This window comes from Primulina tabacum, chromosome 7, assembly GCF_025594145.1.
Source record: "Primulina tabacum isolate GXHZ01 chromosome 7, ASM2559414v2, whole genome shotgun sequence".
NCBI lineage: Eukaryota > Viridiplantae > Streptophyta > Magnoliopsida > Lamiales > Gesneriaceae > Primulina > Primulina tabacum.
In genome coordinates, this window is record NC_134556.1 from 31,596,884 (window position 1) to 31,668,972 (window position 72,089).

The window sequence follows — 72,089 nt, forward strand, 5'->3', positions numbered from 1 at the left end:
AATCTTTTCTAAAGTTGTCATCAGATTAATTTATTTTCTGAGACTGTTTTGATTAGATTGATCATTTTTCTTCTTCAATTAAATGTTCTGGCATTAATTTGGCCTTCTTGATGTAATAAGCATTCAGTACCAAATGATGGTAGTAACCTTCCTTCTGAAGTCCTTCTACTATAACTTGATTGTTATTATAGATTTTGAATTCTTGTTCGAATATCCTTAAATATTCCAAGAATTTCTTTCCGATTTTCAAAGATTTTCTCTACATTTTGTAGTACATAATATAGTATATTGTTAAAATTTTGTATTGTCTTTTGAATTTTGTAAGATCTCCAGAAAGTTAAGAGAAATTCAGTACTATTTCTAAAAATCTGTTATTTTGAATCATAAATTTACCATAAGACTCTGATAATATAGTATATTATATAGTAACTTTTGTATTGTCTTTTACATAATATAGTATATTGCCATGCTAGGACTCTTCCTAATACCGAACCGCGTCCAGCACGGCCACTGCCCAAGCCATGGCCGAGCCGTACGCAAACCTATCCCCTAGCCAACCCCCAACTCAAGGAAAACCATGGGGAAAACCCTAGGCTTGCTCCTTCCTATGCCAAGCTCGGTTTCAGCCTTCGTGTTGCCCCTTAACGGCCCCTTTTCCTAGCCTTTAACACGTCTTATTGGCAGTGTGTCCTTATAATTCATAAAGTTTTTCAAATAAGAGTAAAATCATCAAAATTTTGAAAATTAATGTCAAAACGTTAAATTATTTGTATTAAAATATTTTTCATTCTAACATACGTAAAACATGCATATTATGATTTTAATGGTGGGTCAAAGAAGTTTAGAAGTGTGCCTTTGTGTATAAAACACTCGAATATGCGATCGTTGGCGTGGGTTGCGAAGAAGGATGAGCAGGTGATGAAGATTCCTTGATTTTTCCACTCAAAATTATCGAAAATATTGCGTGTGTTGTGTGTGTGATGGACGGCTGAATGAAGGTCTTGAAACCCTAGATTTCTATTTTATAGATGTTGAATTTTGCATATTAATGGCTTAGGATTTTGAACCTTTGTGTTTAGGAGCAATTGAGCATACTAATATTAGGTAAATTAGGCCCAATAACACATATTTAATCGAAAAATAAAATTTACAAAAATTAGGTTTCAAAAATAATACTTTTGGTCCATTAAAGGTCCATCGTTTGCCAAAAACCGACTTCCCTGATAAAATCGAGCTTGTCTCGTAAAATAATTTGGACTCTACCATTTTTTAAAAAATTTAATCATATTTAATCACCTTAATAAGCCTAAAAAATACTTATCGAAAAATATTTTATCTTTGGTCATCTCCAGTCTCCTTCCCCCAGCCTATTATCGAATATTCGGATTAAAATTTTCAATTTTTCTGAAATCATGCAATTAGACCTTCAATCATATTATATACATCAAGTAAGAATTTAAAATCAATTAAATAAAATAATTAAGTAATTTAAATCATTTGCATGCATGCGGTTTACGGGGACTGATTTTTCGGACGTTACAAAAGCACAAACACAAGTCAAGATGAAACCTTTTGCAACATGGATAACTGCAGAAAATTAGCTTGAGAGTCCTAATATGATTAGTAGTCAAGTGTCCTAGTTTGCTTAAGAGTAAGTTGTATTGCAGTTTTATATAAAATTTGGTTTAATCTTGAATAAGTTCGGAATTGGTACAGCTTTACTAGTGATGAACTATATAATGCAATATATATTTTAAAAAGAAATGGCTTGAAATATGATATGCAATAATGTAAAGTGCATAATGATATGAGAAAAATATTTTTATGGATATTTGGACCTATGTCAACCCTTCTTTCATTTACAAAGCCTTCCATTAAAATATTTTGATTTTACGTCTTGTAATAACTTACTTTAGCAAGGACTTATCAGTGCCTAAGCTGAAACTCTTAGTGATCACTTTACATATTTAAAAAATCTCGGTTACCAGAAAACAAAACAAAATAACCCAACAGTCATCTTGACGACTTGAGTTGGTAGTATAGCACACAATAATCCTTCGAGATCTGATATAATATAATAAACTTGTGCTAAGTGTGCAAGTTGAAATTGAAAGTTTGAGTGTTCTCGAACTTCTTGGAAATATGCAGGCTTTGATAGAATAATCAAATAGCTCCAATGGTTAGATTTTCTTTTCAATCGTCATATGTATCATTAGGTGCTCATTTGATGTTCCTTGTACTTTTGTGACTTTAAGATTCTCGGTTTTCAAATAGCTGACATGTTGTGGCCGAAATAGGTAGCTTTTTTGTCATTTGAGAGTTCGTAGGATATTGTGTAATCATTCTAAATACAACATTTGTTGAACGGCTGGACTTGAAATTGCTTTTTTGAAATTACTCATTTTTGACCCATTGCAGTGCGTTTGAGTTTCAACGGCTTGAACATGTGTGCTACAAAGGGACTTTGATCTAGTCAGTTTGACGGATGATATTTTGCAAATAGAGTTCAAATAATTTTCACCTTGGCTTTCTTGCCAAAATGGATTGAACTTCTGAAGTTCTTGTCTGAATAGATTGAAATGAACCAACGGTCTGAAAATCTGAAATTACAACTAAAAAGCCATTGGTTCTGAAATAGCTCGATGTTGTTATTTCTCGATCATCAAAACTTAGGATAATAGATATTTTCTAACATATACTATAACTTATATTTAATTATTGAATATGTAGCTGTATTTTTAATTTTTAAAGAAAAATATGTCAGAAACTTGAGTGTTTCTTGAAGTGTATTCCAGCCTGATATTCTTCTTCATTACATGATTTCGAATGAAATAATGTCTGATGTTGTTGTTTTTGGTTCGAGAATACAAGACATGATTGTAGGTGTTTGCTATGGCACTTATATTATCACATAATATTGGGGACTCGGTGGCTTGAATTCCATAATCTCTTAAATGCTGCTGAAAATAAATTAGTTATGTACAACAACTCTCAGTGGCTAGATACTCATCTTCGGTTGTTGATGTGGCAATAGATGTTTGCTTTTTTTTGAACATTAGATCAGTCTGTCATCTACGAATTGACATAATCCACTGATGCTTTTCCGGTCGATCTTGCAACCTGCGTAATCTGCATATGAATATATAATAAAGTTAAAATTTTAGTATTTGAGATACCAAAGACCCACACACGAAGTTTCTTTAAGATATTTAACTATGCGTTTAGCTGGAGTATAGTGAGACCGCTTAGGATAAGCTTGAAATTGAGCACATACACAAACCGCAAATATTGTGTATGGTTGGTTGGATGTCATATATAAGAGTGATCAAATTAACCCTATGTACATTGCTATGTCTATTGAGATTATCTTTTTATCTTTATCTAGTTTGATTGATCAACTCATTAGAGAGGCAATTACAACATAATTTTCCATGCCAAACTTATTTAATAAATCCTTGGTATATTTGGCATGGTTGATGAAAATGTTTGTTTCTAGTTGCTTTACTTGCAATCAAAGGAAGAAGGTTAATTTTCTCATCATGTTCATATCAAATTATTAATGCATAATCTTAGAGAATTTTTCACAGAGTGTAGGGTTAGTGGAACCAAATGTTATGTCATCAACATAAATTTCCACAAATAATGAATGATCACTCTTGGTAAATTTAAATAGTGTTTTATCTACGATTACAATTATTAAGTCATGCTCAACCAATAATTTAGTCAATGTATCATACCATGGATGAGGGGCTTGCTTTAGACCATACAAATCATTATCAAAATTTTAAACATAAATAGGATGAATATGATTAGTAAAACCAGGAGACTGTTCAACATACAATTTTTCATTTAATAAACTGTTAATAAATAATGATTTAACATTTATTTGATATATTTTAAAGTCTTTAAAGGCAGCAAATGCAAAAAATATTCTAATGGTCTCAAGTCTAGCTACATGAGCATGATTCATCAAAATATATGTCTTCTTTCTGTCTATAACATTGAGCTACATGTGTAGCTTTATTTCTTACAACTGATCTACTCTCATCCATTTTATTCCTAAATACTCATCTAGTTCCATTAACATGTATATTTTTCGGTCGAAAAATCAGATGCAAAACCTTGCTTCTCTCAAAGTGATTAAGTTTTTCCCGCATTGTTAGAATAGGTGCCCGGCAAGCCAACTTGTGGCCCTGGTTTTATTAACTCTGATGTAAAATAATCTTTATTTTAATAATATTTTATGATTTTATTCGATTATGGCATTATACTTTATCTGTATACCCATGCAAGCTGCATAGATAAAGTCCTTGAATATACAGTAGGTACCATGAGGTCTGCGTCCCAACGTAAGATCATGAAACTCATTAGGAAGCGTACCGTTTATTCTAAACAGGTTTCTAGTCAAATCAGCCGCCTAAAACAAGGATAAAGGTCGCTCGAGTTTGAGACTAGCATCTGTGGTGTAAACGCCATGTTTCATTGGCAAGTGCATGGAGATGTCCATTCACATAGATAGGTGATCATGAGATGATGCACTGAACAACCCTCCCTCGGACTGTCCAAGTGGTTCTCACTTATCGAGTGAAATAGTCCGTAGTTATGGTTGTACACCATTAGTCTTTTGACCCGGGACAATGTAGAGGCTATACGTACTAGCATGCACTTTGATCCGTTTACCGAATCCATCGAGGGTCATCAGGTGGCGAGGTTGGGTGTAGTTTCGAAATACGTAGGAGCAAATACATTGTAGTCGGGGATTCATCGTTCATCTATGGGTGAAGATATCCTATGTGATCTGATGAGTTAATAGTGCAAGGATTCTCTCGCCAGAGAAAGAAATGTGCTTTAGGAAAATGTGTTTTCTTAGTTGCACATATCATGCCACTATTAGTACTCAAAGATAAATCGCATCGTTATCGAATTCATATGCAACTCTTGATATACCAATGGTTGCAGATTCGATCGTGATATATTTGTTGAACGGACCGTACTGTACGCTAACCATGACTAAAGGTTCTTGCAGGCACTATCAGTGATACCTAGGGGATCATGGGGCGATGCTACTAGACGCTCTTACCATGGTCCGATGGGTGCAATCAGAAATGAGTTCTGACATTCTTGATAAAGAAGTTGATGAAAAGAATGTGGTTAACTAGGGTAAACCCAAATAAGAATAAATGTTATTCTGAATCACATGGAGATGTGAACCCACGGCTAGCTCTATCCCTGAACCATTGAGGGTTACACAAGTATCGGATTCTGGGTTCCCGTTGAGATAATCAAATTTCAAGGAGTTGGAATTTAGCGACTATAGTTTGATGGGGATCAAACAAGAAGCTTATAAAAGGGTTTATGAGCTGATTCCATAGGATGAAAGAAATGGAAGTTGGCATGATTGCTAAATAAGGAAGGAGAGCGGAACTGCCTGTTTTGTGAAGGAGTTCACTAAAACCGACAGCTGCCCAATATGGTATGTGAAAATTTTGATTTTCATTATATGAACAAGATTTGTATATCTGGTAAATCGGCGTTCTCGGATCGTCGATCGGGATTATAATGAGTTCGGAATCATTTTTTTTTGTTAATTTGGAATTTACTAATTAAATGATTGTGCTAGTACTGTGACTACTAAAATGCAAAAATTCTCATAAATATTCTAGAGGAGTCTAGAATTTAAATTAACCAATAAGTTAGTTTATAAATTAAATAATAATTATTTAATTTAATGTACATATACATGTATATATTTTATATGGTGATATAAAATATGTGTATATGATATTATTATATCATTTATTATTAAAGGTTAATAAATACATTATATATTAATCATATGAGATTTTAAATATAATGAAATTATTAGAGTCATTGTGGGAGAGAGATTACTAATAATATATATGGTGATATAAAATATGTGTATATGATATTATTATATCATGTATTATTAAAGGTTAATAAATACATTTATATTAATTATATGAGATTTTAAATATAATGAAATTATTAGAGTACTTGTGGGAGAGAGACTCCTAATTAGTCTCAATCTATAAATACACCATTAGGGCTCATTGTTGGTAATGAAATTTTTTCACACAAAACACAAGAAAAACTCCTTCCTTTCTCCCTTGAAACCCACGGCCATCCCTTTAGATTGTTGGAATAGTTTGATCACAAAAGGCAAATATGATTTGCTTAATCATTGATTAAAAAAAATCTATAAGTATTAGCTTAGTCATTGATTAAGATTAAACAATTACAAAATTCATGATTTACAATCATGAAGTCTCGGCCAACATATGATTTTGGGGAAAAATAATTTCGGCCATCAAGAGATGATTTTGGGAAAAAATAATTTCGGCCATCAAGATTCTTCCATCGCCGCGCCGCTGTCGCGGCTTCGTCTCCGGATTTTGGAAATTCGGAGGCTACAGTGTCAACGTACAAAATCGCTTGTGATTTATAGTGCAATCCAAGCGAGGAACAAAGTCTTCGATCGTGGACCTAATTAGTCGACCAAAGGAGAAGAGCCATTCGTAGGAAATTACAAGAAGGGCTATATCCGCCTCAAACCGGAATAGTTTTGGAGTCCAGCGTTTAGAACGCAAAGGTATAATTCTAAACGCCCTATGAATGTTTCTAAACACACGACGCCCAAGAACAAAATTTTTAAACTTTCGCTGCGTCTTGGGTGCGAGAATACGGTGTCCCAACAGTGGTATCAGAGCCGATAATTCTCAATCGTGTGTTTTAATTAAATTGTGTTGAGTTTATTATTTCTAACCGCGTAAGAATTTTTATGAAAAACGCTCCTAAAAATTATTTTTTGAAAAATCTGTTTTTGAAAAAAAAAATTTGGGTTTGCCCGGAACTGTTCCGGGCAGACGCGCGCCAGCGCTGCGCCGCTCGGCGCCGCACGGCGGGCGCCGCCTGCTCGCGCGGCCAGCGCACACTGCGCCCGTTCAGATCAGGCAACGGGCGGGCGACGCGGGCGGGTACCCAGGAACGTCTCGGGCACCGAGCTGGGTCATGGGCTTGAATTGTTCGGGCTAGGGGCGATTTTCTGATTTTTTAAAATTTTGGGCTAAATTGATATTTTTTTAAAATACGGACGATTTTACCCCTACAATAATTTTGATAAAATCAATTTCTTACAAAATGGTAAAAAGTATTTTACAAGAAATTTAATTATCTGAAATTAAATAAAAGTATTTAATTTGATGGCGGTTAGTGATAATTTACGAGATACACGATTTATTGATAATATGTGATATTATGGAATTTATATAATATATGATATTATATTTTAAAAGGATGATCGAGAGCCATGACCAATGTGCTAGGTGTATGTTAGGATATTTTACGTGTTGTATTTTTGATTATTTGATAATTAAAAGTGGACTTGGTTTATGGTCTGTACCCACCTCCTAAATTTGTATCCCAATGTGCCATGAATATTTAATGTAAATATTAAAATTAATGGGAGATCAAGATTTGAAAACGGTGGACCCGATCCTCGGAAAGATTTTTGAAGATCGAAGACATATAAAATATTGGAAGCTTATCTAATATTGCACTTGCATCCCTGCATTTACCTAGGTTATGGACATGGATCCGTATGTGGCTCATACGGATCAATTAGCTATTGGTTATCAATCATATTTTATTATTTATGATGTTTGTGATATATTTTAAATAATCAGTATGTGCGTTATTATTAATATAATGACAAGAGTTGCATGAATCCGGCAATCATACAAACAATCATGGCACGAGTTTTAAAATTAATGATGAGACAAATTTTTAAAATTAAAATCCCTCATTTTGGATGAGATCCAAAATTTAAATCAAGCCCATTAAAAGGATAATTAAAAGAAAGTTTAATAAATCTTTGCCTTCCATCAACGGTGGTTGCATGATGAACGCCACCCGCGGTCAGTGTCTGGATCATATTATTGGGGAGGCCTGGACGTCGGAAAGCTGTGACTTCCACTGACATATTTGATGTGAACTATGTGGAACTCCCATGACTTCGGCTCATATTATTGGGGGATCTCATGGCGACCGTCCATTAAGGTTCAACATTGATGGGCCGAGCTCGACACGTGAAGAGAAAGGGGATCATATTATTGGACCCTCCTCAAACGTGAGGCAAAATTACGTAAGGGTTACAAGGAGTTGCAATTGGGCACTACCTTTTGGAAGTTATGATTGGATGATATTATTCGGGATCATAATTTTGCAATTGGGCCTTGCGTACTCATTAAGAAAATTGGATTTCCCGTTTTTCATCAGATGGTGGTGAAAATGTCAAAATAGTGAGAGGCAATTCGTAAAAACAAAAGTCCTTTTTTACGTCTTACAAAATATTTTAAAATAGTCGGTAACGTTTATTCTTTTTCCATATCAGTATATTTACAATTTCGTCACGTAATCCATTTTTATCATTAAAACAAGCTAACCGAACACTAATTTTCAAGATTGGCTGGGAAAATTCTTCTAAATTCGGGGAAAATAGCGTACACACTAATGTCAGTCTTGCTGAACTGACAAAGCATGCAAAATGGTAGGACTATAGTATGCAAGCTAAAGTGTTACATGCTCGCTTCTATGTCAAATGAACTGTAAAGACAGTTTGAGGAAATATTGAATGCTACTGACATTCGAATAACACATGCAAGAGTTGCATGATGCATGAAACTCGCATAATGATGCACACCACTTTCAAGGAGCTCATGACCACAAAAATGCAAGATAGAGCTTTTGTCCATGAGCATGATGTAAGTATGATTGGGTCTATTGAGAAGGTGGTGGGCCTGAAATTTGACAAAGCCCGATAAGTCAGAACATGTTTGCTTCATTGTAAGAAGTCTGGACATAAGAAATTATCTGGGCCAGAAATGTTTTGGCGATGATAAGTGAATGTCCAAGTAAACACGATTTCAACAACAACCAAAAGAAAACAAGATAGTCTAAACTAAGCACATTTGTGGCACGTTATGCTAGGACATATTTTCCAAAGAAGGATGCACAAGCTAGAGGGAGAGGACATGTTTGACTAGTCAGACATAAACTCTCTACGAGACATGTGACTCTTCTCTGAATGTAAAAATGACCAAGGCCCATTTTCCTAGGGAAAATGGAAAGTGCACATGATCTGTTGGATTCGATCCATACAGATGTGTATGGCCGGCTAAGTGTTAGCACGAGATTTGGCCATTCCTACTTCATTACCTTTACCGATGACCATTCGAGGTTTGGGTATATATGTATTTGATGAAATACAAGTCTGAAGCCTTTGAAAAGTTCAAAGAATTCAGAGCAGAAGTAAAGAAACAGTTGGGAAAAAGTATTAAAACACTACGATTAGATAGAGGTGGAGAATACTTGAGTACTAAGTTGCAAGACTACCTTAAAGAGAATGAGATTCTCTCACAGTAGACTCCACCATCCACACCCTAGTTGTATGGTGTGTCAGAACATTGTAATCGGACATTGATGGGCATGGTCCGATCTATGATGGGATTCACTGAGTTGCCGCCATCCCTTTGGGGATATATGCCGGAAACATCGGCAAGGTTGTTGAATCAAGTCCATAAAAAGGCAGTGAATACAACTCCATATGAGATATGGATGGGAAAGCCACCCAAATATTCTTACTTAAGAATATAGGGATGCCCTGCTTATGTGAAGCAGGCAGTGGGAGAAAAATTGGATAGTAGAGCCAATTTGTGCTACTTTGTGGAATATCCAAAAAACTCTGTTGGACATTACTTTTATTATCCTAGTGAAACAAATGTGTTTGTTTCAAGGAATGCCACCTTCTTAGAGAAGAAGTTTCTATTGGATAGAAAAGGCAGGATGATAGAACTCGATGAGATTCGAGAACCTCCTATTACACAACTAGTAGAACCCATACCCCAACAGCCAATCAAAGAAACACAAGCTTTTAGAAGATCCGAAAGGATCTCAAGGTCGCCTAATAGGTTGAGCCTGCTTCTTGAAGAGGGCCAAGGTGAGCCCATTCCTGGATGTGATCCAAGAAATTTCAAGGAAGCATTGTCTGATGCCGATTCATCTAGATGGCTTGAAGCCATGCAGTCCGAGATGGACTCCATGTATTCGAACCAAGTGTGATCCTTAGTAGATCCACCTTAGGGAATTGTTCCCATAGGATGCAAATGGATTTGCAAAAGGAAACTTGGAGCGAATGGGAAGGTGGTGACCTTCAAAGCTAGACTGGTAGCAAAATGATATACTCAAAGACAAGGTGTTGGTTATGAGGAAACCTTTTCTCCAGTCGCGATGTTCAAGTCAATTAGGATACTGCTAGCCATAGCAGCATGGTATGACTATGAAATATGGCAGATGGATGTGAAGACAGTGTTCCTTAATGATGATATTAAGGAAGAGATTTACATATCTCAACCTGAAGGATTCACATCATTAGGAAGTGAGCATAAAGTATGTAAACTTCATAGATCCATTTATGGACTCAATAAGACATCGAGGAGCTGGAACCTTAGATTTGACAACACTATCAAAGAGTTTGATTTTGCCAAAAATCCTGAGGGACCTAGTGTATACAAGAAGGTTAGTGAGACTGCAGTGACATTCCTAATGCTTTATGTTGATGACATACTACTCATTGGGAATGATGTAGGGATGTTGCAGTCAACTAAAGTATGGTTAGCTGGTAAGTTCTCCATGAAGGATATGGGTGAAGCATCATATGTATTAGGAATACAGATCTATAGGGATAGATCAAAGAGGATGCTAGGGCTCACCCAATCCACATATATCGATACCCTACTGAGGAGTTTCTCTATGGAGGAGTCCAAGAGAGGATATCTCCTAATGTCTCATGGTGTGAATCTATCCAAGTCTATGTGCCCTAAGACTGATGAAGAAATAGAAACCATGCGCCGCATTCTATATGCGTCTGCCATAGGCAATATTATGTATGGTATGATATCTACTCGACTTGATATTGCATATGCACTGAGTGTTTCAAGCCGATATCAGTTGAATCCCGGTCCACTGCATTGGAAAGCAGTGAAAGACATTCTTAAGTACTTGAGAAGAACTAAAAATTTGTTCTTGGTTTACGGGAGTGGAGAACTAAAATTGGAAGACTACACTGATTCTAGCTTCCAATCAAATGTGGATGATTCGAAATTGACCTTTGGATTTGTATTCAAGCTCAATGGTGGTGCTGTCTCTTGGAAGAGTGTTTGGATGAGGAATTTCGTCCAAGAGTTGGGTGTCATTCCTCAAACAGTTGATCCAGTCCCAGTCTACTGTGACAACACCGGTGCCATAACGCAAGCGAAGGAACCGAGGTCTCATCAGCGATCCAAACATATACTGAGAAAGTTCCACATAATCCGGGAGATTGCGGGAAGAGGAGACATTTCGGTAGAGAGAGTCGCCTCCGCAGATAACATTGCTGATCCACTGACGAAGCCCCTGCCAGGACCATTGTTTGAGAAGCATCGCGAAGCAATGGGTCTAAGATCTATGGGTAGTTGGCTATAGGGCAAGTGGGAGATTGTTAGAGTAGGTGCCCGAAATCACAACTTGTGGCCCCGATTTTATTGACTCTGATGTAAAACAATCTTTATTTTAATAATACTTTACGATTTTATTCGATTATGACATTATACTTTATCTGTATACCCATACAAGCTGCATAGATAAAGTCCTTGAATATACAATAGGTACCATGAGGTCTGCGTCTCAACGTAAGATCATAAAACTCATTAGGAAGCGTACCGTATATTCTAAACAGGTTCCTAGTCGAATAAGCCGCCTAAAACAAGGATAAAGGTCGCTCGAGCTTGAGACTAGCATCTATGGTGTAAACGTCATGTTTCATTGGCAAGGGCATGGAGATGTCCATTCACACAAATGGGTGATCATGAGATGATGCACTGAACAACCCTCCCTCGGACTGTCAAAGTGGTTATCACTTATCGAGTGGAATAGTCCGCAGTTATGGTTGTACATCATTAGTCCTTTGACCCGGGACAATGTAGAGGCTATACGTACTAGCATGCACTTTGATCCGTTTACCGACTCCATCGAGGGTCATCAGGTGGCGAGGTTGGGTGTAGTTTCGAAATACGTAGGAGCAAATGCATCGTAATCGTGGATTCATTGTTCATCTACGGGTGAAGATATCCTATGTGATCTGATGAGTTAAGAGTGCAAGGATTCTCTGGCCAGAGCAAGAAATGTGCTTTAGGAAAAGGTGTTTTCTTAGTTTCACATACCATGCCACTATTAGTACTCAAAGATAAATCGCATCGTTATCGAATTCATATGCAACTCTCGATATACCAATGGTTGCAGATTAGATCGTGATATATGTGTTGAAGGGACCGTTCTGTACGCTAACCATGACTAAAGGTTCTTGTAGGCACTATTAGTGATACCTAGGGGATCATGGGGCGATGCTACTAGACGCTCTTACCATGGTCCGATGAGTGCAATCAGAAATGAGTTCTGACATTCTTGATCAAGGAGTTGATGAAAAGAATAGGGTTAACTAGGGTAAACCCGAATAAGAATAAATGTTATTCTAAATCATATGGAGATGTGAACCCACGGCTAGCTGTATCCCTGAACCATTGAGGGTCACACAAGTATCGGATTCTGTGTTCCCGTTGAGATAGTCAAATTTCAAGGAGTTGGAATTTGGCGATTATAGTTTGATGGGGATCAAACAAGAAGCTTATAAAAGGGTTTATGAGCTGATTCCATAAGATGGAAGAAATAGAAGTTGGCATGATTGCTAAATAAGGAATGAGAGTGGAACTGCATGTTTTGTGAAGGAGTTCACTAAAACTGGCAGCTGCCCAATATGGTATGTGAAAATTTTGATTTTCGAAATTTTTTATTTTCATTATATGAACAAGATTTGTATCCTTGGTAAATCGGCGTTCTCGGATCGTCGATCGGAGTTATAATGAGTTCGGAATCATTTTTTTGGTGAATTTGGAATTTACTAATTAAATGATTGTGCTAATAGTGTTGACTACTAAAATGCAAAAATTCTCATAAATATTCTAGAGGAGTCTAGAATTTAAATTAACCAATAAGTTAGTTTATAAATTAAATAATAGTTATTTAATTTAATATACATATACATGTATATATTTTATATGGTGATATAAAATATGTGTATATGATATTATTATATCATGTATTATTAAAGGTTAATAAATACATTATATATTAATTATATGAGATTTTAAATATAATGAAATTATTAGAGTCCTTGTGGGAGAGGGAGTCCTAATTAGATTAGGAGTCTCAATCTATAAATACACCATTATGACTAATTGTTGGTGATGAAAATTTTTCCACAAAACACAAGAAAAACTCCTTCCTTTCTCCCTTGAAACCCACGACCATCCCTTTAGATTGTTGGAATAGTTTGATTACAAAAGGCAAATATGATTTGCTAATCATCGATTAAAAAAATCTATAAGTATTAGCTTAATCATTGATTACGATTAAAAAATTACAAAATTCATGATTTACAATCATGAAGTCTCGGCCAACATATGATTTTGGGGAAAATAATTTCGGCCGTCAAGAGTCTTCCATCGCCGCGCCACTGTCGCCGCTTCGTCTCTCGGAGGCTACAGTCTCAACGCACAAAATCTCTTGTGATTTCTAGTGCAATCCAAGCGAGGAACAAAGTCTTCGATCGTGGACCTAATTAGTCGATCAAAGGAGAAGAGCCATTCATAGGAAATTTAAAGAAGGGCTATATCCGCCTCAAACCGGAATAGTTTTGGAGTCCAGCGTTTAGAATGCAAAGGTATAATTTTAAACGTCCTATGAATGTTTCTAAACACACGATGCCCAAGAACAAAATTTTTAAACTTCCGTTGCGTCTTGGGTGCGAGAATACGATGTCCCAACACTGCATTGCATCTATCTAGTTTGAATATCCTAAGGATTCATCTATTTTCTTATGTTCAAGTTGGGATACAAAGAAATCATGCAAGAATTCATTTACTATTTCTTTTCTAGTTCTAAAAAGAGCGATCGTAATATTGAGGACCAGCTCGAGTGGATGATTTTTATTCCATCAAAGGATTGGTCCCAATGGATTTGGATCTACTATTGAACTGTTGGATATTTATTACTTTCAACATCACCCTCTTCTTTATGTATTTCTGGTTGATGGTTGTTTACCGATTCAATTTCTTCAACTGCTTGATTTTGAGCAGTTTCTTCATTGTCGACTGGACTTACTTCAGGGATTATTTCAGCTATTCTGCTAAATCTATCTCATTATCACAGCTGGAATCAAGGTTAGTAGCATCCAATATGTTGCTTAGTTCGTGTATATTGCTACTACTATTATCATGATATATATAAGATTCATCAAATACCACTTTTATAGATTGCTTAACAGTTTGATTTCTATAATTATAAACAATATAAGCTTTACTTACCGAAAAATAATATAAGAACACACCAGCATCAGATTTAGCATAAAAAGCGGTTATATATATTTTAATATTACTGTGAATGAAACATTTGCAACCAAATATGCAAAAATATGATATTTCTGGTATTTTCCTTTCCAAATCTCATAGGGAGTCTTTCCATGTTACTTGCTAATTATGTTTTGTTATGTGTACAGTATGCATTGTTGACAGCTTCTACCAAAAATCTTTGAGAGATACTATATTCAGCTAGCATGGTTCGAGCATCTTCTTCGAGTGTTATATTTTATCTCAGCAACACCATTTTGTTGAGGTCATATTGCAGCTGAAAGCTCGTGCTTAATATCATTGTCTTAAAGATATGTTGAGAGGAGTTTATTAGCACATTCAGTGCCTCTATCACTCATTATCCTATCCACCACTATGGTTCTTTCAATTTGTAATATTTTCAGAATCATGATAAGTTGGGCAACAGTTTGATCTTTAGAACTCAAGAAGATAAAATTTTAAAAATCATCAATTATCATTAGGGTGTACTTATATCTCCTAGGCTTATTAAGGTTATTGGGCCTAACAGATCCATGTTAAGGAGTTCCAAACATCAAGCAGTTGAATTACTTCTTTTGTTCTTGAATGTTGATTTGATCTATTTACCTAACTAACATGCAGAAAAAACCTTATCTTTTGTAAAATAAATATTAGGTAAACTTGAGACAAATTTTTTCTATTAAAAAAGATTGACTATTGGTTGAAATTCAAATGATTGAGCTGTTTAATTCATAGCCAATTTTAATTTTCATGCAAAGCAACAAAAAATATCATGCATAAATAAAAACTATTTTCTTGTATAGTACATAAAAAATGGAATAAAACTTCTTTCTGTGTCCAGGATTAGGCTTGTCAAATTGGTTCAGGCCCGTCGGACCGGGCCGGCCCGCCCCGCCATAAAAATTTAGCGAGTTGGGTTGATAAAATAGCAGCCCGTTTGGAGGCGGGCCAAATGGGTTGAGCCCGTTTGGGTTGCGGGCCAAAACGGGGCGGGCTGGCCCGCCAAATTAGGGTAGAATTTTATATTTTTAAGTTTTATATAAAAATTCCTATTTTTTACTTATTTTTTCTCATGTGCATAACTTCAATCACTCTGGTAAAATCTCTATGCTTCTATTTTTTTTTGAAGATGTTACACTCTCTAGTCTCCTCCATTTTCTTTAATGTTTAACTCAAACTAATCCAGAATTATCGAAATAATATAGTAAATAAAATAATTATGTGTATTGTTGAACACATAATATTTTCTGAAATTTACAACCGTCTGTTTCCTCGACTTTATGTTATCTTCCAATGTTTCTCACTTTTTAAGAAAATGTGGATGGTAAGAGCTAGGTATCTTGTGCGGACAAACCCTTAAGATCGTTAATTTTTGTTTTCTTGTGAGGACAAACCTTTAAGAAAGTGGAGAAAGTATATACTAAAAAAGATTTGGAATTCACATTTAAAGGTTTCATTGTATTTACGGTTGGTGATATTACATGAGTTAATTTTTAGTACATGTGTACGATGAAATCTTGTGTGAATTAGAATAAGCACTTTATTTTTTATGGATTATGTTGATCGTTGCTTCCAATGTCTTATTTCAATGTTTTTAAGTTTTTTATGAAACTATTTGACTGAAATATATTTTTCTTCTATGTTTATTTTAATACTGTTTAGTATTTTTTTAAAAAAAAATTATAAGCGGGTAGGCCCGCCTAACCCGCGGCTTAAGGTGGGTTGGGCTGGATTGACCATTTAGAGGCCCACCAAAATGGCGGGCTGGGCCGCCCTGCCAGCCCGTTTTGACATGTATATCCAGGATTGGGCATTCAAACTCTAGAAACACGATTCTACCCTTGAATTGAATGGAATACATCGAAATTTCTTGAAGGAAGTGAGGGAGATTTTCGAAAACCTAGGGAAAAGGGAGGGGAACGTCGGCTACTGAATGATGAGGGGAGAGAATGGCTACTTCTTTTATACTTGGGTCTCTACTAATGCTAGGTATAGGCTCGCGGATCGAACATTTGGTCCATGGGTCTTTACTACTACTTAAAAAAAAGGCTTTCAGCCTCCAATTCTCAAAAAACAAAACCATATCTCCCTCAAATAAATTTTAATTAAAAAAATATCTCTTGTCTACAACTTACTTCTTGGCTCGTATTTTCTATTTATAGCAACTTTCTTTATTTGGACAGTCTTGATTCCCATTGTCACTGGTTCCACATCTCATACCTAAGAAGTCTTCAACTACTTCTAATATACAGTCTATACAGTCACCCGACTAGTTTTGCAACACCAGACAAAAAGTCTGCTAGTAGAGCTCGTTATTGAGATAGGATGTTAGAAACTTAATTTCGGAGTTTGACAAATTGAGCGTGAAAAAGATGAACAACTGAACAAGAAGACTGAAAGTAACTGAACTAAAAATTCGTAAACTGTTAGTTGCCTGAACTGAAGATTAGTGCGTATTTAAGGCAACTGAACTAAGCTAACTGAACTACATAGTCAACTGGATGATCAGTTGGAATCGATCAGTTAAATTACAATCAGTTGAGAGCAATCAGTTAATCCTATCGGCTTTGTCAACTGATAAATCAGTTTGACACGTCATCAGTTAAGGAACGTAGCTATCAACCGACAATTGTACAAGAGCAGACTGCAACACATAGTGGGAACTCCACATATCAAAAAAGTTAGAATGTACGATTGTCAGAAGAATGTTGACGTAGCTATACAACGGATATAAAGATTCAAATGGATTTATTGTTACCATTGGAAGCAAAGCTTATAAATAGCCGAAAAGATCAACTGAACAAGAGTAATTCTGAAATCGAGCAATCAGTTATCAAGCAAACTCTGTGCATACTCTTTCAGTTCTAAATCTCTCAAAAGCTCACGCTTAATATACATATTCATGGCATTCAAGACTATACTTCGAGCTTAAAAGCACTAACATTCACTAGTGTATTATTCGATCTTGTAGAGATCAGTTGTGCTAAGTAGTTACGTATCAGTTGAGTACTGATAAACTATATTGAAACTAAAAGTTTTAGTTTGGCATTATTAAATCTAAAACTGAAGTGGGTTTATACAAATCGGTATATATATCAAAGTCTTTTAGTAAATATCTTATCTTCGAGATAGAAGGGGTGACGTATGAGTATTTGAAATCTCCGAACATCCACAAATCTTGTGTCCCCTAATTTTAGTTTTTATTCTATTTGTCATTCAGTTTATTTCCGCACTTTCATTAGTTAACTGATTGATATTGACAAACAAGATTCCTGAATTCAGTTTATCACTAAACTGATTCATTATTCGAAGAAGTTGTGAAAACTGTTAAGTGTTTATTCAACCCCCCTTCTAAACATTTCTTCACTCCCAATCGATCATAACAAGTGGATTCAACAACAACTGAAAGACTATGGAGTCATTGCAGAAGAATCACTAATCTTCTGTGATAATACAAACACAATTGCAATTACATATAATCCAGTTCTTCACTTCAGGACCAAACACATCGGCGTCAGACATCATATCATCAGAGATCATGCTCTAAAGAAGGCAATCAGACTGGAGTACGTTTCAACTGAACAACAAGCTGCTGACATCTTCACAAAACCATTACATGAGACTAAATTTTCTTACTTTCGAAATATTCTTAGTTTAATTGATTAGTCTTTATATTAGTTGCTTTGTTATATCAGTTTCAAATGTCAGTTGATTGCTAATTATTATTTAGTTAGTCAATTGTTCTTTAATCAAAATGATCATCAGTTAGTATGAAGAACAAAAACAGCAATGAATCGAAATAGCAATTTTATTGATAAAATCTTTCTTTCATTACACGATTCATCTTTTTCTCAATGGCATCTAACCAAAGAGACATCAAACTAGACAGTTCATTGCAAGCAATTCTTCTAAAACCTTCGGATATAGCACTTCTTTCCAGCACGATCTGCTCCTTCCTAAGCATCAAGTAGTAAAGACCTTCGTCAGTTGCAAGGTCTGAAGTGTGAATGAAATCCAGAAGTTTCTTATACTTGCGTTCAGTTTCCTTCTGTTTGTCAGTAGCAACCGATCTGTCCTGTTGGATGGTCTAGAGGTCGTGAATCTTATTCCAGGTGGACATGACTCTTTCGAAGACATAATTTTCAATGTCTCTCTTCCACTTCTCCACTCGTGGAAGCCTTGCTGCAGGATTCAGATTATTGGAACTACTTGGTGTATCCATCTGTGCTTAATTGCTATTGTTAATATCTAATGAAGTTGGTCTTATTTATAGACAGATTCCAACTAAAGAAACAGAAGAAGACGAAGAGACATCAGTCAACATAATGCATTTAATTTATTCAGACTGAGTTTTTCTTACTCTTATTCACTTATATGCACTTATTTAGGGAGAATGTTGATTCTAAACGGTTAACTGATAAGACAATAGTCAGTTGGTCTTCAACTGAACTGATTCAGTTTTCAACTGATCACTCAGTTATTGACTTAACTGATCTTATCATATAAGTTAACTGATTGATCGATAAACATTCCATATTAAGTGATGTGACTGTTAAAATTACACTTCTAATTTATGTCATTCGTTGAATAGTAATATGAAACGTGGCCCCACGTAGTCCATTAGACTTCTATTCATGTTTTCACCGCCCGAACATACGTTTTTATTCAATTTATCTTGGACTGACATGTTTCCAAAAATTTCAACAGTCACAAACATAAGTAATTGTTCCGCCTCATTTCAGTTTCTTCACGAGCATTTCAAATTTCAGAACTTATCAAACACACATAAATCTTTCTTTCTCGCAGATATTCAATCAATAATGGCAAGCCAAGTTCTAGCTTACATGCTCAATGCTATGGCAATTGATTTCGACTCTGTCCTCTCTGTTAAGGACACAACCATTCAAGGTATCTTTCAGAAATTGGAAGAAGCTGGGTTGAGGAAATTTCTTGGGTCATCCACTCAAGAAATTTATTCCAAAGAAGTTCAGGATTTCTACAACAACGGTTTCCTCTCAGCTGAAGGGAAGATTACAACTACTTCCAGCGGCAAGTTGCTGACTATTGACGAATAAATGTTTAGCTCCTTCTTCCAACTGCCGTCTGATGACCTCTCTCACTACTCTGAAGTGAAATCGCTGATGTGGAGGAGATGCTAACACTTTTGTCTGCTGATGAAAGGAAGATAAAGGTCTTTGATCCCAAGAAAGAGCTCAAATATGAGTATCAGTTGTTGGCAGACATAGTAGAAAAGGTGTTCTAGCCAAGGCAGGTTTCTTTGCTGCCCTCACACACGAGAAATTTCAGATAATGGCTGCTTTGGTGAATGGACGCAAGCTAAACTGGTCAACCATACTGTTCAATATCTTGAAGAACATGGTTCAATCATCTAAATAGTCCAAAGGTTTTGCTGTGCCCATCAGTTTTATTCTGAAGTACAACGGTTTGGTGGATGACTCTTCTGAGAAGTCATCCAAGTACAAAGTTTTATTTGCCAAAAATGTTCAGCCTCCGAAGACCAAGCTGTACATATCTCCTGAGTAATTTGTCAAAATCAAGAAGGAGATTGGGACGCATGAAGCTCCCACATCAGTCAAGAAGACCAAGAAAGAAGACAATAAAGAGGAAACCGATTGTCAGTTAGACTGAATCGGAGAAAACCCCTTCTCAGAAAATTTTGAAGAAGCCAAGGACTCAAAAAAACCTGCAATTATTTTGGAAACCATCCCTGCTGACAGAATGAGGGAAACTGGAGTTTAACAGCCAATCAGCGCAATACCAATCTCGGTAGTTCCAGCTGCTTCCTCAACTGAACAGCAGTTACTACCTCCAACTTCTCACTCCGAAAAGACCATCACCGAATCTGGTGATAAGAAGAAAATAGTTGGAGTAAAAGCACCACTGATCACCATCATTGGCCCAACTACTCTACCTCTTGCCAGACCAAAGGGAGTGGTAATCTGAGAAAAAGTGGATGCAACTGCTTCAGGGCTGAGCATTTCTCATGCCCTATCTGACCCGAAAGGTAAGGGCAAGATGACTGAAGAGCCCAGACCAACCAACTCTATTCAGACTCATATTGATTTAATATGGGAAGAAGTAAATTAGTTTTCTGAATTGAATTTGAAAAATTACAATGAATGGGTCAGATATAGGACTGAAGTGTTTGCCAAGCAACTGCAAAAAAAATTGGTTTTGAATAAATTCGTCACTTTGGAAACCATAGTCTTGAGAATAGTCAAAGCTGCAACAATTGTTCAGGCATTGGAGAGAAGAAATTACTTCTTTGATATGATGCGTACTAAGAAGTTGGCTCAAGCCATAGCCGAGCTAAACAAGAATTATGATCCCATTAGTCCAACTCCCTTCAATGACAAAGCATTTTATGATCAGTTGGACACAGATCTATTATCACTGCAGATGAAGATCAAAATTGGGAAATGGGTCAAGAGCTGACTATTCCACCGAATTCCAAAAATTCTTCCTCAGAAGAGCATGTTGAACATTCAATTCATCAGCCAGAGTCATCCCAAGAAGCAGTTGCTGAACCGACTGAACAAGAAACTGCTACTTCTTCAAAGGATGCTCAACCGTCAACTTCTGCTCTTCAATCTTCTCCTATAGGTCTTCAACTATATACTGAAGCTGAGTTATCACTGGCCAATATCGACGAAGTCATACAATCAGTCGCCGCTGATATCCAGTTGAATGTTCTAACTAGAGAAGCGGATGAAGGACCTATCATAACTGAACAACCAGCCTCAGAGGCTATTTCACAAGAAACTGAAGAAAAAGTTCAGTCGCCTGCCACGACTGAACAAGTAGTTCTAGCTGAAGCTGAAGTGGCTCAATTGCACTCGTATCCAACTGAAGAAGTGCCAACTGAAGTATCAGTTGTTAGACCAACTGAAGAGCCTTCCAGCTCAACTGATGTTCCGACTTCCACTCCTTCTCCAGAACTTCAAAGGGAAGTAGTTACAGACATGGTTACCGTTGTGACTGAATCAACTGATCAGGCCTTGGTGATTTTTAATGAAGAAGAAAAAGAGCAAGAACCAGAATTCTTTGAAGCCATGTCTCCTGAAATACCAATGGCTACCGATTCAATGATAGAAGACATTCAGTTCAACCTTCTCCATTTAGTCTCTTCTATTTTCGATATCAAGTCAACCCAACTACTGCACACATTTAAGATTGATTCTATGAAGGAGAACACAATGAATAACCTGCACCAGGTCACAAAGGATATCATTTCTTTATTTCTCCAGCTATATCAATTACAAAAAGACCGGGTGACAGTTCAAGCACATGTCCAGACTCAAGACATGTTCAAGAATCGCATTGAATTCTTGGAAAATGTAGTGACAAAGAAAATGGATCTGATGCAAGAACAAATAATGAATGTCATATCTAATATCACCTCGGAAGTTCGTGCTTTGTCCAACAGAGTTGGTAAGTTTGACAAAAAGGGGGAAGAGGTAGAAGAATAGCCGAAGCTATTCAAGAAAAGACCTAGTCAACTGACTAATCAAGGACCAGCCGATAAACGAGCTAAGCATTAAAGAAATCCAGATCAGTTAGAAGACATTCTTCCTATTCAGTTGAGAAAATTTGGCAGATTTTTAGGATTTTAGTCAGTAGATGATTCTTTTATTCTATCATTCTTTGTACGAATCTGTACATTGAAAGAGTTGTCAATAAAAGATTATTTTATCTACGAAGAGTTCAGTTTGATCAGTTCATATATTCTAAGTTTTGTCAAATACCAAAAAGGGGGAAATTGTTGGAAACTTAATTTCGGAGTTTGACAAATTGAGCATGAAAAGGATGAACAACTGATCAAGAATAATAAAATTAACTGAACTAAAAATTCGTAAACTGTTAGTTGCCTGAACTAAAGATTAGTGCGTACTTATTTAAGGAAACTGAACTAAGCTAACTGAGCTACGTAGTCAACTGGATGATCAGTTGGAATTGATCAGTTAAACTTTAATCAGTTGAGAGCAATCAGTAGCTCAACTGGTACCAAATCTCTTTGAATTATGTACTTATGCCATGAGGTCATGAGTTCGAGACTTGGGGAGGTATCACTCCACCATCTTGGTGTGGAGAGTCCTATGAGTAATGACGCATGTGGAAAGCCCGTGAGGAAAAAGACCCCAATGGGAACCCAAGATGGAACAAAGCCCCCGAGAAAGCCCAAGATCGGGATAGCCCATGGTCGTTACAATAAAAGGCGAGTTAATCCTATCGGCTTTGTCAACTGATAAATCAGTTTGACACGTCATCAATTAAGGAACGTAGCTATCAACCGACAATTGTACAAGAGCAGACTGCAACACATAGTGGGAACTCCACATATCAGAAAAGTTATAGTGTACGATTGTCAGAAGAATGTTGACGTGACTATACAACGGATATAAAGATTCAAATGGATTTATTGTTACCGTTGGAAGCAAAGCCTATAAATAGCCTAGAAGATCAGCAGAACAAGAATAATTCTGAAATCAAGCAATCAGTTATCAAGCAAACTCTATGCATACTCTTTCAATTCTAAATCTCTCAAAAGCTCACGCTTAATAGACATATTCATAGCATTCAACGCTATACTTCGAGCTTAAAATCACAAACATTCACTAGTGTATTATTCGATCTTGTAGAGATCAATTGTGCTAAGTACTTACGTATCAGTTGAGTACTGATAAACTATATTGAAACTAAGAGTTTCAATTTGGCATTGTTAAGTCCAACACTGAAGTGAGTTTGTACAAATCAGTATATAGATCAAAGTCTTTTAGTAAATATCATATCTTCGAGATAGAAAATGTGACGTATGAGTGTTTGAAATCTCCGAACATCCACAAATCTTGTGTCCCATAATTTCAGTTTTTATTTTATCTTTCATTCAGTTTATTTCTGCACCTTCATTAGTTAACTGATTGATATTGACAAACAAGATTCTTGAATTCGGTTTATCACTAAACTGATTCATTATTCGAAGAATTTGTGAAAACTGTTAAGTGTTTATTTAACCCCCCTTCTAAACACTTCTTCACTCCCGATCGATCCTAACATAGGATTACTCAGATGTTAGAGTTGATGTCTCTTAGTTAGTCTATTTTTATTATATTGGAGTCTATTCAGCTTTTTTCAGAGTTTTTTTTACCGGAGATATGCCCTTTGTATTTGTATGGTTATTTGGAGTTGTTATGTTGAGTTTTGATTTAGTTGTTATGAGTCTTGCCGCTTCATTTAAACAGCTGCCTGTGAATTTTTTATTTGTGTATGGTCTAAATTTGTGTGTCATTGCTTATGAATACAACATAGTCAACCTCGAGTCATTTTTACTTTACAGGTATTTTAAATTTTTTGGTATTTCATATTTATAGGAAAGTCATGCCGAAATTTTTCAGGCCCTAAATCTATATTTAAGTATTCAAAATCAATTTCTGCTGCATATTTTAAATTAAATCAATATTGTTTGATAATTAATTATAATTATAATAATGAAATCTCACATAGAGGGTGAGATACATTCCGTACCTTTCTAAAAAACCGATCCTTGTTTACCAACCACACATTGTCTAACCAAATCAAATTCTCTCTCGATACGTTCCTCAAAAAATCCGATTCGTGCGGATTCTTCCCCCAACTAACGAATAGGGGTATACAAGTTAACCACCTAGAATCAATCCATGACCGCTAAACAAAAGGAGTCCTTTACCAAGTAAGCTAGGCCACCGTCTTTACGCGCCTCAACCGATCTTAGCTCGGACATGCCAACAGCCAATACTCCTTCCTACCCCTTGGCTGCTTCATCAACAAGGAAGGGAATGGATACTTCAACGCTAATGTCGTGAGAAACTTCCATTAGCCGCAGATTAGTCTTCATTTCCTTTAGCCATTTCTTCGGAGTTTTTAGGTTGGGACCTCCTTCAAAGGTAGGGAATCGCGCATTCTTAAGCGTTTCGTATTGGTACTTTGTCCCTCGAGGTTGTGGATATGGATTCGCTACAGGAGGACTCCCCAAGCCTGCAAGGTCGTTGCCACTACCGTCGCTATCGCCATGAGGTCCTCATGGCCGAGGCCTCTAGGGCATTGATTGTGTTGGCCATCATCCTCTTTCTCGGGGTCACGTGGGTTGGTATAGCGAGTGTTGCGGTTGGCGCAAGGTGGTATGCTTGCCATATCCTGCTAGGAGTGTAGTTAACTAAGCTTGTTTGTCGTAATAACTTAGAAGTAGGTTTGTTGTAATAACAAGCAACGCAGAGGAATGTGTAAATAAAATGGAAGTACTTGTAAATAAATAAATCATTTATTTGAAAATAACAAAGTTGAAGTTTTAACAAAATAAACAATAAGCATAATAACAATATTGAAAATTAATATTAATTTTAACATCATGATCCTAAAACCACAAATTTTAATAAAACCATTAGAACTCTAGGTTACTCATATTAGCAACTGAGTTGTTAGCACTAGTTCCCATCGTTCTTGTTTTTTGAGTGTCCTTTGAGTGATTCCTCCTCGCCCACTTCATTGGGTGATTCGTACTCTGGGTCTTCTTCGAGGTCTTCCTTTTCTCCCTTCGGGTTGGTTGCCGTTGCAACTCTTGTTCTGAGAGATGGCATTGTAGGGCTGTCATTTGACGAGTGAACCCTGAAATGGTATTACGGTGATTCTCCAAAATCCTACTAATGTCCTTTTGATAGCCATCATACTTGCCTTGCATTATATATATATATATAATTAAATTAAATAATTATTTTTAGTAATTTTTTGATATAAATAATTAAATAGTTAGTTAATTATTATATTATATTATTTTTTTTATTTTTTTCATCGAGTAAATAATATATATATATATATCCTTAAACGATTAATTAAGTTCAATGATTTCCATCTGTTATTTTGAAATTAATTCTTATCCCCATAGTTTAAAGGTTTAAGACTCTTATATTGGGTTGATTTAGTTTATTCAATCTCAAGAGTTTGAATAAATTAGATTTCTTGATATCATATTCAGTTTAATATTTATCTCTTTAGCTTGTATATTTTCAATTAATCTCAATATAGTTAGTTAGTTAGTTAAGGTCCAAAATCTTAATTTTTTTTTTTCACACGATCTTATACTTAAAACCACTCACAGGTCACCATCTATATCATTTTCATCATTAATATTATTTTATTATTTGAGACATTACATCGCAGTTGATTTTACTATGAATTGTGACTAGCTTTACGCCTAAAATCACCAACCTCCTATATATCTATAGTAATTATTAATTAAGATTTTGGACCTTAAGCTAACTAATCTCGTGAAATCCTTGCCAACCAAATTAGGATTGAGCAGGTCTTTTGTGAGACGGTCTCACGAATCTTTATATGTGAGACGGGTCAATTCTACCGATATTCACAATAAAAAGTAATACACTTAGCATAAAAAGTAATATTTTTCCATAGATGACCCAGATAAGAGATCTGTCTCACAAAATACGACCCGTGAGATCGTCTCACACAAGTTTTTGTCATCATGATTTATCAGTTTCGAAATTCTTATCCAAATTTGAATAATGGAGTAGAAAGTGTAGCCCAACCAATTAAATATAAGGAGAATATGATTGTTACGTTATATATCAACTTGCTAAGTATATTAGTCATGTGTCTATCCTAACGAAAGAAACCAACATTATGGTGCATTGATGTATCACAAAGATTATATGTTAATTCTATCATCATTATTAGTACTAATTAAAATCTTAATCACTTTAAAATGTTAGTCTCGATCTAAACTTCAAGTCACTAAAACGAAATTAAATCTTTGTTCACAACATCTTAATTTCCCATCAAGATCATTAATTTAGGATTCTGATACCATTAAAATGTCACATCCCGAGATGCATGACGTGAACATCGACGATGCTCTTGGAATTCAATAATTAAATTAACAAAAAACACTAAGCTTTAACAAATATTGTAAATCTAAAAAATAAACTTTATTCAACAGATTCATTATCTTACAACCTAATAAAAAAAAAACCAAACTCAACGTTTAACTTATTCAAATAAATGTCAACAATATACGGAGAAATATTGATTTTCCAAGCCAAATCATAATCCCCAAAATTCGGTCGATTCTTGATCTTCTATCTCATCCTCATCTAAAAAGAAATGTAAGGGGTGAGCGATATTGTTGTCACTCACTATTTGGAGGGAGCATATCTTTAAATTTAAAAACATCGTAATATTTTATATATTACTAGATTATGTTATTTAACTTATTATTAAAATTATTCACAATTAGATCTAAAACTTAAAAAAAAAACAATAAACAAAAAATGTCTGGCTTAACTCACTAGACTGGATCATAAGTATTTAACTTAATTCCCCAAATAAGATCATGATATATAGCTTAGTTCCCCAGATTTGATCATGATTTTCTGACTTAAATCCCCAGACTGAATCACAAGTATCTGGCTTAACTCTCTAGATTAGATCATAGTATCTAGCTTAACTACCCAAATTGGATTATGAATGTATGATTTAACTCCTCGGATTGGATCATAAGTATTTAGTTTTATCTCACTAGACAATGTCACAAACAAAATCAATATAACCAAAATATTTGTTGAAAGCTATCATCATGCAATATATCATATATTTAAACTTAAAATACCAGGAAGATAAATACTATAAAAGTATTAAGAAAATACATGTTCCACTTACAATATCCTAAGTGTTAAAATCAAGATTGACAGCAAGAGAACTTGAATCACTCCAGATGAAACTTCACTTTCTTTATAAGGAGAGAGGGAGAGAGAGAGATGATTTTGAGAGTGAATTATTTTAACGTAGAGTATAGAATGAAATGAAATAATAGTTTTAAGTTTTATATATGAAGGATCGAATGTGATAGTGCCTTGGAAGGCATTTCGAACACTATATTCTTCAATGAGCTGCAATAGCTCGTGTTCTAAGAATGTTAACACCGATGAATTAAATCGAGTTTGGTGTAAAACCAAGCGGAAGAAACTCGAAATAATGCTTCGTGAAGAAGACTATTATATTAGAAAACAATTTAACTCATGTAAGCTAAATAACTGAAAAAAGGTAGATTAGTTTTTGCATTCATCAGTTCAGTTATGGTGACAGCTGAACTGACGGATACTCTAACTGATCCTAGCTTCTGCACATTAAGGTAGATTATTAGTAACCCAAGATAACAAATTTTGTTAACATCAAAATCAAGATTGCGAACTTGAAAAATTCCAACAATCTCCCCCTTTTTGATGATCAAAAAACTTGAGCAGTTAAGCACAATGTATTCAGTTCAAAGGTTATTACATTTAAACATTGTTCAAAGTTCCCCCTCAAGAATTGAATTAAAAAAGTTTTGAAAACAATTTAGGAAAACAAAACTCCCCCTTCCAAAACTGAATTAAAAAAAATTAAAGAAAGCACTTTTCAGTTGACGAAAAGAAGGAAATTCTTCTTAACATCTGAAATTTAAAAGAAAATGATTAAAACAATTTTTATTTATCAGTTTGAGGGTAAAAAAAAACTCCCCCTCAGATATTGAATAAAAACTCATATTTGAAAAGTATTTATTTAATCATTCATTCATGGGTTTTAATCAGCCTGCAGCGGACTGAGAATCATCTGCAAAGATGCACAGCTAAATTGCTCGATGAACAAGATTTCAGTTGCAAACCTACCAGGTCAGCTGTTCTTCAGACGAAACTCATCCATGTTGGGATGTTGGTCGATTCAATCACCAGCTGAATTCCATGTGAGCCTAGTCAGAGTCTGCTCGACCAGTTGAGTAAGCACAGAGGTCAAGTTCAATGCAGTTTAACTCGTTTCTCTAGCAAATTGAACTCACAACCGATGCAGCATTTCAAGCAGTCAAGACAACCAGCTGATGGTATATCCAGTTATGTCACATAAACCGACTGATATCTGATGTTGTTTAAAATATGCTGTTGTTGTAGCAAGTTTTCCTTTATGTACTCATATGTAAATACAAGGAAATTTATTTAAATAAACATCATGTTTATTCAGCTATGTTTCGTTGTGACTGAATGAATATTTCCAGATTTCTTGTCTACGATGCTTGAATGATTATAACATATGAATGAATGATTAAATAAGTATTTTTCAAATATGAGTTTTTATTCAATCTCTGATGGGGAGTTTTTTTTTACCCTCAAACTGATAAATAAAAATCATTTTTAATCATTTTTTTAATTTCAGATGTTAAGAAGAATTTCCTTCTTTTCGTCAACTGAAAAGTGCTTTCTTTAATTTTTTTAATTCAATTTTGGAAGGGGGAGTTTTTTTTCTCTAAATTGTTTTCAAAACTTCTTTAATTCAGTTCTTGAGGGGAAGCTTTTAACAATATTTAAATGTACTAATCCTTGAACTGAATACATTGTGCTTAACTGCTCAAGTTTTGTGATCATCAAAAATGGGGAGATTGTTGGAACTTTTCAAGTTCGCAATCTTGATTTTGATGTTAATAAAACTTGTTATTTTGGGTTACTAATAATCTACCTTAGTGTACAGAAGCTAGGATCAGTTAGAGTATCCGTCAGTTCAGTTGTCACCATAACTGAACTGATGAATACAAAAATTAATCTACCCTTTTTTCAGTTATTCAGTTTACATGAGTTAAATTGATACCAATTGAAGGATCGAATGTGCTAGTGCCTTGGAAGGCATATCGAACACTATATTCTCCAATGAGCTGCAATAGCTCGTGTTCTAAGAATGTTAACACCGGTGAGTTAAATCGAGTTTTATTTAAAACCAAGCGGAAGAAACTCAAAGTAATCCTTCGTGAAGAAGACTGTTATATTATAAAACAATTTAACTCATGTAAACTGAATAACTGAAAAAGGGTAGATTAGTTTTTGCATTCATCAATTCAATTATGGTGACAGCTGAACTGACTGATACTCTAACTGATCCAAACAGTTTGAAAACAGTAGTTAAGCAGTTAAATACACAAGATGCGTTTATGGATGTTCGGAGACTTCAACTGCTCCTACGTCACCCCTTCTACCTCCACGGGTAGGATTCACTAGAAGACTTTGATCTATACAACACTTTGTACAAACCCACTCAGCTAGGACTTACACTACTGCCTAAACTGAACTCCTAGCTACTAAGTGCTTAAATCGAATGGATTAACTTTTGTACTAATTTCGGTTGTTTGAGAAACTAAGTGCTTAAATCGAATGGATTAACTGATCAAGAAGTTTGAGAGTAACTGAACAAATACTCAACTCTGAACCTACGCAGTCAACTGACTGATCAGTTGCTACATTCAGTTGTGAGCTTACCAGCCATTGCTTCAGCTGATACTTCAGCTGAAGACGTCATCAGTTAACGAAAAGGACGTTTCAACCGACATTAGTACAAAAGCAGACTATAACAGTTAGTGGGAATGCCGCAATTCAGTTGCAGTGTATGACTGTCAGTAGAATGTTGACATGAAAAACCAACGGATAAAAAGATTAAAATATTAAATGTTACCGTTGAATAAAAGTCTATATATAGCTGAGAAGAGCAGCTGAGAAAAAAGAGAGTGATAACATATCGAAATTTTGAACATCTAAACTCGTCTATTCTCTGAAAAATACACTGTCACTCTGCTGAAATAAAAGCTCACACTTATCGCATATATTCGAAGCAATCAAGGCTAGATTTTCGAGCTTTCAAGCACATTGTTAGCATTGTAAAATATTTTATAAACCTCCTCTAGAAGTTTTCCAGAGCATGAAAGCTTTGAACTTGACCCATCGTAGTAGGCTTTGTCCAATATCGAATAACACTTATCTTGTCCTCATCCACTTGTATACCTTGTGAACTCACAACAAAATAAAGGAAAACAAGTTTGCTTGTACAAAAATCACACTTCTTGATATTAGCATATAATTTTTCAGCTCTGAGTGTTACTATTACAAGTTTCAAATGCTCAACATGTTCATCCAAGTTGTTGCTATATACTAGGATATCATCAAATTATATCACAACAAACTTCCATATATGTACACGCAAAATATGATTCATTAATATTAAAAAAGTGCTGGGCGCATTAGTAAGTCCAAAAGGCATGACAAGCCACTCATACAAACCATACTTAGTTTTAAAAGCAGTTTTTTACTCATCGCCCTCTCTCATCCTAATTTGATGGTAGTCACTTTTAAGACCAATTTTACTTAAAATGCTTTTACCATGCAACTAATCTAACATATCATTTAGCCTAGGTATGAGGTGCCTATACTTAACGATTATGTTATTAATCACCCTACAATAAATGTACATATGCCATGAACCATCCTTTTTAGGAACTAGTAAAACAAGTACAACACAAGGAGATATGGACTCAGGCACAAACTCTCTATCTAATAGTTCACTTACTTGTCGTTGAAATTCCTTAGACTATTCCAGGTTGCTTCTATATGTTGGTCGGTTTGGAAAGGCACTTTCGGGCATCAAATCAATTTGTTTTTCAATTCCTCTCAACAGTTATATTCCTTGTTGTAGCTCAGAAATACATAATCAAAGTCCTAAAAAAGGAAAACAACATTGCTCGAAAGTGATCTGACTATATGATTTGTGTTTTGATAACCTCTTTACAGGTAATTAACACAAGTGGATTATGTGTGTATAAGATTTGTTTCAACTCAATTTTTGGGGCCATATAAATATTTTTCTTGGCCTCTTTCCTCTTATTATCTTTTTCCTACTATTTTTCTCTATGCTCATCTCACTCTTTTCTTCACTCTCGGTAATTTATCTTCTTGTTCTTGATTTGATCCTCCAACATTTGCTTTGGATACAATAGAAGAAGTGTACTAGGTTCATTCTTTATTGTAAAAGAGTACCTATTTTTTAACCCATCATATGTCTCTCTCCTATCATATTGTCACGGTCTTTCCAACAACGGCAAGCATTCATTGGTACTACATCACACAACACCTCATTCACGTACTTTCCAATTGAAAAAAAACAAAACAAAACTTGATTATAAAACTTCATGCTCGCACAATCATTAAACCATTGTATCCTATATGATTGAGGATGATCCAATGTAGGCAAACTCAACTTTTCCACCATCTCATAACCAGCCGCATTCGTACAACTCCCTTCATGTATGATAAGATTGCAAACCTTCTCATTCAACAAGCACCAAGTATGGAACAAATTTTTCCTTTGGTAATTCTCCTCCTCTTTGAACTGCCCACTCATGATACATCTAGTTACAAGCGTTTCACCTACAACAGCATCATATCCCTCATCAGGATCCTCCAACTCGAGCATCTCATTATCATCACCTTCGATATCTTCCTTCTCACTTTTCTTTCAAACATTGTAACTGCAAGAAACGTTAGTGGAAATAATAATAAAAATATTCATCTCTAAAATTTTCACCATCACTCTAAAGAAAATTCACTCACACTCTAGTTTTTCACTCAAGCTTGAAAATTCTCTCGAAGTGTAGCTTAAGCTTTGTAGCTATGTATCAAACTTACAAGTTCAAGTTTGTAGACACTTGAAATTGTCTAACTTGGATTGCACAAAACCAAGAAATTAGAAGATCTTCACAAGAACTTGATATGTCTCACACTAAAGAGAAGAACAAACATTTCAATGATAAAATATAAGCACTAAAATTTTGAAACATTAAATTTCGCTTTTTTTTTTTGACAATTAAATATTTTTTTTAAAGTAATTTGATCCTTTTTTCTTTACTTTTTTTTCGAATTTTTTTTACAATGATGAAAATTGCACGATACGAAATACAAAAAACGACTCAAAGAGTTTTTAGAATCGCAAGATTCACAAATAAAAGAAACGATGGACAAGATTCTTAGCAGAAATCTTGCGACACAAGTAGCAAATAACGAAAAACGATAGAACAACAAAAATTCGATAATACTAAAAGAGATATTTTCTTGGATCAAAAGAAACATAAGTTTTGGTACCAAATTATATGAATTCTTGTATGCATGAAAAACAAGCACAACTTGATACAATCGTGTCCTTAATTCAATAAACAAAAATAAATCTTGTACGTATTTGTCTCAATCTCTGAAACATGTCATTTGTGCAATTCACTCATAACTATAAAGATTAGTAATGAATAGCACGATAATAAACAACTGAATTCAAATGAACTTTCAAAGAACTCGACTTTGACATTCCGATTGAAGAATGATTGACAAACGCCAGAAAGATTAAATTTTGATAAGTTTGATTTTTTAAAAAGAACAAAGTCAAAGTTTTTTTTTTTGAGTTTTTTTTTTTTTGAGAAAAATTCACAAAACTATGATTAATCTTGAATAATTATCAATAATTTTGTGTATACATGTTTCTAAAAGCAAAAGATAACAATCTTGAAGTTTCCTTGTGAATTAGGACTCTAAAATAGGAAAATAAATCTTTCCTACACATTGTCGCGCACTGCATTTCTTCATGTTAGGCATTGGAGGATGCGCGGTTACACGCTAAAGGCATGCTGGTGCATGGGCTTGCTCGCGGTTGCAAGCTCATGGCACGCTGGTGTGGGACCGGTTCTGTCCTCGGACCTCTTGTGTGTATTGCGCGTGCGGGTGCTTGCTTGGAACGTGCGGATGTATGGTTGCTATTGTCTTCTTGGTCCTTTAACACTTGAATGATGTTGCAACGACCTCCAACTTGGTTGTCAAGCTCCCCAAATCCTTCTAACCTTGACGACATGTTTGTAGGTTCTTTGTAAGGGTCGTGTATCGTATTATCGTTAATCCTATGTTGTTTATCGATAATTCATGAATTTCTTATGTGATTACGTAAATAACGTATATAATTGATACTGAAAGTAAGAAACGTGATAATGAAAAATTTGAATAGAAATTGATTAGTAGTTGATTGATGTGCTGAACCTCAATAGAAAAGTGACACATGTTACGGTTTTCAGGATAATTATTTGAGTATTGGTCCAAATGAAATGAAAACAATTTCATTGAAAAGCTAATACATAGATCTACAAATTTCACGTTGACCATTTTTGTTAATTCGGAACTGAGGATGTTGGACAGAACATCCCGCGTCCGAGCGCGAAATGCTACAGCTCGAGCGCGGTACAATGAACACCCGGAGGGCAGAACATCTCGCGCTCGAGCGCAAAATGTTACCACCCGAGCGCGGCATAAGGAACAGCAGAAGGACAGAACACCTCGCGCTCGAGCGCAAGATGTTACCGCTCGAGCGCGAGAGCGGTGAAATGATAAGAACAAGTTGCTGTTCGTTTTCTTTTCATTTCCTTTCAGCAACTTCGAGAATAAACGAGAGAAATTTGATTTCTATCATACGAAATCACTTCGAAACGTTATCCAAACGTAAAACAAAATATATATTTGGAATCTTCACGTCGAGAGTTTTATTTTGAGGTAAGTTTCTTCTAGTTTCAGCAGCTCTAATTATTAAAATGTTGGAATATCATGTATTTGAAGTCGAGATTCATATATGTGATAGAATAATCGACATGAAACTAAGTTTCGAAGTCGGAATTGAATTATGTTATGATTTCAATTTGATATGATTTTTCAAAGTTTCAAAAGATATTTGAAACTTATATTGTTGAATTTGAATGATGTTATTGATTGAAATGAATATGTTATTGATGTAGATAGATTTTTATACTGATATCTTCAAGCTACATCGACTGGAACGAAGAATTCAGGTTTGTTGCGATCAAGTAACATACAACAGGTATCTGTATCATATGATATATGTTTGATTGATTTGATTGAGAATATATGTCTATATGCCTTATTTGTTGAGTTTATGTGGCATACATGACATTTATGATTGAAATATCGATGTAAAATAAATATTTTGTTAACAAACATCGTTTGATGCATACATCGATACATGACATGCACGTTGAGCTATGATCCTTATATACCTTGATGTTATTGGATTTGATTCTAGGGTTTGTGAACACGATGCTATGTTTGGCATTATGTGGCCCTTAAAGTATAGTCATCTGTGGCCCCGATGATTGATTGGGATTTGGGATTTGATGGCGCTTTGTCGACGCTATCATATGAGTTTCCATGATTGAGGTCAGTGTGCCAGCTCGAGCATTGATTTGATAGTGATTCATTTGATTATGACATGTGCTCAGTGAATGGGGCATTTGACCTGATACCTCCCCGACATACATGCATTGCATATCATATATCATTGTGAAGATACTTCTGGTATATATTATGGTTGTTTCAAACTGAGCTTTGCTCACCCCAGAGAGGGCTGTTGTTGTCTTTTTGTGTGGACAATGATAGATACTCGAGGATATCAGGAGACCGGAGAGGGTGCTTCTGGAGAAAATCACAGTTTGAGCTGAGGCTTAGTGGTCTTTCTCAGTATATATATGTATCTATATACCGGGGCATGTCCCGAGGATATGAGTTTGTTTGTACGTAGTTGTTTTGGATTACGTGTGGGCTTGTTTTATAATGTGACGTGATAAGACGAGACTATATTATATACTATTTTAAGTATTATAATTAGACTTGACACGTTTTAGGCTCATTGTAAAGAAAAATATTTACTCGTTTTCCGCTGTAATTATTTAACCCTAATCAAATTGTATGGTAATAACGATTAGGAGCTTAGGGCCCCACACAGTATGATATCAGAGCATAGCTGGGAATGCTCGATTGAGTTATGCACACTTGAATAGGCACAAATGAAGTGCGTTTGTGTTTGATTTATTTATATTACTTGCTCATACTTGATTCAGTTTGAATAAGTTGTTGATGAGATGGGTGATATGATCTGATGGTGATGTGTAATTGATATTTATTTGTGATATTCATATTATATTTTGTAGATGGATCCCACGAATGAAACTGCGAGTAGCAGTACTGAGAGGATAGTTGGACAATTCGAAGGAATGTCCATGGATTTAGTGATGGCTCGATTCAAGGATTTGAAACCATCGAGGTTCTTTGGCACCGAGAGTGCAGAGGCCTGGTTGAAGGATATCGAGGACTTGTTTAATATTGTTGAATATTCTAAGACTCGACGAATGAAACTTGCCTTGTATCAATTGAAAGACCGAGAAAAGTCTTGGTGGAAAACCGTTGAGATTGGACTAAAAGAGGCTGGCGTTGAAGTCACATGGGATGTGTTCAAGGCCCAATTGCTTGAGCAGTATTCTCCTCCTTCTTATTATACTGCCCAAGAGAATGAATTCAATAGTCTGCACCAGGGAACGATGATTGTTGCAGAATATGCTTCGATATTTTCGACGTTGTTGAAATATGCACATCACACAGCGGAAAATGCAAAAGCGAAATATAACAGGTTTGTGAATGGATTACATCCTGCTATATATACTTTTGTCATTTCAGGATTGCCTACGAGCTACGTAGAGGCAGTTGAAAGAGCAAAGGCCACCGAAGCTGGACTAAGGCGAGGAGGTCCTCAGTATACTCCTTCACCTCTAGTGCCAGCTCAGCAGCCTACTTTGCGTCCAAGAGGTAAGAAGTTCAAGAAGACTGGTTCTACTTGTTCATCTTCTTCGATTTCCAATGGATCCCAGCAAGGGAGTCCCGTTATTGCTCCATAACATACTATTGAGTAGTGTCGGGAAATGTTTGGTACTTGTTACCATTGTGGACAGGAAGGTCATTTCTCTCGTGTATGTCCGAATAGGGGTACGACTTCTTCCCAACCCCAGTCAGGATTTCGAGGTGGCCCTAGTACGATGAGACTTGCTATTCATGTTCCCTCTTTCCAACAATCAAATGTTCCACGATATCGAGGACCTGGCAGCCAGACTGTCCAAGGCCCTCCTCAAGTGAAAGTGTATGCCTTGACTGAGGATCAGACAAAAGAAGCCCCTGGTGGTGTGATTGCAGGTATTTGCATGCTTTGCGATTATCCTGCACATGTTTTATTTGATACAAGAGCATCTCACTCATTCATATCTCATGCATTTGTTGCATCTCATGGTATTATGTGTACTCCATTGTACAATTTGTCGATAGCCACGCCAGCAGGAAAGATTATTCTGTCTGAGCAAGTTGTGCAAAATTGTGTATTGATCTATGAGAATAATGTGATATTTCTGAATCTGATTGTCCTTCCAATGTATGACTTTGATTGTATTATCGGCATGGATATCTTGACGACAAATCGAGCTACTGTTGATTGTTTTCATGGAGTGGTTCGATCTAGACCTGTTGATGGACCCAAGTGAAATTTTTATGGCAAGGGTTCACAAGCAAAAATTCCATTGGTATCCGCTTTGGAAATGTCCCAATTTTTGTTTAGCGGAGATGAGGGTTATCTTATCTACGATGTTGATGTCTCTAAGAAGGAGCCTTCTTTATCTGATTTTCCTGTTGCGAAAGAGTTCCCGGATGTATTTCATGATGAGATTCCTGATTTTCCTCCTCATCGATAGTCGAATTTAGTATTGATCTTATGCCGGGGACTGCACCGATTTCGAAAGCTCCTTATCCCATGGCACCTCTTGAACTGAAAGAACTAAAATAACAATTAAAGGATCTTCTCGATAAGGAATATATTCGACCAAGTGTATCACCTTGGGGAGCTCCAGTTTTATTTGTTCGAAAGAAAGATCGTACTATGCGAATATGTATTGATTATAGACAATTGAACCGGGCTACTGTGAAAAACAAGTATCCACTTCCTCGTATTGATGATTTATTTGATCAGCTTCAGGGTACTTCTGTTTACTCTAAGATTGATCTTCGTTCTGGTTATCATCAAGTACGAGTTCGAGAAGAAGATGTGCCTAAGACTGCTTTTCGTACCAGGTATGGCCACTATGAATTCTTGGTTATGCCTTTCGATCTCACAAATGCTTCTGCTGTATTTATGGATCTAATGAATCGTGTCATTCGAGATTTTCTTGATACATTCGTTATTGTTTTTATTGATGATATTCTTGTCTATTCGAAATCGAAAAAGGAGCATGCTGAATATTTGAGACCGGTACTTCAAACTCTTCGCAATGGTAATTTATATGCCAAATTGTCTAAATGCGAATTCTAGATGGATAAAGTAGTATTTTTAGGCCACGTCATTTTGAGACATGGCATATCTGTTGATCCTGCTAAGATTGAAGCTGTATTGAATTGGCCGAGACCTACGAATGTTCCTGAGATCCGTAGCTTCATGGGTTTAGCTGGTTATTATCGTCGTTTTTTTGAAGGATTTTCGAAAATAGCTAAACCTATTACTCAACTGACACAGAAAAATCAGAGATTCATTTGGTCATATGAGTGTAAAACTAGTTTTCTTGAATTAAACACGAGATTGACCACAACACCTGTGCTTACTATTTCTTCAGGTACCGGAGGATTTGTAGTGTGTACAGATGCATCTGGTAAAGGTTTAGGCTGTGCTCTGATGCAACATGGCAAGGTGGTTGCTTATGCGTCTCGTCAATTAAAATCTCATGAAACTCGTTATCCTGTTCATGATCTTGAACTGGCTGCCATTGTGTTTGCTCTGAAAATTTGGCGTCATTATTTATATAGTGAACAGTTTGTTATCGATTCGGATCATAAGAGTCTGACGTATCTCTTATCTCAATCTGATTAGAATATGAGGCAACACAGGTGGATGGATCTCTTGAAGGATTTTGATTGTGAGATTCAGTATCACCCTGGATCGTTGAATGTTACTGCAGATGCCCTTAGCCGTAAAGTTCATGATTCTGTTTTAGCTTCTGTGAATGTCGCCAAAGTACACGAGGATATATGTATTTCTGGTTGGACTTGTCAATCGAATTGGAATTCTGTCACTGTCTCAGCATTACAAATTGAGCCGAATTTGATATCTAAAATACGAAAGGCCCAATGAAGTGATGCTCAGATTCAAAATTCTAAAGAACTTGTATCTGCAGGACATCAGTCTGGATTTCAGATTTCTTCTGATGGTTCTTTACGACTTAATGGTAGATTAGTAGTTCCTGATGATTCTGATTTGAAATATGCCATTCTTCGTGAAGCACATTGTAGCAAATATAGTTTTCACCCTGGAGGCCGAAAAATATATTTGACATTGAGACCTCAATTTTGGTAGAGACGTATGAAGAAGGACATCGCTGAATTTATTTCGAAATGCCTTGTATGCCAACAAGTGAAAGCCGAGAGAATGAAACCTGGAGGATTACTCCATAGTCTCGAAATCCCGAAATGGAATTGGGAACATATTGCTATGGATTTTGTGACTCATTTGCCTCGTTCGCCCAAGGGCTGTCATGCTATTTGGGTTATTATTGATCGGTTTTCGAAATCTACACATTTCATTCCGTATGAGCGGACTTATCCTTATAATAGAATGACTCGTTTATACATCGAGAATATTGTGAGACTGCACGGTGTTCCAGTCTCGATTGTATCTGATCATGATCCCAGATTTGCTTCTAACTTCTATGGTAGTTTCCAAGAAGCTATGGGTACGCGTTTGGCTATGAGTAATGCTTATCATCCTCAAACTGATGGTCAGACCGAGCGTACAATTCAAACGTTAGAAGATATGTTATATGCGATTGTGATGGATTTCAGAATGGAATGGCAAGATGCCTTACCATTAATAGAATTTTCTTATAATAATAGCTTTCAAACGAATATTGGTATGGCACCATTTGAAGCTTTATATAGGAGACGATGTAGATCACCGTTATTCTCGGATGAAATTAGTGAAAAACAATTGACTGGATCTGAAATGATACAGAAAATGGATGATAAGGTTCAGTTGATTCGACAACGGATGAAAGCTGCTCAGGATCGTCAAACGAGTTATGCGAATAAATGAAGACAACCCTTAGAATTCCAGAAAGGTGATAAAGTGTTTTTTAAAATATCTCCCTTTAGAGGCACTGTTCGATTTGGCATGCGAGGTAAATTATCTCCTCGATATGTTGGTCCATATGAGATTCTTGATCGTGTTGGGGATCTTGCTTACCGATTGGCATTGCCACCAGCTTTATCTGCCATTCACGGTGTGTTTCGTGTGTTTCATGTTTCTATGTTGAGGAAATATGAACCAGATCCATCACATGTACTTCAACCTGATGAGGCTGAACTTGATCCTTCACTTTCCTATGTTGAACAACATGTTCGCATTATGGATCAAAAGGAGAAGATATTGTGTAACAAATCGATTCCACTAGTTCGAATACAATGGACATGACATGGTGTTGAGGAATCCACGTGGGAATTGGAAACCAAGATGCAAGAATCATATCCACACTTATTTGATTCTATGCCACATGTTCCATTGTATTCAATGTATAATGATCCATTTACTGATTTTAGTTTTAATATGTACTATAACTGATGACGTACTATATGTTTGCCATTGTTATGTATATATAAACACTTGAAATTTCGAGGACGAAATATTTTAAGTAAGGGAGAAATGTAAGGGTCGTGTATCGTATTATTGTTAATCCTATGTTGTTTATCGATAATTCATGAAATTGTTATGTGATTACGTAAATAACGTATATAATTGATACTGAAAGTAAGAAATGTGATAATGAAAGACTTGAATAGAAATTGATTGGTAGTTGATTGATGTGCGGAACCGCAATAGAAAAGTGACACATGTTACGGTTTTCAGCATAATTATTTGAGTATTGGTCCAAATGAAATGAAACCTATTTCATTGAAAAGTTAATGCATAGATCTACAAATTTCATGTTGACCATTTTTTGCTAATTCGGAACTGAGGATGTTGGACAGAACATCCCGCGTCCGAGCGCGAAATGCTACAGCTCGAGCGCGGTACAATGAACACCCGGAGGGCAGAACATCTCGCGCTCGAGCGCAAAATGTTACCACCCGAGCGCGGCATAAGGAACAGCAGAAGGACAGAACACCTCGCGCTCGAGCGCAAGATGTTACCGCTCGAGCGCGAGAGCGGTGAAATGATAAGAACAAGTTGCTGTTCGTTTTCTTTTCATTTCCTTTCAGCAACTTCGAGAATAAACGAGAGAAATTTGATTTCTATCATACGAAATCACTTCGAAACGTTATCCAAACGTAAAACAAAATATATATTTGGAATCTTCACGTCGAGAGTTTTATTTTGAGGTAAGTTTCTTCTAGTTTCAGCAGCTCTAATTATTAAAATGTTGGAATATCATGTATTTGAAGTCGAGATTCATATATGTGATAGAATAATCGACATGAAACTAAGTTTCGAAGTCGGAATTGAATTATGTTATGATTTCAATTTGATATGATTTTTCAAAGTTTCAAAAGATATTTGAAACTTATATTGTTAAATTCGAATGATGTTATTGATTGGAATGAATATGTAATTGATGTAGATAGATTTTTATACTGATATCTTCAAGCTACATCGTCTGGAACGAAGAATTCAGGTATATTGCGACCGAGTAATATACGACATGTGTCTATATAATATGATATATGTTTGATTGATTTGATCGAGAATATATGTCTATATGCCTTATTTGTTGAGTTGATGTGGCATACATGGCATTTATGATTGGAATATCGATGTAAAATAAATATTTTGTTAACACACATCGTTTGATGCATACATCGATACATGACATGCACGTTGAGCTATGATCCTTGTATACCTTGATATGATTGAATTTGATCCTGGGGTTTGCGAACACGATGCTATGTTTGGCATTATGTGGCCCGTAAAGCGTAGTCATTTGTAACCCCAATGATTGATTGAGATTTGGGATTTGATGGCGCTTTGTCGACGCTATCATATGAGTTTCCCTGATTGAGGCCGGTGTGCTAGCTCGAGCATTGATTTGATAGCGATTCGTTTGATTCTGACATGTGCTCAGTGGATGGGCATTTGACCTGATACCTCCACGACATACATGCATTGCATATCATATATCATTGTTAAGATACTTGTGGTATACATTGTTGTTGTTTCAAACTGAGCTTTGTTCACCCAGAGGGGCTGTTGTTGTCTTTGTGTGTGGACAATGACAGGTACTCCAGGATATCAGGAGACCGTCGGGGGTGCTTCTGGAGAAAATCACAGTTTGAGCTGAGGTTTAGTGGTCTTTCCCAATATATATATATATATTGTGGCATGTCCCGAGGATATGAGTTTGTTTGTATGTAGTTGTTTTGGATTACGTGTGGGCTTGTTTTATATTGTGACGTGATAATACGAGACTATATTATATACTATTTTAATTATTATAATTACAATTGACACGTTTTGGGCTCATTGTAAAGAAAAATATTTACTCGTTTTCCGCTTTAATTATTTAACCCTAATGAAATTGTATGATAATAACTATTAGGAGCTAAGGGCCCCACATTCTTCTTGGTAGCTCACCATGATTACTTGAAGAGCTTCCTTAAACTTTTTGATTCGCCCTCTCGTTATTGGTCTTTCCGGAAAATCTAGCATATCCCCTGCTTTCTTAGGAGCTTGATCATCCACAATCACATCAACAGAGACGTAAAAAGATTTTCTTTATATTTACATAAATAAATCTTGACTTTTGGTTCTTGTCATTTTCATTTACTTATTATTTATTGTTTGTTTATCTAGAACTTGTTTGCACAACTAACTATGTATTTTTTCGTTCACTGAGCCCAGCAGAGCTTTCCACAATTAGAAAATATTTATATTAGAAGGGACCCAGCTTGACTGAGAATTGACTTTAGCTATTAATCAATCGGTGCTTGGTCTGCTAAGGTTTATGTGGACGAACCAAGCAAGGAAGGGTGGTCATGTGTGTCCCGGAGCTAATGAGGGCAGGGAGTAGGGAACACAATTTTTTCCATAAAAAAACCTGAAACGGGGCCGGTTCAGGGGCACATTATCGTGTATGGGTTCGAGTTCAAAGATTTTTCAAATCCCCGCCAGGTTTGGGGATGATATCTCCATCTCCAAACCAGTTCTATTATTATTATTTTCATACTAATAATAATGTAACACCCCACTGACCCCAGGTATTTATTGGATATTTTAACAAGTGTCTATAATACTAATAACATATTAGTGAGTTTTGTTATTTTCACAAATCTCATAAAAATTAGATTAGACCCATAGTTTTTGTCATAATATCGTTCAATACCAATCATAAGGAAAATCAAATATAACTCAAAACCTCCACTTTGTTTACAAAGCACAGAGGAAATTCATATTGTTTTGAAAATCCAATCTTTGTTTCCTTTCATAAACTTCAAACTTTTTCTTTTAAACTAGCTAGAGATTAATGATTTAGACATTTTGGCCAACTCAATGGGTGCTTGAATCAAGGACAAGGACGGGAATGAGGATTTAATCTTTATAAAGTCTGGGATGAAGATTCCATGTTTAGATAGAACCAAAGAATAAAGTAGAGATAGAGGCAGAGATATAATTTGGGGACGGGGATACGGATAGCATATTCTCCCCGGCCCAAGCACATTGTCATCCGTAGAAGAGAGTGATTTTCAGTATTAAGAGGTAGGATTGACAAATACGGCTCCTAATGAGGTTTATCAGAGAAGATAAATGAATTAACCACTCCAGGCCCCCACAACAGATTAGAGAAAGTTTAAAAGAATTGATATGTACTACTTATATCAATAATATGCATCTTTTTCGGAAACCCATAACTTTAAACTCTAAAGTTAAACGTGATTGATCTAGAATAATTTTGGAATGAGTGACATCTCATAAATTTTTTTAGGCAACGTGCTAGTGAGAACATTAACACGTTGGAAAGCTTGTGTTGGTCTAAGAGGACATCGTTAACTCGAAGTAAACCTCTTGACCAGTACGTTGTGATCCGTACTGGTTAAGTATTGAATGTGCAATTAATATTTAGTGTAGATATGAAATTTTTATATATATCTTATGTTCTATACGTGTAAATGTATATGGGGAAAGTTCAAAATTAGTCATATATATATATAAATTAGCTAATTGTGATTTTAATCCTCTTGTTAGTAAAATTATAGTCTTAAATAGTCTTTTCTCACCGAAATGGTGGCATGACTGGTATTTGGAGTCACGTCAGCTATGATTGGCGACATGTTGATAATATCATGTTCCACGCTAACATTCCACATAAAAAGATACCAAAATTATAAAAGAAAAAATGTTATTTAACTAAAACTGAAATTTTTTTATACGAGTTCATAGAAAGCAAGTGTGTGACTATTATTATTATTATTATTTTCACACATCCTTGCAAGTATAAGCTAGCGACAACAACATATTTAACCTACATTTATGGGGTAAATTGCAATATTCCTCCCTGTAAAAAATCACCATGTTAAATCATGATATATTTCAAATTCATTGATTTCAATCGTTTTTATTATTATTTATAGATGTAAAACCATAAACTCCAAATCAATGTCTTACATGTATGTTTATATAATATTTCATGTTAATTATGATGTATTTCAAGTTCAGCAAATAATAATTATATTCTAATTTGTATTTCTAATGTGTAAATAAGTAATATGCGAATTTAATATTTGATCAATTGTTTCATTGTAAATAATAAAACGGTAACTGAAATCCATGGAATTCAAATTCATCTTCCCAAGTGCACCCTAAAAGTTTTTTATATACGCCCATGTGTTTTTATAAGGGGTTAAGTGATTTTTTGGATTTTCACATGGATGCGAAAAGCTATTTAATATTCAAATAAGTAAGATTAGTTTTGTAATACCCTAAGATATTGTTAATGGAATCACGATTTAAATTCCTAAATGATTGTATAATAATTTTTTAATTGATAAAATAAATTAAATTTTCATACATTGTCAGTGTAAAGACATATATCCGGGACAAACCCAAGGCACGGATTTTGACAATGGCTACATGGTGTTTTCTTGGTATTGCCTTACAAATCCCATAAAGTTTACAAAAATTGGAAGAGTTTGTTATCAGCGGTTCTCAAATTCGAGATTTCGTCGCAAACTTGAACTTTACTACTTGATAATTAAGGTATAAGTAATCGGTGCATATAGCACATTTTAGGCTCGTTCATTCATTTAATTTGACCCAACTGAAAAAAGATTTTTTTTAAAAAAAAAAAACTTAAAACCACAATTTCGCAAAATCGGATTTTAACTTTAGGAAGCTCACTACGCTAATATATTTCAAGTGCTTGGTATATATATATATTTTTTTTTAATTATTGCTATGAATTAATACAAATTTAGCCTTTTTCTTATTTGTTTTATTTTTTCATATATTCCTGGAAAAGATTGATATTTTGCAATTAAATGATGACTAAAGAATAAGATAAATTTATAAATTTGTGAATTACAAGTTTGTAGTCAAATAACGATTATTTAATATTTTGAACAAGTAGAAATTTATCTATTTAGTCCAATAAGGGATGTTTATTTCACGTAGTACTTGCGCTATCACAATCAGATGGTAATTCGAAAAGGTGCAGTTCCAGCAAGAGTTACGATGTAATACTGTAGGATATGTGGGCATATTTTTATGTATAATGAGTGACAATTAATAAGAAAAAATAATAAAGAGTAGGTCACGAATCTTTATCTGTGAAACGGGTCAATCTTATCGATATTCACAATAAAAAATAATACTCTTAGCATAAAAAGTAATTTTTTTTCATGGATGATCTAAATAAGATATTCATCTCACAAAATATGATTCGTGGGATCGTCTTACACAACATTTTTCCAATTATAAAACGTAGGTTCGTTGTCCTTTGGTTAGAAATCAGAATAATCAATAGGCCGTATAAAAAAAAAGGAATAATCAGTGGGAGGCAGCACAAAAAGATAGGCTGGGATCACTCCCCACTTTTATTATGACAACTTCCTCAACCACTGATTAGACCAGACACTGTTGTACCAGAAATCCCAGCACAACCTTGTTGACCAGTAAATCCAAAATTAAAATTTAATAAAAAATTTAAATTTTTTTATTTCCTTTTAATTTTTCAAAAAAAAATTAATTTTACAAAATATTGAATAACTGAAATAAAATAATTTTTTGAAGAGTAATTTTTCTTGGAAAAAAAATGTATCTTGTATAAGACAGGATCGAGTCATGTCATCGACATCTGTTCAATACAAAAAATAATTATTTTTAATAATTCATGATCATTATCAACAACATCGAGATCTTACGTCTATGCGAATATATAAGATTATAAGATTTGTTCGATTTTTTGACGTCGATTAGTTTTTATGAAAATATCTACTCATAATTATAATATTTAATCTATTTTAAAAATTCAAAAAAAATTACGTATTATCTCTACAAATTACATATAAAATATAATTGCATTATCGTTATTCAAATAATAATTTAAAACTATAAAAAAAATTAGGAATCAACTCGATCTATCAATGATCATTATCTAGATCCTTATATATAATAATGATTGTTCGACACATAAATTGCCCGTGCATTGTTCGTTAGTATAAAATATTCACCGGAGATTCTCTTACTATTTGTAACGGTGGTTTTCGTGGGCTACAAATGATCTTTAATTCTCTATGTATGTCATTAAAATCTCTGTAGTAGGATAAATCTAAGGATGTTATCTGACTGGTTCTGACCGGATTAAATCATTTTTAGATTATGGAGCAAGGTGACCGAACCGAAATCAAAATCGAAATCGAAATAAATTGGATTAGAAAATAATTTGAATCAATTTTTATTTTTTATTTTTCACGACAATTATGTACATGAATAAATTACTTCCAAAATTCTTTGGGATGTATGTATTTTCAAGCAACTCAATCCGATTCTAGTTGATATCATTAATATCACTTCCTTTCGGGATTGACTCGATTTGACAAGCATCCCTAGACAAATCTTTATCACTTTGAACTGTATTGCTTGTGAAGAGAAGTTTTGACCTAATTCTTTGAACTGTATTGCTTGTGATGAGAAGTTTTGACCTAATTCTTTATCGTTATGATTATGAATAAATTAAATTAATAGCTGTACTTGAATATATCTTCTCCAGATCAAAAAAAATTTAATGTAATAATTCGAGACCAAAACCAATTATTAATTATTATTTTTTTTAAAAGAAAGCCATATTAATTATTTACCCAAAAAAGAGAGGGGGGGGGGGGGGGGGGGGGGGCCGGGGGCCACATTGCATGAATCAATGAATGAACCTAATCTGTTTTTATTTAATGAATTAATATGCATGGTACATAGTGGCCCACAAAGCACATTACTCTCCGTTATTTAACGTCACATTTGGAAAATACTCGTAGTTGGAGGACAGTGCATTCATGTCAAATGGTGCAGACACCGCACATGCCAGTTCGCTTCAATATTTATGTCATCTTTCTCAGAATTATGTTCATTGCCAGATCTTAAATTTTCGGGTGTATGATTAGTCGGTGTTAATTTTTAGAATTGTGTTGGATTTGTTTGATCGGGTTTATGTGACATTTTCGATTGGAAAGGTTTAAAATTAGTTTTGAAATACTTTTATCCCAAAAAAGATTTGGTACAGAGTATATCTTTCATCAAAAGAAGTCGAAAATACATCAATTAGATCATTATATGCAAAGACGGACTATTTGATTAATGAAATTTACCAGAAATTATTTTCAATCCTTAGACAAATACTTCAAAGATGCATTGCCGTTTATCCTCATAGGAAGGGTCAACTGGAACAAGTGTAGACGTCATATATGAATATGGACGTCCACATTTGGATATACACTTGAAGGTAATACTCACTTATTTTTGGATTCATTGATTTGAAAGGATATATTTCAAATCCTTTCAAATAGTTTGACTTACTTGCTTTGATTTTATTCAAATCCAATTGATATCAAATTATGCAATATGGTCAAAAGATTTGTAGTAATTATGCTGAAAGGGCTTTGATCATAAACGTATAAGAAATTTCTATATTGTGTGTATAAGAAGTTAGTGTTGTGCTCTGGTGTTGTCAACACGAGCGCACAACATACATCGAAAATTAATTATTGACACACAAGTATAACATGAATAAATAGATACCAGATTTATCTTATGCATACCAGATTTAAATTATGCACAAGTACACTTGTGCAACGTCTCATGACAAAAATTCATTAGGAAAATATGTAATTTTTTTACACAAAACAATACTAGTGAAAATGACAAAATCAAATTCCTTGACACTCAAAAGAATTGAAATGCATCAAAATAAATCACTCAAATTCTTCAACTCTGAACGTCGGGTATGTTCAGAGAAAAACTCCAGCATCTGCGTAAAAATCCCTCCCGGCTTTTCTCTCCATATTTCACATATATAAATATCCATATCTTGAGCTAATTATCTTTCCATAAATCAAATCCTACAAATATAGAAACAAGAGTTTATTAGGAATAAAACTCTATTCAAATCTAAGATATTATATCTTAGAGATAAATACCAAAAACAAATCATATAGGATAAATACAAAGATTAGATTAGGTCAACCAAGTTTATGAATGCAAAACACTTATATTTCAAATTAAATAAAAAACAAAGATTAATTATGAATAAAATATTACTTTCGATCTTCAACTTTTTGCATTTCTGGACACAACATTCCAAACACGACACAAATGATCATTTTCGCATTCACTGTAGCTCCCCCTAAATAAACTAGTATCTCCCACCAAGTCAAACAAGTTAGCACAGTATATGAGATAGATGTTGTTGACAGTGTTATCAACACGAGTGCAATACACAGTGTAAAATATAGAAACAAAAGAGAGTTTTATACCAGCTCAAAAGAGAGTTTTATACCACTTCGAACCTAAGAACCAGATCAACTCCTTTGCATTCTGGATTTGCTTCAACCCAAAGTCGATTTGCACCTGCAAAACAGAGGGAGACACAAGAATGTAACCCTGCGGTGTTGTAGTGGAGGAGGAGCCGTTGTTTCCAGCATTACTGGCAAAACCAGCTTCAGAACAAAGAAAGTCCAATTTTCGATTTCCCTTGAAGTATGCTGGGGCAATTTTCAAAGACTCCCCGACGTTAATTAATTTTTCATCATCTTCCTTGATAAAACCCTGGGACTCGAGGATTCAATAGATGAGAGAAGGGAACGGGAGTCGAGTTGACTTCAGTCCTCCTTCAGCAAATTGGAGGGAAGTTTGAAACACCAACTGGCCAAAGTCAAAGGGGCAACCCGTACCAATGTTAAACATAACAAAGGCCTGCGGCTTAGTTACCACCGTGGTGTTAGAACAGGGAGTCCAATTTTGAATCACTGTTTTGTGCAATACAGAATATAAGGATGTCAGATTTGCATCAGCCAGTCGTGGGGGTCAACCGGAAAATTGGTGATAATACCACCAGCTAGTGTGACAGTGATATCATCAATATCAGCAGGAGGAAGGTCCTCTGCAATAGACGGAGTCTGATAGTATTCGTTAATGATCTCGGGGGAGAACCGGTAGATACCATCTTGCACAAACACCCATCTGTACCAAACATAATTTACATCTCCGACAGTAGCAGTTAGATTGCAGTAGAACTCTCGCAAGGGCCTCTTTGGATAGGGAATGACACAAGTCACCGTTGCGAGCAGTCCTCGAGTTGTGAGAAAGGGGATCAAATTTTGCCTTTCATAGGCCTCAGTATCAACGTTCCTTTCTTCAATGAATTCTCAGTGAGCATACAGATGCCATCTGGCCACGGCATCCTCAGAGTAGAACGCGTTGGAGAAGGTAAAAGATAGATCATAATCTGCAGAGTCGATGTTGTCTTGCATGTTGACAACACCGGGCTCAGTACCTGCAACATCTGCATCAGCCTAGCTCAACTTCTTCATCAGTACTATCTTCATATTTTACTTCAGGTTCTTCTGATTCAAAATTAGATTCAGATGAGGAGCTTCCAGATGGCTCAGGTCGATTTTCATCGAACTCTTGCATCATTTCTTCATTGGGTTCATTATCATCAAAGGGGGTTTTCTTTGCAGTCTTTTCTTCCTTCAGACGAGAGAGAAATCCATCCAGTGATTGCTCGTCTTTAGAAAAGAAAATGGGATCACCCGAAGCTTCCTTAGGCTCAGCCACGGTCGATGATGGAACTACAGAATCAGAGGTTGTAGTATTCTTCGTTGTAACAGATGGGAATGGTCTCACGACCAACTCGAAATCGTCTTCATCGGAGTCATCTCCAGACAAGAAATCAGGGTTCAGGATGTTTGTTGTCAAGGAGGCAGATCGAGGCTTCTTCGCAGGTGAAAAGTCAGGGTCATACCCTGCTTGCCTTTTGGAGCGTCTCCGCATAGGTTGAGGGGGAAATGCCCTCCAATAAGCCTCGTAATCCAGAGGATTGTCAATATCAATTGGATTTCCCAGCTCATCAGGAGCAATGGTTTCCAGTGGAACAGCCTCTAGGGCAGCAACAACAATTTGTAGTGGATTCTCGGTATCTGTTGATGTTGCTGGTGGTGTTGTCATAGAAGGTGGAACACCACGACGAGTAGCCCTTTCGCTGCAGATATCCAAGGGATCAAATTGATTATCCGCCGTTTGTATATGTTGAAGAAATTTTGTAGCCAAATATGTAGTTAACACGAAGAAACAGCAAGGAGGTTTGGGTTCGATTACATGAAAGAAATGAGAATAAAATTTTGAATGGTAAAGTCATTTGTGTGTAATTGCTTTTAGCATAAATAGATAGTGCAATTATAAGAAAAATGCAATTATCGCAATCCCGTAACAAACACTCCCAGCCCTAACAGTAATATTTCTGAAATTCACCTGAAACACTAGTAACGATTTTACCCCTAAATCAAACGGTAACATTGATTCAATCTCGTGTTACGATGTTTCCAGAAGATTATCCAGTTTATATCTACGTCGATTATAACCCACTGACATAATTAATCACATAGATTCAAAAATTCTGGTATTTAAAGTATTCATCAACTGTCATAGGTCAAATACTGATAAGTCACTGCTCATGATGAATTCACGAAACAAAAGTCAATGAATTCACGAAACAAGAATCAATATGCATGTCCTAAATATGCCTCCAATATGATCAAAATGTAAGACATTGTATAAATTGTGTTGTGTTTGAACCTGGTGTTGGAAACACCATTGTTTATGAGTCAATACTTCTACAAAAAATATTTTGGTTTAGATATGGTAGCTCCCACACTAGGAGAACAGTCGTCAAAGGACTCCTCTAGGTATCTTTTTCCATTTCTATTTTGACTTAGAAGTGGTAGTTTCCACACTAGAAGAACAATCCTCAAAGAAGTTTTCTAAATTTTTCCATTTTCTTCTAATTTTATTGATAATTTTTCATCTTTTCTGTTTTTCACCAAACTGCTCAATTTTTCTAAGTCACCATTTTCATATTGGACATGATCTAGAAAATCTCAAGATTCTTCAATTATTTGATGGTTGAGATTGAGCATAAAACATCTACAAAACTTGATTGGAGGATTGATCTCTATCAGGGTGCACACAGGGAGATTGCCATTACTGTACACATTACACTTAAATGAGATGTTTATGAGTATGCAGTATGCCTAACATCCTAAAAATAGACAGGCAAAAATGGTGTTGTCATCAGTGTTGGCAACACCAATGACAACATGGGTGTGTGATTATTGTACGCATATGCTGAGAGACTTTCAAAGGTTGGATAATCTCTCAAAGTCCAAAGATTTCGTGAATATATCAGCCAACTGGTTTTCAATCCTAACGAATTCCAGTCGAATTATGTTTTTTCAACCAAATCTCGAATAAAGTGATGTCTTACGTCAATATGTTTTGTTCGAGTGTGTTGAACAGGATTCTAAGAAATGTCTATAGCACTGGAGTTGTCACAATATATAATCATAATGTCACTGTGAAAATCATAATCCTCAATCATTCGATTCATCCAAATAAATTTTGAGCAACAACTAGCAGCTGCTACATACTCAGACTCAGCGATGTATAGAGACACACAATTTTGCTTCTTACTGTACCAAGACACAAGGTTATTCCCAAGATAGAAACACCCACCCGATGTGCTCTTCCTATCATCTAAGTCTTTGGCCCTGTTAGCATCAGAAAAACCTACCAAATTTGTGTATGTTTCTTGTGTGTACCACAATCCTAACTCTAGTGTACCTGCAATTATATAAGAATGTGTTTCACAGCTTTTAGGTGATATTTTCGGATTTGCTTGGTACCTAGCACACAAATAGACATTGAACATAATATCGGGGCATGTAGCAGTTAAGTATAAAAGACTACCGATGATGCTGCGATACATCTTGTTGTCAACATCGTCGACAACATCATCTTTAGACAATTTTTCACTTGACCCTATAGGAGTTTTCATATGCTTAAAATTATCATTTAAGAACTTTTAAACCAGGTTCTTAGCATACTTGGATTGACACAAAAATATATCATTATGCTATTGTTTAACTTGCAATCCAAGGAAGAAAGTCAACTCTCCTACCATGCTCATTTCAAATTGTGAAGACATGCACTCGACAAAGTTATCAACAAGTTTTTGTGATGAAGAACCAAAGATAATGTCATCTACATGGACTTGGCAAATCAGAATAGCATGCTTCAATTTTTGAATAAAAAGAGTTTTGTCAATCTCATCTCGTTTAAAGCCCAAGTTGATCAAATAATCAGCCAACCTACAATATCATGCTCGTGGAGCATGTTTCAGTCCATATAGAGCCTTCTTCAGCTTGTATACATGGTCCACGTGATGTGGATCTTCAAATCCTTTTTGTTGACATATGTTTTCTCATTCAAAATTCCATTTATAAAAGCACTCTTTACATCCATTTGATACAATTTGATGCACGTATGACATGCTATGGCAAGCAACAGTCGGACTGACTCAATTCGGGCTACAGGAGCGAAGGTTTCATCAAAATCCACCCCCTCAACCTGCGTATACCCTTGAGCTACCAATCGAGCCTTGTTTCAAACAATGTTACTAGATTCATCCATTTTATTTTATTTTTGAAAATCTATTTTATTCCAATAACATTGGTGTTCAATGGTCTAGGAACCAAATCCCATATATCATTGCACACAAATTGTTCAAGCTCTTCATGCATTGCATTGACAAAAATTTGTCTTTTAGTGCATCATTATTGTTCTTAGGTTCAATGTTAGACGCGATACAAGAGTGACTTACCTGGGAAAATGTGGAGCTCATGCAGACTATTCCAATCATTTTGCGGTAGTCCACCTTTTTTTCTTTCTTGTTTGCACATCATCTTGCACATCACAATGATTTGGGATAATGGATGATTTTTCTGAATCTTGCTGTGAATGTCCTTTTCTTCATTATTAACTCCATCATCATTGTCCTTATCATCTAGTGTTTCTGTACGGTCCAGTGGCGGTGTTTTGTTGGGTGTTGTTTCACTGGTCTCAACACCAATTTTGGGCAGAGGCTCACTTACATCTGGCAGTCTTTCAGTGTCATCCTCCTTGATTTTTCCTCTTAGGTCTGCAAAATTATCAAACACAACATTAATTGATTCAATGGTTGTCCTAGTTCTAAAATTAAATACACGATAGGCCCAACTATTCATTGAGTATTCATGAAATAGGCTTTTATCACTTTTAGAATCAAATTTTGCAAGATGGTATCGATCATTTAAAACATAGCAAACACAGCCAAAGATATAAAAATATTTAAGATTTGATTTCTTTCCCATAATGATTTCAATTTCTTTCCCATAATGATTTCATAGGATGTCATGGTAGATCTACTCCTTAAAAACACATGGTTGGAAATGTGACATGTCGTGTTTAAAGTTTCGGTCCAAAAACGTTTTGACACATTCTTGGAACTTATCATGACCCGAGCCATTTCTTGAAGGGTTCGATTTTTCCTCTCAGCTATTCCATTTTGTTGAGGGGTCTTTGGAGCAGAAAATTCATGAGTGATTCCTTTCTGTCAGTCGCATTGATTGTTTATCCAAGTTTTGTGATCATCAAAAAGTGAGAGATTGTTGGAATATTTCATGTTCGAAATCTTGATTTTGATGTTAAGAAAACTTGTTATTGTATTTCTAACATATTTACTCATGTGTGAAGTTGCAAACAAAAGAAGCAAACTGAAACCGAATTCTGTACAAACTGAATTTCTGACAAGTTTCGGTATTTTGATGATATCTCTTTACTGGATAATTCAAATGACAATCCGCCAACTTGACTGATCGGAAAACTCAATTTGGAACAAATCTTATTTTACGTCAGTTTTGCAAAATCGGAAGTTATCAAGGTCTAACTGATCGATGAATCTCCGAACTGATTGCACGAAAATAGCAATCAGTTGGGTTTGATCAGTTGCGGTATTTGATCACATCTCTCAGCTCGTTTATCGAAATGAAGCTATTCAGTATGCGTTGGAAAGATAAGACGATGATCTAAAAATCATCTTCAGAAGTCAAAGTCTGAATCGAAGCTTAAGATGCTGATAAATGACAATGAAGCTACTGGTTCTGTACAAACTGAAATCAGCTAAGCTGATTTCAGCGCACCAGCTGAAACTGAACCAGCTGAAGACCAGTTGAACCAGACCAACTGAACTTAACCAGCTGCTGACCAGTTAAACTGAACCAGCTGCTGACCAACTGAAACTGAACCAGTTGAACTGAACCAGACCAGCTGAAACTGAACCGAACCAGCAGCTGACCAACTGAACTAAACTGAACCAGCTGCTGACAAGTTGAACTGAACGACCAGTTGAGTTGACCAGAGTTGACCAGTCGGAAAAATGTCCAGCAAGGCGAATTTGACCGTTGCAATCTCAGAAACAGTACAGAAACTTTTCAAACGATCATATTCTTGTGTCTAACGTATATATCATTGTTGGGGCCTATAAATACAACATATTGAAGATCAAACAAGAGTTTTTGAAGTGGATTCAAAGCATTGGCAGTTAGCATGAAGATATCAGCTAGTTGAGAGCACAAGCCCTTGTGTGAGGATACATTTGAGATGCACACTATAAAAGATAAATTCCTCACACACAATCACTCACACATATACAAAAGAGTTGAACTTCAAAGATTAGTTGAATGAGTCTTGCACAAAGACAATAAACTTGTGTATATAGTATTTGCATATGAGATATTAAACAATATGCTGATTGTGAGGTGCTGCCTACAATCTTGAGTGCTAAGAGTTCAGTTTAGGCAGTGGGTAAGTCCTAGCTGAATGGGTTTGTACAAATAGTTGTATAAATCAAAGTCTTCTAGTGAATCCTTCCCAAGGACCTAATCGTTGAGCTACAATATCTCAGTTCTTGAAATATTGAACACCGATGAATTAAATCTATTAGGCCCTACGTCACCCCTTATTTCCTTTGGGAAGGATTTACTAGAAGACTTTGATTTATACAACTGCTTGTACAAACCCATTCAGCTAGGACTTACCCACTGCCTAAACTGAAATCCTAGCACTCAATATTATAGGCAGCACCTCATAATCATCATATTGTTTAATGTCTCATATGCAAAGACTACAAACACAAGTTTATTGTCTTTGTGCAAGACTCACTCAACTAATCTTTGAAGTTCAACTCTCTTGTATATGTGTGAGTGATTGTGTGTGAGGAATTTAACTTTTACAGTGTGCATCTCAAATGTATCCTCACACAAGGGCTTGTGCTCTCAACTAGCTGATATCTTCATGCTAACTGCCCATGCTTTGAATCCACTTCCAAAGCTCTTGTTTGATCTTCAATATGTTGTATTTATAGGCCCCAACAATGATATATACGTTAGACACAAGAATATGACCATTTGAAAAGTTTCTGTACTGTTTCTGAGATTGCAGCGGTCAAATTCGCCTTGCTGGACATTTTTCCGACTGGTCAACACTGGTCAACTCAACTGGTCGTTCAGTTCAACTGGTCAGCAGCTGGTTCAGTTTAGTTCAGTTGGTCAGCTGCTGGTTCGGTTCAGTTTCAGCTGGTCTGGTTCAGTTTCAGTTGGTCAGCAGCTGGTTCAGTTCAACTGGTCAGCAGCTGGTTAAGTTCAGTTGGTCTGGTTCAACTAGTCTTCAGCTGGTTTAGTTAGTTCAGTTTCAGCTAGTGTGCTGAAATCAGCTTAGCTCAGTTTGTGCAAAACCAGTAGCTTCATTGTCATTTATCAGCATCTTAAGCTTCGATTCAGACTTTGACTTCCGAAGATGATTTTAGATCATCGTCTTATCTTTCCAACGCATACTGAATCGCTTCATTTCAATAACCGAGCTGAGAGATATGACCAAAATACCGCAACTACTCAAATCCAACTGGTTGTTGTTTTCGTGCAATCAGTTCGGAGATTCATCGATCAGTTAGACATTGATAACTTCTTTTGCCAAACTGACGTGAAATAAGATTTGTTCCAAATTGAGTTTTCTGATCATTATAGTTTGCGGATTGTCATTTAGATAATCCAGTTGAGAGATATCATCAAAATAACGAAGCTTGTCAGAAATTCAGTTTGTGAAGAATTCGGTTTCAGTTTGCTTCTTGTGTTTGCAACTTCACACATGAGTAAATATGTTAGAAATACAATAACAAGTTTTGTTAACATCAAAATCAAGATTTCGAACATGAAATGTTCCAACACTTTCTTTTCACAAAAAGAAGTAAAATGAGAATTTTCGAACTCCTTACCATGATAAGTTCTTATTTTAACCACTCTCACTTCATGCAAATTGGCTATTCTAGCACACAACTTCTTAAAGACATGAAAAGTATCCGATTTTTCATTAATGGATTTTGTACCTTTGTGCATAGCTGGATTAATAAGATTGTCGTATCTGCAAACTGGTTCGCTCCTAACTGATGTTCTGAACTGGTCAGTTGAACTGGTGTTGAAATAGTGAGGTGAAATCAATTGACTCATTAGCTGAACTGATTTCACTGATTCTGTTGAACTGGTCAGTTGGGCTCTTCATCAGTTGAACACTTCATCAGCTGGCCGGGCTTCTGAAGGTCTTCTGCTGAACCACCTATCAACTGGACAATCAGTTGAACTGCTCTTGATACTTCAGTTATATTGGTTCTGTTCGATCAATCAGTTGGCACTTTCAGTTTGCATCTCGATAGCTTCAGTTTAAGCTTGGTAACTGATCAGTTCGAAGCCTGATCAGTTTCTGTTTCAGTTTCTGCGCACTTAGGTAACTCATTAGAAACAAATAAATAAGTTTTGTTAACATCAAAATCAAGATTGCGAACATGAAATGTTCCAACAATTACCCAAGTAAAAAACGTGAAAAATTATCAACACAAACAAATGAGTATTTCTTACAACCCAAGTTCTCAACATCCATTGGACCCATTAGATCCATGTGCAAGATTTCAAGGCACCGTGTTATCCCAAAGTGTTGCAACACCGGGTGTTGCAACACCGGGTGTGAAACACAGGTTTTTTACCTTTCTGACACGGTCCACAAACATAAGCTTTACGTGAACTCAAATTTGGCATACCTCTCACAGCATCAAACTTACACAGATTCTTTAAAGTCTTGAAACTCACATGTCCCAGTTTTTTATGACGGATGTCTAGATCACTCATCTTAGCACTACGACAATCATCACATTCTCCTAGATGATAGCAATTGTTAGCAGATCGAGCACCTGACATTATACAAACATTGGCATCATTAAAGACTTCACAATTATTTTTATTGAACCTAACATGTATCATCATCACAGAGTTGACTTATGCTTATTAAGTTCGAATTAAGTCTTTCAACGTGTAGAACATTATGAAGTTCAGGAATCATGTCAACATTCAGGGTTCTTTTGCCTACAACTCTTCCTTTGGCACCACCACCATCGGTTACACGTCCACTTTTTTACTTCAAAGTAATCCGTGAGGTATTCTTTAGATCTGGTCATGTGGCATGAGCACCCACTGTCAAAGTACCACGTTCCTGCAATGTTAGTTTTTAAAGAGATATAAATGACATTGCATCTAATAACAGTTTTGGGTACCCATATTTTCCTTTTGGAATAATTTTTTACTGTGGTGTTGTGCAACACCGGATATGATTACCAATTCAAGTAATCAGCTCTTAGTTTATAGTAGAAGGGTTTGATGTGTCCAGGCTTATGGCAGTAGTGACAGATGAACTGTCGCTTTCTTTGCTTTGGTTTAGAAATTGACACTGGCCTCTTGGATTGTGACATCTTCACTGGAGGATCAACTTTCAAATGAGACGAGGAGACTCTGATTTGTTTCGGCCTTTTTTCTGAGACTAGCTTTGAGACTGACAAAGTCTTCACAGGAGGGTTAACCATTAAAGGGACCGAATTGTCTTCACTTCCCTTTACAAACACAATTGATTTGATCCGGAGTTGGAAGATTTATCATGTCCATATACGCTTTCAACATATCCAAGACCAGTTCTGTTATACTTTTCCATTGTTAGCATTGAGTCAAGTTTTGATAAACTTGAGTTGAATTTGGCAAGAGTTTTTGAGGAATTCTCAAGCTCATCCTTGACTTTTCACAGTTCAAGATTCTTTCTGCTCAATAAGATTTCGAGTCGAGACAAACTGCTTTTTAACTCAACATTTTCTTTTGAAAGAATCGAATTTGTCTCGTTTCTTTTAAGCCAATCATCATACAGCTCTTCATACATCATCTGGACAGTCTCAACAGTAAGCTCATCTTGGTCATACTCCTGAATTTATTCATATATCAAGTTCCTAAGAGATTTTGCATTAAGGCACAGTGACTTTGAGATGGTGTTGCGGCCCCGTGTTCCAACAGTTGTGGCAACACCACGTGGATTGACCTGCATTTTGCATATATTCTTGAAAATAGCAGATAGTGATGTAAAATCATCTCCTTTACTGGATTTAAGTTCTTCATCAGAATCTTCATCACTCAAGGAAACTGCCATGCTTTTATTTCTGCGAAGTCAATTGGCACACTCATTTGCATAGTGGCCAAATCTGGAACACTTTCTATATTGTACTGAATCAAGTTTCTTTACTTCTAGTCGAGCCAATACTTCATTCCTTGATCTAAAATTCCCTTGAGTATGTGTAGACATTTTATTTCTCTCAAAAGGGACAAAAGAAGGTTTCGGTGTTGACATGATTTTCTTCTTGTCTCTCATTCTCTTCAAGTAATCATCGAACTTCTTAATAATCAAGAAGATTGACTCCTCACAGAGATCATATTCATTTGCTTCCTGAATTAGATTATTGAAAGAGTCATCAGAAGCTTGCAATGCAATGGTCTTCCCTTTATCTTCTCTGTATGTCCATACTCATCTCAAAAGTCCTTAGAGAGCTTATCAAATCATCCAGATTCGGAGTAGACGTGTCCTTTGGTTCATCAATGGCACAGATCTTGATGTCAAATCACTCAGGAAGATATCCTAATACCTTACTAACGAGCCTTTCATTAGACATAGGATCGCAGAGACTAAAGGCTTCATTGGCAATATCTCGGAGTCTTCGATCACATTTAATAATTGTCTCATTGTCTTTCATTCTTAGGCTCTCAAATTTGGAGGTCAGCATCCTCAATTTGATTTAACGGACACTTTCAGATCCTTCGCAGTGCTTTTGGAGAATGTCTCATGCTTCTTTGGCAGATGTATAATTTGTGATAAGGCTGAACATGTTGATATCAACAGAGGTAAAGTTGGTATTGAGTGCTTTAAGTTGAAATTTTATGTCTGAACCTCATCATTAGACCATACACTCTCAGGTTTAACTCGGATGTCACCCCATCAGCATTAACAATTCTAGGTGGTGACCAACCGTGTAGAACTCGTTGCCAAGCTCTTTCCTCGATGGATTTTATGTACATCATCATCTTAACTTTCCAAAACACATAATTTGATCCATCCAAGATCGGTGGTCTAAAAATAGCACTTGAAGCTAATGCATTCATTGAGCTATAGTTGAATTTCCTGTAAAAACAACATTAAACAGAATCAATCACTTAGTATATCAAGCATAGGCTCTGATACCACTTGAAAGGGCTGTTGATCATAAAAGTACAAAAAATTTATATATTGTGTGTATCAAAAGTTGATGTTGTGTTCTCGTGTTGTCAACACGAGCACACAACATGCAGCGGAAATTAATTATTGACACACAACTATAACTTGAATAAATAGAGACCATATTTAAATTATGCACAAGTACAAGTACTTGTGCAATACAAAAATTCACTAGGAAAATAGGTAATTTGTTTTCACAAAACAATACTAATGAAAATAACAAAACCAAACTCCTTGACACTCCAAGGATTTAAAATGCATCAAAATAAACCAAACTAAACACTATATGCATAAACCAAAGTTTCTTAAAACAAATAATAGAAGAAAACTCTTCGATCAACACTCTGCGTCAGGATTGTTCTTCACGTGTTTTCAACACCAATCATCAACATGGTAATTATGTGAATTAATCACTCAAATTCTTCAACATAAAAATCTCCAACTTTGAACGTCAGGTATGTTCAGAGAAAAGCTCCAGCATCTGCGTAAAAATATCTCCCTGTTCTTCTCTCTATATTACAAAAAAATCGAACCAAACCGTAATAAAATGGTTTGGTTTTGGACTAGAAATATTCAAAACCGAAAACCGAAAAACCGAACCGTTGTAGAGTAAAACATGACCAAACCATTCATTGTCCACCCCTAGTGATGTCTCATTAACCATGAATGTTTCAGTAATCGAAGTTAAAGGCTTCACAGATTTTATATCCACCAATCATCAATTATATTTATTAATATTTGAAGTCAATTTTATAAAAGTAGAGCAACAAGATACTTTGAAGACAACCGAGGCCAAATGAATTGAGCTACCGAGTTTATCAAGCATTCATGCATCGAAGTCCTCGACTCGTTAATAAAAATTAAAATAAGTTTTTAAGAACGTTCGTGTGATGGCTTGTTTTTTTATGATCGTTTCTTGGTTTAGTAATTAATTTCGAGTGAGATTATTTTAAAATCTTATTAAAACTATTATTTACATTAAGACATGAAAATAATGGGAGAAAATAATTATAAAAAAGTAATTGGAGCATATATACATGATGATGAACGAAATATCATGTGAGATTGTCTAACAGGTCAACATTTTGAGACAAATTCTTATCCCCACCCGATCCATGAAAAATATTACTTTTTAAAATAAATCTCTTTAAGACGGTCTCACGGATCTATATTCGTAGTATGGGTCGACATGGTCTATACATGCAGTGAAAAGTAATAATTTTGACAGAGAAAAATAATAATTTTTCATAGATGGGCTGAAAATTTGTCCTACAAAATTGACACATGAGACATTCTTATAAGAGTTTTGTGTACTTTTTATGATCAAAATATTATTTGTATAGTTTTTTGTTAATTATGTTATGCAGAAATATTGTATAATATACGATAATTTGAGTGCAAAATCTTATTTTTATGTCAAATGTATACTGTGTAATATATGTTGATTTAGATTAAAATTATTATTTTTTATTTAAAAAATCTACATATGTGAGACTGTTGAACATGATACCTATTCATGATCATGACTTTATTGTTCTTTCAACATTGAAGTTTCTATTTATGTTTGGCTTGTATTATAAATTTTGTGGCCACATCCAGAATTAATAATAAAAACGAGGTTTCTCACTTCTCAAATAGCAGTAATTTCCTAAATAAAACATGGATCGTAGAATTTTATCAATTAAAAACTGAATTGAACATAATTTATATATGTCACGCCCCAAGCTGAGCTCGCAAATACGTGACTGCACAATGGGTTCCTAGAACAATTACTTTATATTCGTCCTCGTTTCACGAAAATGATTAACCGAAGTTGCTATAGAAGTCCATTTTGCCTCATTTTAAATTTTTTATTTTTAAGATGTGGGATAAGGGTATCACAATATATTTGCCAAACGCCAATAATTTTTGCTATTAATTAATTCAAATATCTATCCTAATCCATACTGATACCCCATTAAGGATCCGGGTCAGCATTAACCCGGTTTGTTACTTGGATGGCCGAGATCATGACCCGTGTGCCGGTTAAAGTTCCCTAAAGATCCGGGCAAGGCTTCTCGGGCATTGTGGCTCTGCCCGGTCTCTCTACCAACAGCCCGGGCTCTCACGGAACCACCCGGGCAGTCTACTAACCGGGCGTTTCTCACCTTCCCGGTCAGTCAAGAGCCCAGGCTATCTTATGAGTTCCCGGGTACATTACCACTTGGACAACCTCGAGAATTGCACCACACTCGAGTATGATTGATACAAGCCGTCTAATCTGTCAGAACTACTTGGAGTGTCCTAGAAGCCATCAGAAGCTAGAGTATGGGCAACCGACTTACCATACTTAGTAGGTGGCACGAGAATCGAGGTATATACTCCATTTTCTACTATAAATAGGAGGTATTAATATCATTTAATGATTTTGAAATCTTTGAACTCAAAACATTACACATATTTTCTCTCAAATATTGCTTGTATTCATCTTCAAATCTCATTACCATGACCCAGAAGAATTGAAAAAGATGATATCTGATGCAGTAAAGCAAGCTATGGCTAGGATAGAAGTTTCTCAGCATGTTACACCGCCCGAAAATAGACAAGAGCGTGTGCAGAAGCAAGAGCAGGAGTTGGGGGAGGAGGAGGAGAGACAGGAGGCTGAGGAGTCCAGTGCCGGGTCCGAATCTCCAACCGTGGCAGAAGAGTTGCTGGAGCTGAGGCAGAAGATGAAGGTCCTGGAAGGACAATTGGAGAACCGGAACACTTCCCAGGCAATCACTAGAGGATGCCCATTTGCTGACATTATTGTCCGGGAACCCCTGCCTGGAAATTTCAAGTCTGCCAAAATAAAAGACTATGATGGCAACGCAGACCCTGAGGAACACTTGGCCAGATTTGAGAACATGGCCATGCTGCACTGTTACACTGATAGAGTAAAGTGTAAAGTGTTCCTAACAATATTGATAGATTCGGCTCAGAGATGGTTTGAGGGTTTGGCCCCCCCAGAGTATTAGTTCTTTCAAAGATTTCCAGAAGTTGTTCTCGCACCATTTCAGCAGCAGCAAAAAGTACAAGAAGACTGCTTTCAGTCTTTTCGAAGTCAAGCAGAGCCCGGAGGAAAGTTTAAGGGCTTATATTCGAAGATTCAACAGAGTGGCTCTGGATGTCCCCACTTGTGCCACTGAGACAAAGACTACCGCATTTACCCAGGGCTTAAGGGAGGGTGAGTTTTTCAAATCACTGACCAAGAAGGTGCCCGGCGATTTCGAGGGCAGAGAATTACATCAATATGGAAGAGGCTCAGAAGCAGAAGAGGGAGGCTGTAAAAAAAGAGAGAGGAGATCGGGTATCTAAGTCCGAGGAGAGGGGACATAAGAGGGGTAATCTAGGGCACTTTTCTCAGCACGTGCCTCTGAAGATGGCCCGGGAAAGGGAAGTACAAGAATGCAGTAGGGACTTGGCCCCGGACCATCAATTATCCTTGCCAGAGAAGAGAGGATTTTGCACTTTCCACAAAGTGTGTTATCATAACACCGAAGATTGCAAAACATTGAAGGGAAATTATGTTTTACCTTCCATCTCGGGACCCAGTCACAAGAACCAGAGGCCGAGATTGCCACCTTGGACATCTCGGCAACCAGGATCCAGTGCCCGAGGGGGAGGTATAAAGAATAATCCGAGGAGTGAGCCCGGGAGAATAAGGGAGCCTGAGCCCGATAGAAAAAATAATTCGCCCCCTGCGACGGGGTTGATTAAAACGATATCAGGAGGCTCTACTGATGGAGACTCCAACCGGGCGAGAAAGTCGAGAAGTAGGAGGAAGTGTATGGAGGTAGAGGGAGCAATGAGGAATGAGGCGGTCATTAGTTTTGGCCCAGAAGATTTGATAGGGGTGAATCTGCCCCACAATGATGCCCTGGTTATCCAAGCCCGGGTGGCAAATTATGACATTTTGAGGGTTTTTGTGGATTCAGGCAGCTCTGTAAATGTGATTTTTAAAGATACCTTTGCGCAGATGGATTTGCAGGGTTTTCACTTGGAAGCTGTGGAAACTGCCCTCTTTGGCTTTGCTGGCCACGTAGTCTACCCGGAAGGGGAGATTGTCCTACCACTAACCCTGGGCTCTCAGGATCTCAAGACGACAGTGATGACCTCTTTCACTGTAGTGGACTCCCCATCTTCATATAATATCATTTTCGGGAGGCCGGCTATGAATGAATTAAGGGCTGTGGCATCAACTTACCATCAAAAGATAAAGTTTCCTGTGGGAGCCCGGGTAGGAGAAATTAGGGGAGATCAACCTTCTTCCAAAAATTGCTATGTGGAGGCAGTCCGGGCTGATCAGAGCAAAACCAAGAGAGAAGGGAAGAAGGCAAGGATGGATGAAGTTGGAGGAAGAGTGGTGGAGAAAGGGGAAGTACATTTTGTAGCAGAGGAGGAGCAGGAGATGATAGAAGTCGGACCAGGCCAGCAAATCCGGGTGGCTCGGGACCTCAATGCATCCACCCGGGTTAGTTTGATTAACTGTTGGAAAGCTAATATTAATGTATTTGTCTAGTCCCAGCAGGAGTTGACAGGGATTTCTTCCCTGATATCGGAGCACCAACTGAACATTCTCCCGGGATCTCACCCGGTGAAGCAGAAAAAGAGACACTTTGGTCCTGAAAAGGACAAAGTTATTGATGAGCAAGTAAAGGAGCTACTGAAGGCCGGCCACATTCGAGAAATTCAATTCCCCACATGACTTTCGAATGTGGTGCTGGTACCTAAATCCATCGGGAAATGGCAAATGTGTGTAGATTTCCGCGACCTCAACAAGGCTTGCCCTAAATACCATTACCCCTTGCCCAGGATTGACCAGCTGGTGGACTCCACCTCGGGTTTTGAACTATTGAGTTTCATGGACGCATACCAGGAATATCATCAAATTCTCCTGGCCAAGAGTGATCAAGATAAAGCCAGCTTCATCACCTCGGGAGGTACATTTTGTTATATTGTAATGTCTTTCGGGTTGAAGAATGCAAGGGCTACTTACCAGCGTCTGATGAACAAAGTCTTTGAGAAGCAGCTGGGACGAAATGTGGAAGTCTATGTGGATGATATTCTGGGCAAGTCCAAGGAGGTTGCGGATTTCATCATTGATCTGGAAGAAACCTTTGCTACTCTAATGCATTACGGGATCAAGCTTAACCCCGCCAAATGCATTTTTGGTGTCAAGAGTGGCAAATTCTTGGGATTCATAGTGACAGATCGAGGGATCGAGGTGAATCAAGAAAAAGTCAAGTCCGTGTTGTGTATACCATCCCCCCGATCTGTCAAAGAAGTATAGAAGCTGACCGGGAGGATTTCTTCCCTGTCTCGATTTATATCCCGGTCAGCGCACAGGAGTTATCCTTTCTTCCAGGTTCTAAGGAAGGCCCAACAATTCGGGTGTGATGAAAAATGTGAGCAGGCCTTCCAGGACTTGAAGATTCACCTTGCAGAGCTCCCTGTGTTGGTAAAGCCGGAGCCCGGGGAAAAACTATTTGTTTATCTATCTACTACGGAGTATGCTGTTAGCTCGGTTCTAATAAAAAAAGAAGGCTCTGATCAAAAGTCTGTCTACTATGTTAGTCATGCTCTAAGAGGCCCCGAGCTCCGTTATAGTGAATAGAGAAGGTTGTTTTGGCCTTGATCATGACCGCCCGGAAGCTACGACCTTACTTTCTGTCACATCAAATCATCGTTCTTACCAATAGTCCTCTTGGCAGGATCATGACTCATTCAGAGGTATCCGGACGGATGATCAAGTGGACAGTAGAGCTGGGAGAATATGACATTGAGTACAAGCCTCGGGTTGCCATCAAAGCACAAGCCTTATCAGATTTCTTATCAGAAATGGTTCAACCCGAGGAAGAAGAAGTATGGAGAGTATTTGTGGATGGGGCATCTAGCCTTGCTGGATGTGGAGTAGGAGTTGTGATAATATCTCCCCTAGGAGAGAAGATAAAATTGGCACTGAGGATTGACTCCCGGGTAACCAACAATGAAGCCGAGTACGAAGCCGTCCTGGCTGGTATCCAAGCTGCCCGGGAAGTCGGAGCTTCCAGGGTTATTCTATATTCTGATTTGCAACTCATTACTCAGCAGATAAAGGGCGTGTATGAAGCTAAGGATGACAGAATGCTAAAATACTTACAGCTCATCAAAGCCCGAGCAGAAGTCTTTGCGGATTGGGGTATTGAGCAAATACCCTGGGAGAAGAATGGCGAAACAGATACCCTGGCAAAAATGGCTGCTTCCTTATCAGAAGTTAGCACCCGGGAAGTCTTGCATGTTTCCCGGTTGATCCTTTCCAATGAGGAAGAAATATTACCAGTACCCGGTGACTCCTGGATGACACCTCTGATCAAGTTCATGGTAAATAATGAACTGCCCGAGGACAGAACCCAAGCTCAGAAGACTAAGAGACAAGCTCCCAGGTTTGTTCTCTTAAATAATATGTTGTACAGGAGATCATTCCAGGGACCTCTTTTGAAATGCCTATCGGAGAAAGAGGTGGATTATGTCCTCCGAGAAATTCAAGAAGAATGTTGTGCCGAGCACCTCAGAGGAATGTCTTTGGCTCGAAAAACAATGCTTACTGGTTTCTGGTGGCCAACCTTAAGTCAAGATTCTGCTCGGGTGGTCCAAGCTTGTGAGGGCTGTCAACATCACTCGAATTTTAAGCACATCCCGGCCACTCTCATAAAGCCTATCTGGGCATCTTGCCCCTTTGATCAATGGGGCATGGATATTGTGGGTCCGTTCTCAATTGCCCGGGCTCAGAAAAAATTCTTGTTAGTAGCTGTTGATTACTTTTCCAAGTGGGTATAGGCGGAGCCCTTGGCAAAAATCACTGAGCAAGAGGTATTGAAATTTCTGTGGAAGAATATCGTGTGCCGATTTGGAGTGCCCAGAAGACTGATCTCGGACAATGGGAGACAGTTTCAGGGCAAAGGAATTACGTCATGGTGCAGGGAAATGAAGATCACTCAATATTTTACCTCTGTTGCATATCCTCAAGCTAATGGCCAGATAGAGGTTGTCAATAGAATTATTGTACAAGCACTAAAGACAAGGCTACGAGGCAAAGGAAAGGATTGGGTGGAAGACTTACCCTTGGGTGGAAGAATTACCCAGTGTTCTCTGGGCTTACAGAACTACTCCCCGGGCACCTACCCAAGAAACTCCTTTCAACTTGGTATATGGTTCTGAAGCAGTCCTCCCAGTTGAGATCATGCAAACTTCTCCCCGGGTAGAATCTTACCCGGAAGACAATGAACAAAGCCGGGCTATGGAGTTGGATTTGGTGGAAGAAAAAAGAGATCGATCTTTAATTCGAATGGAAACATATCGGAGCTGGGTCATGAAGTCATATAACAAAAAGGTTCGGATCCGAGATTTCCAAGTGGGGGATCTAGTCATGAAGAAAGTCAACCCTGCTGGGGATGTTGGGAAGCTGGAAGCTCGGTGGAAAGGACCTTATAAGATCATCCGAAAGATCAGTTCGGGATCTTTTTGTTTAGAAAATGCTCAAGGACATCCTCTCAAAAGGCCTTGGAATGTATTTAATCTAAAGAAGTACTATGCATGATAGATGTAATTATTTGATGGATGAAATAAATGAAAGATATATTTTCTCGGAGAATGTTGTGAATGTTTCTGTTATCGTATCCCGGGAGTTACTAGGCTCCGGTTATAAAAAGCCCAGGGCACTACACCCTGGCTCGGGGCACCACACCTCGACCATTCACAAGTCCCAGGACATACCCCCCGGCCCAAGGCTCCGCACCTTGGTTCTTAAAAGCCCAGGGCACTACACCCTGGCTCGGGGCACCACACCTCGACCATTCACAAGTCCTGGGACATACTCCCCGGCCCAAGGCTCCGCACCTTGGTTCTTAAAAGCCAAGAGCATTACACCCTGTCTCGGAGAATCACATCTCGACCATTCACAAGTCCCGGGACATGCTCCCCGGTCCAAGGCTCCGCACCTTGGTTCTTAAAATCCCAGGGCACTATAGGGGTGTCAAAATACGACACGACCCGTCAATCCGACACGACCCAACACGAAAAAAATCAGGTTCGGGTTGCGGTGTTTCGAGTTCGGGTTGGGTTCTGGTTGAGTGGATTCGGGTTAGTGCCATGTTAGGGGGGTTTCGGGTTGGGTCGGGTTGGGTCGTGGGTTGACCCGCGAACTTTTTTTTAAAAATATTACCTATATTTTTATATATTGTATGTTTGAACAAAATTTATTGTATATTTATATGATAAATTTTCATCATTTAATATTTATTTTGCATATTTTTATTTTTTTAACAATTTTTTATTTGATTTAGTAAATATACTTTTAATTTTCTACGATTAAATTTTCAAATTTAAATCGAAAATTTTGTTATTATGTGCTTAAATTAAAATATTATTATTATTTTTTATTTTTTTGAATTTTTTTCATTAATTTTTTTAAAGAAATTAAAAAAATAAATAAAATTCGGGTTATGCGGGTTAGGCGGGTTGAGTCGGGTTCGTGTTCGGGTTGGGGATTTTTGGGTTGTCGGGTTCGGGTTGAAAAAAATATAAAAAAAATTTCGCGGGTTGTCCCGAAACCCGACTCAACCTACCCGATTGACACACCTAGGGCACTACACCCTGGCTCGGGGAGCCCAAGATATACCCGCTTGAAACACAAGTTTAAATCTCTATATCTCAAGTGTTGATTAAAATATGGGGTTATTTATTTATCATATGGACCGGGACCCCGGGTATTGGTTTGAAGTTATCGGCTTCTCAACACTTAGAATGATTCCTGAGTTTTTATATTACCCGGGTTGTGGAAATTTTGTCAAAACAATACTAAAAAGGTACCGCAATGGAAAGAAATATCATTTCACTACAAAGCCCGGAGGCAAGAACTACAAAAGAAAAACTACAGAAAAAGTAAGTTACAAATCCTATTCTAAATCTACTGCAGTGGATTGCTCCCCGGCCTCTTCGGGAGCCTTCTCGGCCTCCTTATCAGCATCATTGTCCTTGGGAAGGGAGTCGATGACTTTGTCAATATCCGGGAAGCCTTCCTTGTCCACCGGGATTAAGCCCTCCTCCTCAAATTATTCTTGACATTTTTCAAAACCGACTTTAAAGTAGTTGTAAGACTTGTCTTCAACAGCCGCTTGAAATTCTGAAGATTGGAGGAAGACTGTTCGCCACTCTTCGTGAGTTAGCTGCAGCAGCCCAAGCTTGTCCTCGGCCATAACGGCCCGATGTTGCTGGGTACTAGCTTCATCCTCAAGGTAGCGAACCCGGCCTTCAAGGAAGGAGATCTGTCTTTGAAAGGCTTCTTCCCGAGCCAGGCCTTCATCCCGGGCAATGTTCCCGGAGGCCAGTTGCTGATTAGCCGTTTCCAAAGAGGCCTGGAGCTCGGCAGTTTTTTCCTTGTGGGCCTGGGTAGCCTGGGCCAGCTCTCCTAGCATTTTACCGAAGAGATCTTGACTGGCCTTATCTTGTTTACCTTTCGTTGTGGCCACTGCTGCCACTTCTTCAAAGGCCGAGACTATCATCTGGCAGCCTGTACAAAGCAAATTATAAAAAAAAAGGGGGGGGGGGGGGAGAGGGAAAGAGAGAGCATAAGAGCTTACAGACAGAAGCCGGTTTGATCCTTCCAGGAACTTAACACTGGCAGGAGCACTCTTCAAGAATACCGCCTCAGCAGGGTTGAGTATCTGCTTAAGGCACCTAACACCGGTGGCAGTAGCCCCCTCAAAAAAGATATTAGCCTGGGTAGGCTGATCAGTTTGAGGAAGCTCTTGGCTAGGGGCATCCGAGGAGTGTAGGCGCTGGTGAGATGATCGATCAGAACGGGAAGTGCCCTGGTCACCTTCCGGGAAATCTTCCAGAATGATCGGCTCGGGGACTGCGACAACTTTTCTCTTCCTCCGACTAAGAGGAATAAGATCTCCAGCATCCTCTGTTTGCTCGGCCGCATCCCTAGAGCCAATTTCCTCTTGATCCCGGGAAGCATTAGCCCGGGCAGCTTCAGTTTGCATAGCTGCCTCCTCTTCAGCCCGCCTCCTCTCTTCCTCGGTAGCTGCCCGGCAAGCCGTCATTTTCTTCTCTTGGGCCGCCTTCTCAGCTGCCCGCCTCTTGGAAAAAGCTGCCTGCATCTCAGAATTATCTGCATATGGAAGTGACAGGGTTATAAAAAATTAAGCAAGTAAACTTAGAGATAAAGGTACAGGGCAGAAAAGAAAATTACCGGGTTGAGAGCCCGAGCCAGCCACCTCGTCAATTACCCAGTCCACGGGGTCCTCAACCCGGGAACTCAACCCATATGCCACTAAGTTTTCTTCTGAGATAAAGATTGAAGAGGAGTACTTACGCCCCTCCACCACGGTTTGACTCACGAGGAAGCTCCTCGAATTTGTAGGATTGGGGAAGGGAAGGTTGTTGGGGAAGGGAAGGAAGAAACCCGGTCAGACAGGGTAGAGGACCCGGGAGTTGGATATCGAAAAATTTTCCTTTCCATCTTTTTTGAGAGGAAGGGATGTCATCAAGGAATCGGGCATTTAGCGGGGCAGTCAGGGAAAATGCATTATCCCTAAGCCGACAAGAGAAGTAATAGTGAAGGATGGGGGGGTGATGAGAAGATCGTTCATCTTAAAAAGGACATAGGCCGAGGCCATAATCCTAAAAGAGTGGGATGAAATTGGTTAACCGGTACGCCAAAAAACCTGGCGACCAAAATATAGAAAGGGTGGACGGGAAATCGGAGACCGTTCCTAACCTGGTCCCGAAAGAAAGTTGTGCACCAGGGAGGAGGGTTATTGGCTCTATCAGAAGGCCCGGATATCAAGATAGAAAAAGTAGAAGGAATATTGCCCAAAGCTCGGAGTTCCTCATCTGCTCCCGAGCGCAGTATGCTGCTTAGGGAAGAGAACCAAGGAACTCCCGGGATTTCAGTAGGAGGAGGGCTCGAAGCCCGGGCTTTACCCTTACCCTTGCTCTTGGCAAGAGCTCGGGAGTGGCTATAAGTAGAAGCTTTCGAAGAAGTTGGTTTGGTTTGGTGAGCTGAAGGTTTTCTAGGAGGCTGGGTGATAGAACGACGAGGGGGAGACGGAGAGGAGTCAGAGTGCAGCGCGGTGGACTTTACACTAGGCGAGCCTCTCGCGCATTGGCTCCTGATGTAGAAGAAGTTGAATTAGACATTTTGATAGAGAGAAACTTACAAGCAAGGGGTAGAAAAGCGGTGGGAGATTGCCGAAGGAGGATGATTTTATGCGCCGGAGATCGAGAGGAAAAATCGCAAAGCTTCCGCAAGTTTTTAAATTTAAAAGTGATTTTTGAAAAATAGGTGAGTTAATATATATAGGCGGTGGAAAGAGATCTCGGCCGTGAATCTGGATACACGTGGACGATGGAGATTCACCTTGAAAATTGAAACATGCATATGAAAGGACGTATGAGGATATCGAGGAGACAGGATCATTATTTCCTCGAAATATGAAACGATTTTTTGGCGGTATAAATGCGTAAGCATGGGCAATAATGATATCCTTTGGACTACTCTAGAATACTAAAAGACACTACATTGAGAGCCCGGGAGATTTGAGGCCCCGACATCTGATTCAGAGCCCAGGAGATTTGTCATCTTATTCAGAGCCCGGGAGATTTGAGGCCCCGGCATCTGATTCAGAGCCCGGGAGATTTAAGGCCCCGACATCTTATTCAGAGCCCGGGATATTTGAGTCCCCGGCATCTTATTCAACGCCCAGGAGATATGAGGCCCCGGTATTTTGTCCCATTTATGAGATATTTGAAGCCCCCGATGCTCTTACTCACTCTGAATTATATTTCAACAAAATAACAAGTATGACTGATCGAGACAGCGAGTCAAGCTCTAGCCCGACTATTTTAGAAATGGGTGGTGATACACCATTAAGGATCCGGTTCAGCATTAACACGGTTTGTTACTTGGATGGCCGAGATCATGACCCGTGTGCCGGTTAAAGTTTCCTAAAGATCCGGGCAAGGCTTCTCGGGCATTGTGGCTCTGCCCGGTCTCTCTACCAACAGCCTGAGCTGTAAGGCCCGAGAATTTGATTACCGTAATGGGAAATGATTTGGGTATATTTACCGTAATCTGAGATTAATCTGGGATGATTTCTTGATTAATTGAAGTGATTATAGACGGAATGGAGTAGACCGGAAAAGGTGAGAAAAGACGCGAAATATATGTGTAAGGAGGTGTGCTCGCGCACATGCGCGACGTAATGCGCGAGCCATGCGCGGAGTGGACAGAAGACCCCGCGCATATGCGCGGCGTGAGGACGCGCATATGCGCGAGGTGTCCAGTAGCCTAGTGGAGTGCTCGGCGCATATGCGCGACGTGAACGGCGCATATGCGCGAGCAGGGCAGAAAGGTTAGCGCACATGCGCGGCAGAAGGCGCGCATATGCGCGAGTAAGGGGAGGCACGAGACAGTAGGTCTCGCGCATATGCGCGACTTATGTGCGCGCATATGCGCGAGTAGTCCAGTGGCTGGATAAGGCTTCCGGCGCATATGCG